Raw genomic sequence first — 71271 nt, 5'->3', positions numbered from 1 at the left:
GCGTGAGGTCCCCCGCCCCTCGGCAGGGAGACGCGGCCATTGTAGCCGAACGGGTCCAGCCGGCCTCTCCCGCAGCCGGGGCCGTGTCCTCCGCCCCGAGCTGCGGCCCTCTCGCGGGCACCGCAGCTCTCCGGGCCGACCTCTCCCCGCGGGCCTGCCGCCGGAGGGCTAGGCTGGCGGGCGGGCCTGCGGCCTCACGGCTCCCCCGCCAGGCCTCGGTACAGAGTTAGGGCTGCGCTCCCCCTCCCGGAGCCCTTCCCAGCCTCGGGTGGGCTCTCGGATACTGGTCCTCAGCGCGACCAGGGTATGTCCTTGGCAAAACGGCGTGCTGTGAGCCCTGCTGCCATCAGCGAGCCAGCCGCCTCCCTGCTGCCGGGCCCATGGCTGGCCTGTGCACCACAGCCTTCAGTGCTTTACGCGGTGGGCCCAAATAACAACAGTTAGCGTAGAAGCCGAAGGAAGAAACACTGGTTAAATGTAAATCCAGTTTACAAAATAATGTTTGTGAAATAAAAATGGGAACGACACTACTGTGAAAAGCATGAAATCGGTTGATAATTAGTGATACCAACGAGTATGCGGATGAGGTTTGAAACTTGTTGCTACACTGTGAAGTTCATTAACGCAAGGAGAAAGAGACTTGAAAGGTTTCCCAAAGTTAGCTGGGGATGAAAACAAGGCAAACCTGCCTGGTAGCTTTTCTGTGGGCACGCCATAATTACTCCCAAGGCACTCGACTATAAATGAAGAAGCTAACACGAGTTACAAGAAGGACTCCACGGCTCCCACTTCCCCACATCAGAGGGTTTGTCAACAGAGCACAGAAAGAAGCAAAGCTCTGCAACTTTTCAAAACCCCTCCCTTCATTTCCAGGCAGCTGCCTATGAAATAAACAAGACTTTTAAGCGTGACAGAAGATAATTCTGAAGTAGCATTCATGTAGTCAACATTTGTTCAGTGGAAGGTAGACCAAAAACCTTCAAGTTCACAAACACTACTACAGATGAGTCACCTCATGAACATCAAAAACCTCAGGTGCTTGTTTTCATAGACTTGGAACACCAGCAGGCTAGAATATTTAAGTATTTAGTGAGAGGCAGAGTAATAGGAAAAACTGAATTCAAAGATCTTTTACACACAACAAGTAGTTTTTAACTTCAAAAATTCAGTGAAAAATCTTGCTGTAAGAGTTGATACTTTCCCTACTGAATTTAAGACTATTTCTGGCTCATTGGCACCCATTCATCTTTGAGGCATGTTCTATTCCTTTTCATTTGGCATCTGGAGTAAGTTTCTAACAGGAGGTGAACACAGTCCAGGTTGTGGATTATTTTGCAACAGAAACTTAGATATATTTTTGTGGTGTTGTGAAAGAAATACTCAGTTATCACTCAAGAGCTTCTTCTTCAGATGTTGTCTAAACTGAGGACCATACTCTACAAAGAGTTACAGATACTTGGTTTTAGCTGAAGACAGTAGGCCTATTCCAGAGGTTAAAGTTAACACTTGGCTATTTACAATAGGTTGGCTCCAGGCAGTTGGAGCCAGAATTTGGACCAAGTGCCTTAGACAAGGGTGTACAGGCTTTATTTTATTTTCCCCTTTATTTATTTGTAATGAAGACTGGGAACACCCAAATTTTCTAAGAACAGATCCCCAAAACATTAGTACTAATGTAGCCAGACTGACTGTGGTATATCTAGTCTTCCTTCTCACCTCCCAAATTTTCATTAAACCTCCATCTGAGATACAGATTTGAAATCTAAAAATCAGGGGCTCAGTAGCTGGGCTGCTTTGTAAGAACAGGACACCTTTCGAAGGATAAAACCTATATGACATTGCTTAGATGCTTCTGCCAAAATCTAAGTAACTGAATTTTTCAACCAGACCAAGATCAACTCTACTTAGATTGGTGCCTGAACAAGTAGCTGCTTGTTTAGGTGTAACCAACTCTCATAAGTATATTCATTCAGATACACCCTTAACTGCAATAAATTGCTTTATTTAATTTATTGCTTAGTTTTTGTTTTGTAAACTGTAACAGACTGATACTGGAATTTCTGGTGGAGGAATAAAGATTCCTGCAGGAATCACAGCACTGGCTGATACCTGTGGGACTGTACAACCATGGGACCATGATTAATGGTAACATACAAGCTGGTATGAAGAGGAAGCAGGTCTGTGGAGCTCTAAAGGACCCTTCAGCCTCCTTCATAGATCCCCCACCTGCATTAAGTAGCACTTGTCCTGATTTAGCGTGCCAGATTATTGCACTGGTTTATCCACAAACGTTGCACTTCGGCTTAAAGCCACAGATGCTGCTGCTGTTGGAGTTTACATGAGCAAGAAAAACAAAAGAGAGTACTGCTCTCAACGCCTGGCGTGAGAGAGGTGATTTTAGTCATAAAATCTGTAACAGCCATTGCATGAATAATGTTGGCTTTGACTCCTCTTTCCGCTCTGAGACTTTTGTTAAATGTGGCTTCATACATCATACAGTGCTTGAGATTATATGAAACCAACACATTTTTCTGCAGTTGCTTGGTACACATTAAATGTTACAAGTAGGTTAGAAAATGAAAAAGAAAGGAACCCGGAGTTAGACTTCTTTTTACATTTAGAAACTGAAACAAATAGCCACGTTTTTGAAAGTAATGTCTACAGCACTTACTGTCATTGGCCCAAATACTGTTTTTTAAGTCCTCTTTTCTAGATGTTGCCCTTTGGTTTTATTAGGTTCTGCAATAAAAAAAAAATCACAACACTTATAATGGGCAAAAAGTGTGGGGTTTTTTTTTCATTTAAATGTCCATCTAGATGTTTAAAATATTATTAATTTAGAATTCACATACTTAAAATTCCATCCTGAATCAGTAAAAAGAGTATTAGGCATATTTAATACATGTAATACATACATTTCATAAACAATTTTTACTTACAAAAAAACACATTCCTCATTCACACTTAATAATATTATAAGCTTGATAATTAAAAAATTAAGCAACTGTTACTTGAGACAAATAAACCTGAAAGCTTTTCCCCAAACTTTGCCATACAGATACATACTTGAAATAAGAAAAATCTGAGAAGTTTAAATAATGAAAAAAGTTAGAACGATAAGCTACCCAATATTTAGCAGAGTGTCTTCTTACCTTTTACCTAGATCTATAGGATGCAAAGCACAACCAGCAGAGAGTGTAGAAGTAAAATAAATATGATTTAATAGGAGACAGGAATGTGGGATGATTAAAGGCAGCATGACAAACTGAAGGTAATAGCATGTTACTGTACGTAGCATGCTCATCACTCTTTTGCATTCATTCTTTTCCTAGGAATACATTAGAATTTAGTAGATTTGCCATAACACAGCAGGAAATATCCAAATTTTCATATAGATCTTAGAAGCAGACTTTCTGTTCTGCTTTGCTTTTCTGCCTCTTTTTTTGTATGTCTGAGATAGCACTCTCCATTTCACTGCTTGAAACATTATTCATGTTTGTGAGGGCTCTGTTTTCGTTACGCTATTCTTTTTTCTTAGTGGTGTAACATTAATGGGAAGTGCTGATCTGACCATGGAATAATCCATTTCACCTCACTCAGTAGTCTTTTTTACAGGATAAGAAATATTGTTTATAGTAGAGGCAAGAAGAAGGATAAAGGGAACTGGCCATTGGTTTTTAAAAGCTGAACAGATGACATTATTACAATTCTGTTTGTAGACAAACCCCTTTGATGATCTTGATATCTACTTTCTTTTACTTAGTTATTACAGGAGAAAACACCATACTTGGGCATGATCTTTTATACTATACTTTCCTTGTTACACTTCACAAGAACTTTTATACATACATATATTTACTTAAGGGAATATTGCTGCTTTTTATCAGTTGCCTTTATAGCTTTTTTGCTTGATAGAATCTATTATGAATAATATAGCTTAAGGCTTAAATAATAATGTAAGCATATTTTTGAATTCTTCTTTGTTAAACATGTCTTTCCAATAACAAAAAAATGATTGAAGACAAAATACCATTAAATACATGAGATGAAAAATCTGGAAACATTGTTAACATTGTTCTAAGTATATACTTGAAAAAGGGTAGATTTAGATTAGATATTAAGAAGAAATTCTTTACTGTGAGGGTGGTGAGGCACTGGAACAGGTTGCCCAGGGAAGTTGTTGAGGCCCCATCCCTGGAGGTGTTCAAGGCCAGGCTGGACGGGGCTTTGAGCAACCTGGTCTAGTGGAAGGCGTCCCTGCCCATGGCAGGGGGGTTGGAACTAGATGATCTTTAAGGTCCCTTCCAACTCAAAGCATTCTATGTCTTCTAATAATGACTGTAAAATTTTATGCTGCTGGCATCATTAGATAGTCTATAGAAAACAGAAGGAAAAGCTTAATACTGCAGGTAAATACTTGTCTCAAGCAGAGCACCCAAAATTAGCAGTCCCCTGTGAAAATGCCAACCAAATTGCAAACAATCATTTTCATACCACAGAAGTTGCTACACAGATGAATTCATAACACTTTTGAGGCACTCAAAATGTTCATGATTAATACTGTAGAAAACCCATTCATAGCAGGATTTGGGTTGTGGACAAATGGCAAATAGCAACAAATGGTGAAGAGTAAACTAAACATCCAACTGCCTAACTGAAAAGAACAGAACACAGAATGATGCTTTAAATATTAAATTTATTAAATATGTGTATATAGGCTTTAGCTTTGTGTTGATTCAGTGTTCTCAAGGATAGTGACACCAATTAAATGTATTCATAATATTCTAAAGTGTTTTGACCTTTTCAGAGCATCCAAAGTATTACTTTAAACTTTTAAGGTTGATTTGGTATTTAACTGAGCATGCCCAATTTATTAAAAAAAAAGTGATTTTTATTTCAAATTAAACATTTTGTACACTTTGCATGCTGTGCCAAACTGAACTTATACCAGATAGAGCTATCATCTTCCTTCCCCATCTGTAACCTCAGAACAAGGACCGTGTTTTTCATAGAGCTTGTGAACACATTCAAGTACTACTGGAAACAATTGTTAGAAGGTGTGATACAGAGAAATGCTTCATGAATCTGTATCAATTTATTATCACAGTTTAGCAAACTTCTGCAAGCGCCTGACTAAATTTATTAGTCCTATTGGGTTATGATAAAATGCTTCGCTGAATCAGTCCTGTTCCCCATCTTAATCACTGATCATCTGTGAACATGAACAAAGGATTTTCCTACACTTTATTTTGGCACATGTCCCTAATGAGTATAACAAATATTCCCATTATGAATTTTTTTATTGTTTGAAAACTTACACTTGATGAGTAGTGATCTATTTATTTCAGTTCCTTTGATTAGATGAAATCAAGTCTATACTGTTTTCTCTTTGAGATTCTGGGATACTTTCAGAGATGGAAGTCCATCCCTTCTGTTCTCCCATTTCCTCAGTTGGACACACTTTATGATGGCATGATATGTTCAGAGACTGCCTTATATTGCAGGATGGCTTTCTGATGCAGCAAAATTGTCTTTTTCTAGCGGTAGAAACATTTATTACACATGACCTACTTTTTTACTATGTGTTTACTCTGTATTTATCTATCTGCTTTAGCAAGTAATTTAGTGAAACAGGAAAGGATTAATATATTGAAAGTAGTGTGTGTTCAGGCTTCCAATACCTCCAGTATATTTGATCTGGGGAGTTTATTTTGGATGAGATAGAATTTGGCCCAGTGCTGCATATCTCTATTACACCTGTAGTTTGAAACTATCTGAAAGGAAGATAGCCTGCAAATAAATCTTTCTGTAGGTCCCTCTGGAAACACCAACCTCTTCATTCATTTAATTTGCACTAATAGCATTAGCATACTAGTGCCCATATTATTATCACTAGTATAAAAAATAGCATATGAAAGTCCTTTTAGTGTTATTATTTTTACCATTTCCAAGTGACACAAGGGCTTGTGCTTTCTGATCTACCTTCCCCATCCAAGTTTGAACACCACACACTGCAAGGAAGAACATAGGGAAGAATAGTAGACTTAATCCAGCATCTGTAGCAGGGATGCTAGGAAGACACCACGAACAAAGTGTCCTCCAGTCCTCTGGCATGTCCTTTTCACTGAGGAAGCAGTGGAAGAATGTGCTTCTGAAGACCTTGCTGATCCAGATGCTTTGCCCATGGTTGACTGGAAGCTCATGGGGATGGGAGGTGATCTCGGGCTTGTGGAACTGCATGATCATAACATATAGGATAATCAACATTGGGTGTAAAATTTTCAGATGTGGAGGGGCATCTTTTGAAGGTGTCTCTGAGCTGGCTGCATTCCTTTACTGATCTTGCACAATATTTTGGAATGCATGCTTGTGTTCAAAAGGGTACCCACTGCCTTGTGGAGTCTTGCAACCCCCAACTCGTACTAATCAGTGGCTAACCGGCTTTATGTAGACAAGTCCACTGTGGGCAGAACACTGATCAAAGTCTTCAAGGCAATCCATGAAAACAGTCTTTGTTTGAATAATGGTTCTGAGTTCTGTCAGTGAACTTACTCTGTCCTTTGGTCCTTTTGAGTTCCCCAAAAGTGTTGAGTATTGAGGAGATCCACATTACCATCCAGTGCCCAGCCCAAGACACTTCCCTCTGGAGTGTTCAGTTCTTGGAGTGTTCAGTTCTTTGAGAAGACCACCTGCTTTAAATTTAATAAATTATTGCTCACTGATCCTCTCGTAGTTGGTAGCAGTCCTGAGGTTAGCAACTTCCTGGCAGTCACTGAGTTATCCTATTGTTTTCGCGATACCTTTTTTGCTTTCAGATAAACAAGTAATGCTGTTAAACTAATGTTGTTAGTGCATTTCTGGGAGGTGGAAGGCATTTTACACAGCAGGAAAGTCAAAGAGATTGAAACAGACTGTAAAAATAAGGTAATAAAAAATAAAGGGTTCAGCAATGGGGAAGAGTAATAGGAAGTAAGGCAGGTAAAGATGGGAAAGGACTAGACTACACACAAGGAATGTGGCTGATTGAGGAAGGATGAGCAGAGTTTCAGGAGAAAGTTGAGAGGTGGCAGTTGAGGCAAATGCTCCCATGGCATTTGGCTCTTGAGAGCACCAGACAGATCCACAGTGTTTGAGAGCTCTGCCCTGCCTGAGAACCTCTTATTGGTGTTTGTTAGATACATGCTGCAGGACTTTGAGATGGTGTGGTGCTCACATGGGGTCACAGCCCTCAAGCCTTTGAATGTGTCTGGATGGAAACTGGGAGGTTAGGCTCCTCCAGGAGGAATCTAGCTCATGTATAACAAAACTGCTTTGAGAAATTAATACTGACATATGGTGGATGAGAGCAATCACGGGACTGGCATCAAAGCTGCATCGTTGTTCTGTACCATTGTGCTAGGTAGAGCATAGTCTGTGTTGACAGAATAATAACTATGCAAGGGAACAGGACTAGCTGGCTTTTAGATTTAGATAACTTCTAAATGATTCAGTATCGTTAAGTTACATGCATTTTTAGCCTGTGAAAACACATGTCCTTCTACATCTGCTTCAACACAAGTAAGTGGGTGTAACTTGTGGTACATAATGATTCAATTCAGCAGTTTGACCTGTTTTGGCAGACTGAGTAGAAGTGACTATACACATACATGTTTTTTTCTACATAGATCACAGATTTTAAGAGTTTCAGCAAAAGAACTCTGTCACATTTACCTCTAGGGTTTTTAGCAGAATTGGACAATTCTGGTAAATACTGCTAAAGATCTAAGATTACTAACTTTTTACTGTGTTTAAAATAATTTGTAAGAGATACTGGGGAGCGAGGGGATGAACCAAAGCTAAATCTAGGTATAGAACAAAGTCTTAATAAAAAATATTGTCCTCCAGATTATTTGTGACTAGGCCTGGATTCCTACAGGTTTGCCAAGCTCCCGTTGATTTTAGTTGGAAATGGGTGTCCAAATATTTGTGAAGACATAAGCTGTAGTTCTTTAAAAGGAAAATACTTGGAAATGCAGTCCAGAGAAAGGGCAGATGGGAGGTATGAAATTGTTGAGCTGGGGCTTCATATAAAAGAAGATTGGTAGCTTCAGGTAAAAAAAAAAAAAAATTAGGGCAAAAATGAGGATTGCAAAGAAATGAAGGGCAGGCAGAATGCCTGGGAAACACTGGTGGAGATATAGGCTGGAACATAGGAAGAACCCTCAGGCAGAACAAGAGGTAGAAAAAGCTTTTCTGAATGACACCAGTAAGAAGAAACACATAGGTAGGAAGGTAAAAGTGGTAACATAATGAGTGGATGCCTAAGTGCAAAGTAGATGCTCCAACACACCTCAACACCAATTTTCAGACTTAAATGCTTCAGATTTGTCTTCTTGTCAGCAAGAACAAATGAACTGACCTCAAAAAGAGATTTTTGGCTGCAGACATGACAGTTTTATCAAAAAAAATTAAATGATTTAATGGCCTGGAAATCGCTGGGCATGTAGAAGACCAGCGTTTACTGGTCTTTACTTGGCAACTAAGCAGAACAAGGATTGAAACTGGATTTACTATTTTTAACTCCCAACTATCAGACTACTGGCTTTTCTAAGGGCTGTCCCTATTGCAAGAGTTTCATCCACTTTCTGTCCCAACTTCCTAACAAAAAAATCAGTCAAAACTGATGTCTTGATTTTAGCACAACAGCACTTCCCAAAAGGAAAAAAAAGTGCATAAAATTCCTAAATATTACTTCCTGATAGAGAAACCATGCCAACAGGCTATCAAGTGCAACTATTTGTTGAATTTGTTTCATTGTAGAGGTTAAAAAAGCAGACCACTCTACAAGCCATTGAAAGATGAAAAGCAACAGGGAAATAGTGACTTATTTAAAAAATAGTCTCCTTAATAGGATAGTAAACTATGGTTTCCTTGAGCGGTGGCTCAAGTACTAAAATGCTGTGTCTATGTGAATAGCTTTTAACTAAGACTTTAAAGCAGTTGCTCATCCTGTCTTTATTTGCATCTGAAGTGAAACAGCACTGAACTACACAACGGCTGTTTGCAGGGGTAACTGCGACTGTAATTGACGGGTGGTAGTGTTTTACCTGCCAGGTCTCTTATCAGGGCATGAGTTTGTATCTCCTCCTACTCGCTTTTTCCAACGTTTTTTCGGTTGCTCTAAGCTATAGTGACTCCAGTTCTCTGCCTTTTCCATGTGAAGCAGGGTGGGATGCTGTTGTAACACAACAGAGACTTACATAAATTCTGGGATGAACCCTTTACGGCTGTACGAAGCTTCAATGACACACCAGTCAGTGAAGATGTGGTGTATTATACAATGTGCAGATCTGAACCGAAAACTCGAGACAGATACTGTTAACACTATCAAACAGATATTGGCTCACTAATTATTATTTTAAAAGCTGACTTGATAGCAAACAGATGATCAAACAGGTATTTTCTCACTAATTATTACTTTAAAAGCAGACTTGCAGTGACAATTGCTATTTATTAAAGGAGAGAGTGGTTCTCAAACACCATTGAAATGCATTTATTTTCTTGTCTCTATTGCGGCTTGTTCCTTATTAAATTTCCACTTGACCATTTTTTTTTTTAATTGCTTCTGGGGAATAAACATGGGAAATGGTATTTTTTATTAGTGACAAATGTTTTCAGAGTGGTAAATCACAATGCCTGAGTTTTGGGTTCCATTACCTTATAAATATATCTCCTTTAAACCGGGGGAAGAATTATGCTTACGTACTTACTAGACAGCAAAACTATGAGCCACAAAGCCAGCCTTTGCTGAGCTGATAGACAGATGACAGCGAAGAATAGATGACAAAGGCACTATCTCTGCTAGTATATTTTGCTTTAGTTGCCTAAGCCATTACAGTTTGGACTGATATTAGATGCATAGATGAAAGTGATACAGTTCATATTTCCAGTGGTAAGTGTGTTCATTTCAGTTGAATCACATGATGAATACCAATGTGCTCCTGGTAGTTCTGATAGAAGAAATAAAGTAGTCATTGCTTCACTTCATCCATTATTGAATGTAGTCTTCATTCGTATTTTTTTCAGTGGATTAAGATTAGAGGCACAATAGAGGTTACTGCATGTGTACTAAATTCCAAGTCTGATGAGGGAGGTATAGAAAAATAGCTTTCACGACCCTTTTCTGCAGTTACATATTCTTGACTGAACTTTATAAGCCATTATATAAAATCTAGTGAAGCCTGTAAAGTACCTTTTAAATCAACTTCAAAGCAACTTGATTTCACTTTTTTAGGTTACTAAGAACATGGGTTAGCTGCAAGTGAAGTATCAAAAGCAATCTGAATTTTAAACTGAATAAATTATAGTATGAAGTCACTATTAGTATAACATTATGGCTGGATGTTATACGCATCTGAGAGGCAGGGGCATCAATTATGAAGACACAGTTTAAGTACTGAGGGTGTTCTGTCTCTCTGAATTAGTAACACATACTTTGCATTTCCATAGCATAAGAGGTTAAAAAAGTTCACAAACATTACATTTTGGCACAGTTTAAGGGAGGAAAATAATATTGGTAAACATCATGTTCCAGACCACATGGGAAACTGAATCAAGAACAGCATCTGCCAGTTCTTTCATATACAATGAAACATTATATTAAACATTTTACTCAACATTTGTAAAAGACTCTGTAAGCCCTAAGCAGAATTTCTGGATCCTGTAATAAAAAAAATTACAAAATCATCCTTCAACACTTACCTCAATAACTGCCAAAGAAACTGTAAGGAAAGTTCATGCTGGAATTATCCAGCTGAGGGCTGTTCCTGGATTCAAATCTACAGCCCTATGGGACGTCCACACATTTCATACATTGTAGAAGTCTTGTATTGCTTTGGTCTCAGGACACAGACGACCCTGCATATTAGTAGTTGCCTATTAAAAACTACTACAGACAGCAGTGGTGTCTGATGCATTTTTAAAGAGGCTTATTTTTCTTACCCACACTGCAGCACTATTATAAAGATATAAATTTTATAATATAAATTAAACCCCATAATTCTCAGATTTACAGTAGATTGTAAATATGTGAGGTTGTATCTGAAAAATTATATGTTATGTAGTACCTGAACAGATGTTCAGTTTTCTGTTAAACCACATAGATATTATTTACTTGGAGAGATACATATTAAAGGATAAGACACTTTTTAAGCACACTACAGATTTAGCTACGTTTTGCAGAAAGATGAAAGCAGCAAATTCTGTGTGTCCAACAAACTGGATTTTAGGAGATTTTCTCTTTAATAAAGAACAACTTTTTTATCATTAAATACTTTTCTCATGCAAACACAATAATTTTGATTTTGGCAATACAGAATTTTAGTCCTGGTTCACCTGGGGCAAACACCTGCTCATCTAACTTTAAACACTTACGGAGCTGAAGACTTTTTCACTTTAGAGACTAGATAATTATGTAAAAAATGTGAAGACATCCTGGAAAACCAAAACTACAGATTGAGGAAGGAAAGTTTTACCTCAAAGAGGTGGTTATAACAATGTGCACTCAAAAGTTACACAGAAATATCCCTTACCTTTCAAGACTTCTGTTCAGTCCAGATTCAGTAGAACAAGAGCAGAGAAAGTATTTCAAAAGCACGATGAGCTGAAGTCCTATGACAAAGAATCGCAGATTCACAACATTTTCAGCAACTGAAGTTTCTCATCAGAAAGAGTATTTAACTGCCTATTCTGCTGCTTTGCCGTGGTAATTTATTCCCATTCTTTCAGTCACAAACAGCAAAGTGATGTTACAGCAAATCATCCTGTCATGAAGCAGATGAAAAATGGAGAAATCAAGACGCCAACAAAGAGGATGGAGCCCAATACACCCTTCTCGTGCCAAGACAGTGTCAATTAAACGTTTCTTTTCTTCTCTCCTGAATTCAGACATCCACCCAGTGTCGTAAATTGGTACTGAAGTTGCAGAGCACCCTATCACTGTACACAACACTCTTAAGTTACCACTGTTTTAATCTCAGAAAAGATTGCATTTTTGACTAGCTGTGGGGGAAAAAAAAGATGCATTTTTAATCTGTGAAAGGAGTCTGTATTTATTCCCTAACATGGTCATAACAAAAATAAACAAAACTTGGTGCTCTGCTTTTCCACAGAAATCTGAGATACTTCACTTTTGGGAAGTTTAGGACATCACCGTAACAAGAGGAGGTTATCTCACAGCTGCCAAGCCTTGCTACATTTGATATTTTTTCTTGAAGACATAGACATTGGGTAATATGAATGCAGAAAGGAGAATGACTTGGATTCAAACAAAATCTCAGGAGAAATCTGAAGACATAAATAAAAAGTGAATATTTTTAACATCCATGATTATTTTAGTAGAGTGGATCATGATTGTTTGATATATTTTGCATTCTTCTGTCTTGAGACTTCACCCAGTCTGTTTTTATGTTAATTATTTGAGCCTCCCACTTATAAATTTGTTCAGCTATTTGGAATTCATCTTATATGTTTAATTTCTCTTACGTCAGCCACTGATTTAGTTGTAAGCCTTAGGCAAGCTGGAGTTGTTCCAGTCTTTGTGAACAAAGTACTTGCAGCAAAAAAAGCCTTTTTTTTTGCCTGAAATTTCAAACTTTGGTCAAAGGCTTTAGATTTCTGACTTGCAAACGAGGAACCTGAGAACTCTTCCAGAGTGTGTACTGTCACACAGAAGAGCTTCTGAATTTTTTTTCCTGAAAACTGATCTTACAGTTTCACCAGAAAGTGCTCAGATCCAAAGATAACTAGTAATGCAAAGTTCTCTATACAAGTCAAGCCACTGGTAGCTGCTGGCTGACATAAGGTACAAACGCTTTTGCAGAGATGGCTAAGGGTATGTATGATGTTAATGGATTCATTGACTTAGGACACTTGTGTTGTATATATAAAAGTTAAGTTCAGCCTATGGAAGCCACTCTCCTCCTATTAATTAAGTCAAGATTTCTGTTATGTGTCCTCCCTCTGAAGTCAGCTGGTATTAGGTGAACTAAAACAACTGGTAGAGAATTCTTTCTTTCTTCATTAACTAAGAGAAGACTTTGGTGTTAAATTTATACTGCTAAATAAATAAATAGCACCATGGTGCAGCTCAAGCACTGACCTCTTGGTCGTCGACACTGATTAATTTTAAGTTTACTCTCCAGCTGCATTTGGACTGCTCCAACCAGCTGTTTCCAGGAGGTCCCTAGCTGCGAGCTAGTCCTAAGAACCAGTTGGCCCTGAGACCAGGGACTGGACACAAGCCCACTTATTTAGCAGCACAGACAAAGTCAAATATTAGCCTTCTGTTCTTTAAATTGGGGCCTTTGTGAATATCATCCACTTCAGTTCTCTTGACGACTTAAGGTTCCTGAGCTTTCCTGAAGATAGCATAAAAAAAAAAGATGTTTGGAGCTGGACAAAACACTTTAGATTCTTTAATTTTCCTACATATTCATAGCTCAGATTAGGCTGAAAAATAACAGTAAAGTGCTACAAGAAAAGCTGAAAAAAATTTCCCTGGGTCATATCACACTTCTTTACATATCAGGACTGCAATCCCAACACTTTTCACAGCTACCAGCTCATAAGTAACATGCATACTTCTTTTTCTTTTTAATGTGACTTTTATAAGGCATTCATTTTTGAAAGTCTGGCTCCCTTGTTGATATGTTTAATAGTATAAATACTCATGCAACCTGGTGGCCCAGGTCCAATGGGTTGTCTTTTTCAGCTGGTATAAAAAGACATCCAATGGAAAAAACAAAGCAAAACCCAAACACAAGAAATCACAGAAAGTCACTGCTGCTGGTTTTGTGATTGAACCCCCGCCCCAGATACTCTGGTCCTGGGTCATGCCCTGACTGTTCTGTTCCCCACCCTGTTACAGCCCTCCTTTTAAAAGAGAAAATCCAACATATTTCCAACTTGCACAAACATATTTTCCAACGAAAATGACTCCTGTCATCAGCTAACATTTCTCTTGCTGCTCTGTCCTTAACCCTGCAGTGTGCTGTCCTGCCCCTGCTGATGGTGACCGCCATGACCATCTTTCTGTCACAGAACAACCCCTGGCATCCCCCCAGGAATTCAGAGATGTTCCCCTACAGAAGCCAGACATAATCCTTTTTGTATATGGGTCTGGTCCTGTCCCTGTGGCTACACAGCTGCAGGGTGTGCTGTCCGTACTTCCACCAATGGCTGAGAAGCTCATTCATTGCCAACCATCTCTTTGGCACAGATTGCAGGACGTGTTGTACTGACTTGCGCCTCTGTACTTGCACAAGAGCAATCAGCCCCCCCCCGAGCAACCAGTGTTTCACTGATTCCTGATATGCCTTTGGGGCTGTGTGCAACTGTAGGCAACTTTGAAAACAACTCAGCTTCTTGACATCGTCTGGCACTCTTATTCGAAACAGCTGCTATGTTGAAGCTCTTCTGCAAGCATTATTATTACCCTCTCTTTTAGTAATAGTAAAATGCTAAACTCATGTTTTTCCGTATGAGGATAACACAGGAGAATATGCCTTAACTGATCAGTCAGCAAGGACAGTGGGCCTTTCTGGCCAGCAGGCTCTTGAATATACTCTCATAAGCCTTTCCACAGTGCAGTCACTGCCTGCTTCTCTTTCAGAACTCTTTATTTTACAGGACCCGGCCTCGAGAGCCTGGCTGTGCCAGGGCTGCCAGTTACATCTCAACTCCTTGTGGTGCTCTTCAGATGGACACCTTGTTTCACCTCAGGTTCTCCTCCCTTACCTTGCTGGTGTCACCCACCTGGTAGCTCGCGCTGGCAAATGGGGGGATGATTCCAGCACTACAGCAAGATTTGTTTGCCCAAATGTATCTGTAAAAGCGCAATAATACTGCAGCACTTGTCCTGTTTATTTGGTCCATAACATCAAAGGGTGAAAGCCAAGTGCACAGAACACCCAAAACCATGAGGTTCCTTTGTAAATTTGCAAATGGACTTTATACAGATGCCCAAATGCTGTAACTGCAAATATATTTTTGTAATCATAAACATGTTATCGGGAGGGGTCGAGGCCTGCCCATGTAGAAATGCAGATGCTACTACTTTCACCAAGAAACTCTTGAGAGAATGCCTTATTTTGGAATACCCTCATACTCAAAGCGACTGGGAGACTCATTTCACAGGACAAGTTGTCCATCTGGTCTGTGAAGCCCTAAAAATCCAGCAGCATTTACCCTGGGGAGCTGTTGAAAGGAAGAATTCTGTTTTAAAAACTAGACTGGAGAAAATTAGGGAAGAAACTGGCTTTAAATGGCTGGATGCTTTACCATTGGCCCTAATATATATCAAGATCACTGTGAATAAAAAACACGCACTACCCCCATACGAAGTTGTAATGGATAAACCCCTATGGTTATTGTGTACCCCCACCTAAGTCACCTCATTGATCCAAGCTACAGATGACTGACGATGTTATGTTGAATTATTGCAAGGCTCTAATGAAATGTGTGAGGACTATTCACTCACAGGTAAAAGAAACACTTCCAGAACCTGCCTCCGAACATGCCACTCTTGGGAATGTGGAGACTTGGGTCTACACCAAGGTGACGCGTAGACAACTCAAGATCAAGAGAATAGAAGCCATAAAGATGGACGGTCTTCCAAGAGTCAAAGGTCATCAAATAAACTATTAAAATACCTTCCTTCAGCTGGCCTACCATTATGCTAAAGACTTAGGTGTTTCAAAATGTTGGGTGTGTTTCCATATCCCTCGTTACTCTAGTGAATGTGTTCCCACGCTTCCTATGGTATGTAATTCCTCAGTAAAAAGACCAGTCTGGAGTCCCCAGAGGGCAGAAATTTCTTGTCAAAGATTATCACAAATGACAATAGATGGGAACTGATCCAAGTCGATCCACAATGGATGTGCATGAAGCTTCAACTCCTGCTTGCCACCTGGGATTGGATGCCCCTGGGGAACACTTGTTACTTGAAAGTAAACGCAACGTGCTACGTGTGACACAGTAATTGTACCAAAACTATTAATTGTCAGAATTAGACTAGATGTTTATTTGATAACTCACAAAACTGTGAGTTGACATAATCTTCTATACATAGTTCCTTGGGACCCTATTTCATTAGTGATACATTTACATACCCATGGCTCCCACAGAACTGGTTTGGATCATGTTATATTGGGTATATAACACCAGCTGTTCGACATTTGTCATCTCTCCCCTCTGAATATTCTCAGACAAGACAAGCTATGTCAGAAAAGGCAACAGTGTGAAAAAATTAGGATTATTATTCTTCCTATGTATGGGGCAAGAGCCATTAAAAAATGGCTTATTAGCTATTATTTAAAGCAAATTGGTAATAACACTCCAGATTCTTACCAAATAATGATTGAAATGACCACTATCTATACGGTCCCCCTTCAAAACAGGTTAACACTTGACTTTATGCAGCTTATAAGGGTGAAATATGCACCTTAACTGGAAAAGAATGTTTTACCTCTATCCAAGCCAATTCAGAAACCACTTGTGATTTGAGTGAACACATTAAAAAAGAAGTAGCCAAAGCAAAACAACCAAATAACTGGAACTTGTGGAGCTGGTTTGAAAACATTTAAAAGTGTAGGGTTGCTAGGTAAAAAGAAATTTTACGGTGTTTTCTTCATATTACTGCTGTTGGTTGTACTGTATGTGCTTATTCGAATAATTCCCTGCACAGGAAAATTGTGTATTAAGAAATGCAGAGATACTGTTGTAACCACGCTAACCCTGGCTTTGCAGATGGGACTCCTGCACCTTGACATGAAATGAACAGAGGTGGAGAGTGAAGAGGAAACCCAGAAGCAATGCTGCTTGACACCCGAGCGTAGAGGCAGGAGCAGATGACAAGATGTGACAGTCTGAAGGACGATCGGTCTTTGGCAGCAGAGCTGTAAGATGGCTGCGGCGTGCCTGCTGCGCTCTGTGGGGGTATCTCAGGACTGCGAGGCTGTCAGGTCTCAAAGGGAGGAACATTGGTCAAAGACACAGCAGCATCCCAAGATAGATGAGCTGAACGGCTATAGGTGGAGTCTGCGGGGCTGCAGACTCTGAGTTACCAGGAACACACTGGTACAACTACTATAAGTTTCCTCCTGTGGAGATGCCGCTGTGTTGTACCAGGCCCCTTCACAAAGCAGCCTGTATCTGCTGTAAATGTATATAAGCCCCAGCACTTTTGTTTTCTGTCAGACTTTTTATTAAGACGGTTGAGCCTCCATCGCTTTGTGCTCTCTCCTATAGCTATAGAAACAACCCGCTCCTGCCTGACCGCAGTCTGCAGAAGAGGCTGCGTGTTTATTCTGCAACACCAGTGAAACAGTGGTTTACTCAAAAAGCACTTTGTCAAAATACACAAAGAGTGGGGTAATACATCCTGCAGTATTTGCACTTGAGAAATTACTATTTAAGTAATATGTAGAATTCACATAAAGGGAAATGACAAGTCATTTATTTCCTAGCTAAAAAGAAATATGCAGTCTCAGTCATCCAGAAATACAGTTCTGAAGGATGTGTTAAGATGAAGAAAACTTTCTTTCCTGGTCAAAAAGAAGGAGTTACTACTCTCATCCCCTGTGGCTGCAACAGCTCCAATCTTCACTTGTGACCAATACAAATAAACAAGCACCCCCTTGTCACCCTTCATTCCCTCCATCCAAAAAAAGATGCCTTTTATAGTTGTAACAACTGATTTCTGACTTGTGTCCAAAACCAATTTCAATATCCTTTGCTCTGAGTATATGCTGTAGGAAACGCCACTTTAAAAATGTTTATATTGAGGAATTTTAAGAACTGAGAAGAACTGCAGGACGTGATAGGGTATCGTTTCTATATGTTTCTAAAGTGCTTTTAACAAAAACAAAGATATTGTACCTTGATATAGATGAAAATGCTACAGTACAGTTTCACCCACCTCATCAGAAAAAAAAAAAGTCTCATGTACAGTTAATGTGAGGTTTATTTTTTTCACTTCTGTCTGCTTCCAACATTTTGCGTGCAGCCCAACCCATGGCAGTATTTACCTGTCAAATAGAAAAGGTACAATTGCTTATATTATGTTAAATTGGGATAACCTGAGTGCTTAGTTTCACATTTTCTGTTTTAAGGAATATTTGAAGTATTTAAAAAGCATTTAGGAAAAGCAGGAAAATACCAAAATAATGGAAATTGTTGCACTTAATGATCTACATACGTATTTGCAACCAGTGAGTATGAATAAGCACTAACTATTAGCACATGTATACACTGTTCTTGTAATGGAGGAATCCAACTGTGCTGGACTGACCCTTGCCAGCAGCTAAGCACCCACAAAGCTCCTCGCTCGCTTCCCCCCACCAGTGGGATAGGCGGAGTTAATAGGAAGAACAAAAGTGAGAAAACTCATGGACTGAGATAAAAACTAGGTTAACAGGTGAGGTAAAGAATAAAAATATGAGCATTGGAAAGGGAATCACTTGCCACCTTCCAGAAGCAGAATGATGCCCAACCAGTCTTTGAGCAATGGTTGGCTTGGAAGACAACTCCCTCACCATCCTTTTTCTTCCTCTACTGTTTTTTATTGCAAAGCACTAGGTTACACGGTGTGGAACATCCCTTTGGCCAGTTTGAGCCTGCTATCCTGGCTGTGCCCCCCCCATCTCCTGCCCACCCCCAGCCCACTCACGGGGGCACAGGCAGAGTAGAAAAAAGAAGGAGTCTTGAGGCTGTGCCGGCAGGGCTCAGCGACAGCCGAAACCCTGGTGTGTTATCAGCACTGTTCCAGCCACAAATCCCAACCACAGCACCATACGGGCTGCGATGAAGAAACTCCATCCCAGCCAGACCAAATACACCAGTGCAAGTTTCAATTTAAAGTTAATTAAGCTTAAACTTATGTAGGCTCAGTCTTGTGTTGGTATCAGACAATTGTAATGGACACTTACAAATGGAATGGAACTTAGGAATGGAACAAAAATAATCATATAATTAGCCTCAGCCAAACATTATAGTACCAAAAGACACCGAACGTCTTTTATATTCTGAAATGTGGCCCAGTCCTTAAAGCTCAGATTGTACTTCTGAAAAAGAAGATTCCACTTTGCTTGTAATAATTTAATTTAATTTATGTGGTAAACATGTTACTAATTTTCTCCCTCAAACTTTGAAAAATTGATTCTGTGAGTCTTATCTTAGTACACAAATTTCAGTAATTCAAGTACATCTTCACAAACATGCTATTTCTCCAGTGATTTTTGCCCTTGTCTAGCGGTGCAGATCATATTCAGGGAACATGATAAAGAATAAATCAAATTCTGTACTCCAGTATTAAAACACATGCTTTCCTTTATTTTAAATTATACCATTTGTATTTTAGTTTCAGTAAAAGTGTAAAATACTGAACATATTCAGTATTTAACACAAAAATTTGTGCTCCAGCAGCTGATCTCTTTCAGAGAAATGAAGTCAAGGGCAGCTAAGATAAAATCTCTTTACTTTGGATTTAGTCTTAGATTTACAAATTGCAATGAAACCTCACAAAAAAATTCTTCATCTATTACCCATGCCATAAGCAAGGAAGTTTCTTAACGTTTTCTCTTTGAATGGCAGCTCCCTTGCAGTTTGCAAATGTTTATGGCTTCTTGTTCCAATGTGTAGATGCCAAAACCATCAGACCAACACCTTCTTTTACACATGCCATTTTCTTCTCTCTACAGAAAAGAATTTAGCACCATCAATTTCCCTGTTTATTAACAGTGATGAATACAGTTGATGAATCCACTTCTTCCTGAAAATTTAGACATAAAATTACTTGCCTGATAACCCTAGACGAGAGAAAAAAGTAGGCAGTATCAGATGACTGAAATAAAAGAAGGGACATATGATACCATAGGATAAGCAAAACTACTGGAAGAGTCTCAGGATCTTCTTTTTCAGATGGTTAGGGATCTCAGCTAGAAATTTATAATACAGATAAAAACAAGAGGATGCAAAGTATTTTGAATGAAGAAAAGTAAGTTTGTTTGGCACAATGTTTTGGACTTTACAAAGCATATGCATTATTTATTCCCCTATTCTTGTTGGATCTAAAGAAAACCTAGAGAGAAAGGCAACGATGAAAAATAGTAACATGATACTGAATATTATTTTTGGCACTTGTGCTTTCGTAGCGCATTATTCATCACCCTCAGGAAAAGCCCCCAAAAGCAGCAGTCTTTCTCCAAGTATTAGAACCATGCCAAGTCTGCAACGACATTTGGCATGCACGATCATCGCAAAGAAACTCTCAGGGACTGTGCTAGGAGTTTTAAACGTCAAGTTTTCTGAGTTTTCCAGGAGACGCCAATTTGACTTAGAAAGGCTGAAAGGCTTTATTTAAAATAAGGGTTCTTCTACCCAAGAAAGCCATCACTGCTTGCCTGACAACACCCTGGTAGGAGGCCGAGTCCCTGAACAATGAGGTAGCACCAGAACACTCAAAATGAAGTGAAAATAAAACAAATTATTTCAGGAGTGTATGTAATAGCTTTATCCTCTCCAATGCTTACTTTTCACTCCTGTCACAAAAGCCATTGGGGTCAATCTGAATTTTAAAGCTATTACAGGTCGGGAAGGCTTTGCCACAACCTCCCTCTTAAAAATTTTAAGCCAGTTTAGCCACTGAGAGGCAGCTGGCAGGTTAACGATGCCTACCAGGGTGCTGGACGCTGCCAGGACACCCGCTGCTTTTCCTTCTTTAGAAGCCTGTGGACCTTTTGGGGGGCGGCAGGACACAGGCGCCACCGATGGAGAAAGGGTCTGCGGCTCAGGGGAATGAGCACCTACATGAGTGCCCAAAAGGACCTGTGCCCCAGAAGCGCCGCGGTTGGCGCTGCCCCAGACAGTGCTAAGGGAAGCTGCCATTGACACTGTTGTGGTAGAGAGCAGCGCAGCCCCCCGCCACTCTGCCGCTCAGCACCGCCTCACTACGCTGCTTCTCCACGCAGCTCGCCTCCCTTCAACAAGATGGCGGCCTTTCCACTCGCCTCCTTTATCAACATGGCGGGGTCGAACCCCGATTGGAGCCCGCCCCCCGCCACCGTCCCGCTATAGGCTGAGCCACCGGCTTTCCCCGCCCCCCTCACCTTACATGGCCTCACCCTCGCTGCGAACTACATTACCCGGGATGCTCCGCGCCCCACCTCCCGGGCAGCGAGGACGGGGCGTGGTCTCGCGAGAGTCCGCGCGGGGCGGGGCGGAGCGGAGCGAAGCAGGGCGGGGCGAGGCGGGGCGCGGGGCCGCCCTGCGCAGGAAACGAAACCGCCCGAGCGGCACTGCCTGGCCGAGACCGTTGGCCTGTGCCCCATGGCGGCCGCGGAGGCGGCGGTGGCCGCGCCCGCGGAGGCGGCTTTGGATCCTAGCGGGCTCTCCCCGAAGGAAGAAGGGGAGCTGGAGGACGGCGAAATCAGCGACGATGACAACAACAGCTTCAGGCCCTATGGCGGCGGTGGCGGTGGCTCCGAGCCCGGCGGCGGCGGCCTCGTCAGTAGTAGGCCCTACTCGAGGCGCAGGCCGCCTCCCGGCCTCCGCGGGGACGTCTCCCTCTCCTCCTCTGGTCGGCGCTTCCCCCGCTCGCGGCACCAGCCCCCGCCGGAGATGGGGCACCTGCACGGCCACGGCGGGTATCGGCCCAAGGACTCGTTCCGCTCCCATCCGCCGCCCATGCCGGCGCCGCGGATGCCGTCGGGCTCGCACTCCGAGACGGGCCCCCGGCTCTCCTTCTGGGAGCGCAGCCACAATGCGCTGGACCGATTCCGCTTCCGAGGCCGACCCTACAGGGGCGGATGGCGCTGGGGTAGGAGCCGAGGCGGCGGCGATCGGGGAGGCAACCCTCCGGGGAGGCCGCCCGGAGGGGGAGGCGGTGCCGGATTCAGTAGCAGCCAGGGCTGGAGGGAGCCCTCGCCTCGAAAATGTATCCTTGAGACGGAGCGGAGGCGGGGAGGCCGGGCTGCGGGGGTGGGCCTGGGTGTGTCAGTGCTGCGTTACGTGGCCGAAAGCCCTGGGAAGGGACGCTTTTCCCTCCCGTAGGGCTAACGGAGAGGGAAGCTCCCTTTCCCGTCCCAGGGCTTGGCCGGAACAGTGGGCTCTGCTTGTCAAGGAGAGGCTGCTGGCAAGCCGGATTACTGCCGTGACCTGGCTTGCAAGCCGGCCGATCGGTCCCGTGTAGGAAAAAAGAAAAAACGTAGCTTGAAACAAAGCCTTAGTCGCTTGGATCCCAGGTGGCTGATTTTCTAGCCCGAAGTGCGAGTATTGTGAAGCGGGGTCAGTCTTTGGTGCGGCAGTTTTAATGTATATAATTAAAGTGTCACGGTTGTAAAGCTAAAACCCTTAAGCTTGTTAATTTCCCTTATTGGGCAATGAAGGATCCACTGTTTTTTCACTTTTGCTTCCAGTCTTTCAGAGGCTGTTCCACATAGCTAAAGCTGACTTTAAACCTAAGTTGAACTGGGACTGTATGCACAGAATGTGGTTTTTAGGGGAGTTGGGTAACACAGGAAAGCTTTATTTCTCTATGAAGCTATACCCAGCATTCCTCATAAGGATGTTCTCCACTGATTGATCTTAGAGTTGGTTAGGTGACCTTTTAATAGAGTTCTAATATTTCTTCCTTTTAGGAGTAGAAACTGCAGAAGTGATGGAAAAAGCTCCTCTCATTTTCCAGGTTTGCTGTTGGAAAACAAACAAACAAACAAAAAAAACCCCAAACAACTGATGCCCAGCATAACTTAGGTGCAGCCTGGTACTGAAACTTGATGTAACTGCATTGTTGCCTAACTGAAAATGTAGACAAGTGCAAAAAAAAACTCTGAGCAAGAGAACTAATGGTTAAAACCTATTCTTCAGGATCTTAGTGTTTTATTGTCCTCTGTACCAATAGTCAAAGGATGTGTGTTTTTTGCATGACTCTGCTGGTTGATCCCGGGAACAGGAATTTTTCTACTTGTGCCAGGACTTAAGGCTTTGAAAGCTACTCATTGGATCCTTGTGTTAGATACAAGATTATTTATCCGTGTCATTAGTTATTTTTTTATTAATTGCGGATGGAATATGTGAACTGGTGATAAAGAGATGCTTTTATTTAATGTCATCTGGTAAAGGTACAGCATTACTGAAGTCTTCAAAGAACTCTTCTTTCAAGGATCTTATACTGAGATGCAGTGAGTGAAGATGTGATTTGTCCAAGGTTACACAGTAGGACAGTTCTAGTGCTGAAAATAAATTTTTAAGTCTTTTAATTTGCAGTGTTGCTCTGAGTACCAGAAAATGGTTATTTTCTGTGTAATGAGTAATTTGCAGGGCAAAACTGTGTTGATCATCCCAAACAGACCTTGCAGTGCTTCTTATTACTGATGCAGGCTCCTTCTCTCTTTTAATTAAAAGAACGTTCAGAAACCGATAATTCTATTTTCAAACTGTGTGAGCCAACATAGTCAGGACGTGGGAACAACCACAAAACCATGGATTAAGTGCAAAGAGTAAATTTATTTTCATTAACCTTGCTAACTGGGGGATCTCTGAAGCAGCACCCGGGCAGGGGCACACAAGTGGGAATGCAGGCACTGTGAAGCTTGATCCTTGCTAGAGAATTTTTGAACCTGCTGCTTTTGCCTATATAGCAGGGATTCACACAGGTGTAGTTACCACTGTGCTTTGATCTTTCCCGCAGTAGGACAGGAATCCCAAGCATGTTTAGTAGGGTGCCTTTAAGTCTGTCACAGGCCTGTGTTATCTAAACACAGATGTTTTACTTGTCAAGCGTACAAGACTCAGCAATGATTAGTGTGATATATGTGTTTTTTTACACTTCAGCTGCAGGTCACATCACTGTTTATAATCCTCCTTGCCACCCTTCCCTTATTTTTCCCACAAAACCAAAAGCAGAAAATGAGGAAGTCAGCTCCCCCCCCCCGGGGTATTTAAGATGCACTCCTCTGTTTAAACATGATAGGGAAGGTTCTAATACTGTTTGCATTTTAATAAGTGATGTTCAGTTGTTTGTGAATCTTAGTTACAGTGAGAGAAAATCATGGTCCTTCTTTAAGTTCTTTACTGTATTTTTCATGTCTGTGCCACTTAAAGGAGTCTATATGACAGTACTCCTAAATATTAAGGTACCTCTGTGTTGCTAATATTAATATCATGGGCCTAGGGGTGTAGTTCATGGGCCTGTGACTTCAGAAGAGACTTTCAAATCAACTGGTACAAGGAGGCTTGTGGCCTGGAGTGGTATTTGGAATTCCCCCAGCAAAGTGAAATGTTTTAAGTCTCTGCTGAGAAAGATATGTCTTTATTTTCTTTTTTTCTTTGTCCTTAGAATTAGTACTTTGCACAGTGCTTTGTAGAAGTGTATGTGTAAATGGAGTAAATGACATGGTGGAGCACTTCAAGAATTCTTGTTACTTTTCTTTGGGTATTAGCCTTTAATAGGCTTTTTTCTTTTTAATTCTTAGCAATTGTAACATGAAGCTGTTGGATAGTCATTGTGCAGAAATTCTTGCATAGACAATTGTGGAATTTTGAGTCTGAAATATGGGACCAAAATGTGACTTTCTGTTTCCATTGAATTCTGAACTCTTCACAGTGTACGTTTTTCTTCATTTCTAACCCCACAGTTTATTTAATTGGTCTCTTTTTTTTTTTTGGCTGTAGGGTGATCGCGTTGATTGAAGAGTAGCTGTGTTTTAATGAATATGTGCCTGTCTGCCTTTCATAGCATGCCTTGTAGTCTTACATTCTGTGTGTGGAACAACATACAAAAAAACCCTTATACATATGTGAGACAGAATTTCTGATTAATGCCATTGTGGGAGCTCTACCAATTGCGTTATCCTGAGCACAGAAAACATCTCGAAGCTTTATCTTGTTACCCAAATGTAGATGACTCCAGAAGCTATTGAAGTATTTCAATACCAAATAATAGTTAGACCTATTTTTATAAATGATGTTAAATCACTTAATTAGCTTCAGATGTTCCTGTGACTCACAGAATCACTAATACAGTTGTCTTTTTGGAAGTAGAAATGTGTTGGAAGTGAATTTGGCACATATGCTTACTACATAATTTGGTGTTATACTGCACACAGCTCTTAATATTTTCAGCATATTTATAGATTGTTTGATTGTCTTCCGGATTTTATGTAGTTTACTAGTTTCTGCTCTTTGTGCTGAAGCTTAAGAAAGCATTGTATAGCAAAACATTTTTTGATATTACAGAAGTAGTTTTTATAGGATACATACCAAGATTCTTCATATTTATGTTAGAAGTTAACATATCGAAACATCCAAGTTGCTGCATGATGCGAGCAGAAGATAAATAGACTTGGGATTCAGTATGTCTGCATTCAGAAGACACCTATTTTAGCTTTCAGTTTTACTCTGTTTATTGTTTTAGGAGATGACGCTGATGAAAAAGCATTTCACATAACTGGGTGTGAGTCAGCTGTTATCACAGCGGGGTTGATACTGAAAGTCAAATGAGTCAAACCTGACTTGATATCCTAAAAGATTTACCCCTGAGCATGATTATTTTACAGGATAGTTTAGCTTTTCAAGTCTCAGGTTAAAGTAATTTGAGAAAGTGAACCTCTAATAGTGAGAACTTTTATTCTGGATACAGTTGCCTAATAATATTTCCATTGCCTGCCTTGGACAACATGTTGTCAGGAAAATGTATCCCTTGGGCATGCATAGACAACTTTTTCTGAGTAATTAGTAATTCCCAATCCTCTCTTAGCGTTTTTTGAGTGTTTTGATTGCAAGTCTTTAGCCATATTTTTTTTTTTATTATTATTATTCCCTTCAGTTGTTTATTCAGTGCCTTACCTTGTTTGTTGAGCTACGATTACTGCAGTGTGTAATTGTGTTGTGGCTAGACTTAGCTTTTTATGAAAGAGTAAAATGAGTGAGAATGAATTTAACTTGTCTTTTTCAGAATGTCAGTCGGGGAGTCAATACTTGAGTTACGAACTCTGGAAATCTGATTTACCCTTTGTGATAGGGAACCTTCTCAGCGTTAGAGCTGTTATTCTGGGAGGATGGTGTGAGCAAGAGACAAGACATCTCAGCAATTTGAAATTCTTGTCATGAGTAGGATATTTTAAGTTGTTGGTTTGAGAAAATGTTTATTTAAGCTGTCAATGTATAATAATGGCTACATCTTTTGCATGCTGCTTGTATTTATAAGGGATATTTTTCAAGCTAGCCTTAAGGTAAAATGAAGGTATGTGAAAGCGATCTTAAGTTCCATGTGTCACAATTTAGTTTTCCGTGGTAATATTGCCACCGTTTTAAGGTTATCCATGTTCTTGTTTTAGTTTTCCTTGACCAGTAATTCAGCCAAAACTTTTGGAAGGTCCCCATCTAGAAAGCAGAACTACTCTTCTAAAAGTGAAAACTCTGTGGAAGAAAGTTTTGAGGATCTGCTCTTGAAGTATAAGCAGATACAATTAGAGCTTGAATACATTAATAAAGATGAAAGACTGGCTTTGAGCAACAGGGAAGAAAGTGAACAACAAGATGATGATAAAACGGTGGACACTGAGGACCAAATAACTGTAGAAAATAACAGTATTACAACAGATGCTATAAAAGAAGTATCTCCTGAGGAGAAAAATCCGGTTATAGCCTTTCAGGCATTTGAACTGAAACCTCTCAGACAAAAACTGCCTACTCCAGCTGAGAGGAGCAGATTAAAAAAAGGCAAAGAAGGAACGAAACAATCATCACAAAAATCTGATGTCACAGAATCTGGCCAAGGTAAATACTTGTAAAGTTGTTTTAGCTTGTAAAGTTCTCTTATCTATGCCATTAGATGTTGGGGAAATCTTTAATTAAAATTAGTATTTTAATTAATGTTAAACATTTTAAGTTATAGATTTAATGTACTTAATTCCTGGTTTATGTAATTCCTTGAAATACACAAATGTGCTTGGAAGCATGTTTTTTTGACTTATTTCTTTTTTTAAATGTGTTTGCTTAGACTAACTGATAGTTTGGCAAAAAGCATGAGGAAAAGACTTCAAGGTTTTAATTGCTGTTCACAGCAGAAATCATTGGCTATCACTTAAAGTTTTCCTTCTGGTGTTGCCTTGTTCTTTTTTGCAGAAGCAAAATGTAGTTATTTTTTTAGCTGAAAAGATGACATTTGGAGACATCTTTTTCTGCATTTCAGCTTTGTTACATGTCGTCTTCAGTGTAACAAGCCTGTATGAGATCACAAGAATTAATTGGGTCATAATGGGTATTCATGAATAGTGAAGAAATCATGGACCAGAAATAGAAAGGGTTTGTACGAGAAATGTAGCCGAAGGGTAGAATGTCTTGCCTAGGTACTTCTGGACTGCAGGCCAAAGAGGGTAATTGCTCAGATGCATAAACCAGTTAGTGAGAAACAAGTTACTGTGTCCAGCTGACCTATAGTGAAAGTCCTTAAGCTTACTTTTAAGTCTGTAGCAAAATAAGGCTTAAACTTCTTATTCTGAGGCTTCATTTAGTTCTAATAAGTGTTTGCTGTGATTGACAAATCAGCTAACATAAGATGACAAGTGATAATTGCAGGCACTCCCTCAATGTGTGTAAACTATCAATTTGAGTGGGAAGAGACAAAGTAGTAAATAAATGGAGTAAGAGCACAGGTGAGTAATTAGTAGGAAAATTTAGAAGACAGCCTGTAAAGAAACTGAAAGAGAAAACTGATAATTAATAGTCAAACCACCTCATTCTAGGTATTTTTTCCTCTCCTTGTGTCTTTCATGTTAATATAAAAAAAAAAGGGGGGGGGAAGGGTTCGGGTATTATTTAAGATGTAATTTAGTTTTTAATGGGAGACATGAGGAAAAACAGCAGATCTTCAGAAGAAGAACCCAGTAGTCTGCAGGAAGTGTACACAGCAAGGCAGCAGTAAAAGAGCTGTTTAAAAAGCAAAACATTCTCAAAAAATATCCAATTTCAAAACTGAGAAGCACTGAATTTCAAAATACAGTTCATATGGTAGTGAAAATAGATGCTATAGCATGCACATTAAAAGCATCTTAATTTTTGCACACCACTCAATGTATGACGCAAAAGTGATCTGAAAGCACACAGATTATGTATGAGAGTGACTGTTTGTGACAATGTAATACAGGCTTCTGAAGTAGCAAACCCCCAACTGATGTCAGTTATTGCAGATTCACGTGTATCAAGTGAATGTATATGACTTGATTATGTATATATTAGAAAATTAGCTACATTTGTTTTTCCAATTATATTTCTTTCTAAGGGGTGTACTGGATGTTCTCCAGACCTGTTCAAGGTGAAGAATTTCTCTTAAAACTGAGAGAAGTTTGTGTCTCCAGAATTAATTCTCTGCTTTGACAGAGCCTTTACAGTATTCCCTGCTTTCCTTCCCTTTTTATCCGTTAGTCTGTTCTGCCTGTGTTGTCCCCTTCTGGTTTGAAAGAGCATTTTAGTTGTGTAGTATGTTTCTGTATGCATCACAAACTACTATACCATCTGTGTCTCCCTGCTTCCATCCGGTGGGTTGAATGGTGAGGATCTTTGCTTAGTGTACTAACACTTTGGAATTTTCTTTTAGAATACATATGGTTATTAGATACTATTTTTCTTTCTCTTGTATGTGTGTTTTTAAACAATGCATGCATATGCAAGTAGGAAGACCATAATTTGCTACATACCACTTATATTTAGGTATAAGGTCTTGATATATTTTAAATGATGCCTTTTTGAATGTGGCTTTTCATAAAATGCTAGGAAGTATAAAAGCTGTACAGAGTGCAAACTTATTTTCTACCAATTTGAATTGTGGGAAGGAATCTCTCTTTGAAGAAAGGTGAATATAGGAAAAGATCTCCAAGCTTCTCTAAATGTTTATTTCCTTCCTCTGATGCGTATAACCATATATATAGTTATACATAAATATAATTTTGCTATCAATTATATTAAAAGCTATTAGCTATAGTGATTAAATTATATAAAACAGCACTATGTATGCTCTGTATAAAATATGTTAATGTATATATATACACTATGTAATAACCAAGTGGATGTATGGCTTTTGGGCAGTCAGATTAATATGTGAACATCTTAATGTTTATCAGGAAAGCATTACTATTTATTATTCATTTCCATAGAGTAGCTCTTTTCTATTTTCCTTTGGCATGAAGTGGAGCAAGTGTATTCTTACTGCAGCTTTTGGGCTTTATATTTAATTCTGCAAAAGACTGACCAGTTACTCAAAATAGCTGTTAGTGGAATTTGAGATGCTTAGGACAGCAGCTGATACGAGATGGTAGCATAAAACAGATGGCAAGAAGTCATCTTTTCCCCTTGTTTCCAAATCTGTTTTTCTCTGCTTCTCGGGGAAGGACGTGTCAACCTTAAGACGGAGAATTACTAAAAAATGAAAAATCTTGCCTTAGGCTTATGGCAACGTGATGATGTGGATTTCGTCAGACATGCCAAGTTTATATTGATATTTGTTAATGTGCTTTTATACCTACAACTGCTATTCTTTTTTATGCTATGTACCAATGATACTGATAAGATATGTTTGTATGGATTAAATTCCACACGTCACTTACATGTAGCTCTGTCTCATGAGAAACATCTTGCTCAAAAATATGGTATTCTTCTTTTGGAAGGTGCAGAAGACAAAGAACAAACATCAGCGCGAAAGCTTAGTAGTTCAGATGTTACATCTGAAAAGGTAAGAAAGTATTCCTCTGTAGATGAGGCATAATTGGCTTTTTCCAAACTGTAGTCCAGAAATGTTTCAGTATCAGAAACAGTCCATTCTTAAGGAATGACACTTACCAGCACAGTAGTATTTTTAAGCTTTCTCCTGGTAGAAATTTTGGGACAGACTCAAAAGAATTTTTCAGAAAAGATTTAGTTATTAAATGATGTTTTTTGACTATTTGTCTTATCCTTTCTCTTTTTCTTCTCAAGAAGCTGCTTGATGATGAGGAGGAGATGTCTGAATTGCAACTTAGGCTTCTTGCACTTCAGTCTGCTAGTAAAAAATGGCAGCAAAAGGAACAACAGGTGATGAAGGAAAGCAAGGAAAAATTAACAAAAATGAAAAGTGTAACACAGAAAGTCAAAGCCAGTACAAAAGCGCATTCAACAAAAAAAACTAGTGCTACAGGTAATAAGTTTAATGTTGTTGAAATGGCTACCAATAGCATGACCTCTGAAATAAAAAACATAGTATGTTACATGAAAGATTAGGGGGAACCATTTAGGTAAGGTGGAGTCTATAACTTTTTTTTATTTAAAGCCAAGCAAGCTTTGAGGAAACAACAGACAAAGACATCAAAGAAGATGCAGCAGCAAAAGGAACAAGACAGGCGTCAGAAAGAGGAAGACCAGAGGAAACAAGAAGAAGAGGAGGAGAGAAGAAAGAGAGAAGAAGAAATCAGAAAAATTAGGGACCTCTCAAATCAAGAAGAGCAGTACAATCGATTTATGAAGCTAATTGGAGGAAAGAGGAGATCAAGAAGCAGGGTAACATGTTTATTATATGTTGTTCAGGTGTTATATTCGTGATTCATGGGTGATTTCTATCTTTATACCCCTCCTACCCTGCCCCCCCTTAAAAAAAAAAAAAGAAAACCTCAAAATATTTCAGTGTTTACAGTGTTTTAATCCCATGCTAAACAGGCATTCCTGTTGGGTTTAGTAACATCAGTTCTGTATGAGTTGTACATTTGCGAGTCAATGGTAAAGCACTTTACTCCTAAAGATTTTTGAACATTGTGATCAAAGAGCAGTCTGTAATTTAATACAAAGCAGTCAACCAAACTTCCTTGGTTTTCTTCTCTTAGATTGCAGTTTTGTCTCCACACTTTCAAAGTTTTTGTTTTTATACAACTTCAGTGGCCTGCTCCTTTCAAAATGTTATCTGGGTTTTGGTTTCTTTGTAGATTTTTTTAATTTTCAAGGTACAAAATATGCCCAGGTACAAAAGATGATTACTTCAGCCTCATTACAGGATGACCGAATTGTGTCGAATTTATGGAGGAACAGAATTATTGCAGTGGTCATCATGCTGCACCTGTAGGCTGTCTTCATTCTCTCATCTTGAGATTAGTGAAAGGCACTTGAATTACTAATGTTTTGTCTCTAAAATATTGGTACCTTACAGAAAAAAAAGGGCAGTGCTTATTCAGCATTAGTTCTTTCATCATGGAAGCAGTACAGCTAGATGCTTCAAGTTCTTGGAGCTACTGATGAACGAGTAATGAAACTGCAACTAAGGGAATTGGGACTCCCTATTTCAAGTCATGTTATAGAAGAGTCCCATTTATAATAATAATGAGTAGAAAATTGAGGCTAAAAGTGTTCAACTGTAAACAATAGGAATTCTAAAAAAACTACTAAAATGTCTACTATATGCCTCTGAAAGATACAAATTGAGGAGTCTAAGAAGTCATACTTACCTGTTCTGCATACCTTCAGTGTTCACTGAACACTGATTGGCATCCATACAGTGTTAGGCATTCTTTGAACAGCCTGATTTATTAGTTGACAGTCTCTGGGCATGTTTCAATGTGGTATGTGGCTCCTTCTGGGACAATAAAAGGATTGTCCACCTGATATGTCAGTCTTTAAACAATAAGAACATGTTTCACCTAAACACACGAACTTTGTCATAGTGAAGATAATCCTTATGGAATTTTGTGTTGTTTCTAACAAGGGTAGTTCAAACGCTTTAGGTTACTACCATGACAGAGTAACAGAAATAATAAACCATTTAATTATCTTTCAGTGTTTCAGAATAGAACCATGGCAATTTACCAGATACATAATGACCTAATAGCTATTGAAAAATTGCTTCTATGTTATCGTGACACTCCCCCTTCCCCTACTCCCTGAAGAAATGTAGTTTTAAAACTGCCTGTTAATTTGTTGAGTCACTACTTGCAATGGATTTGAAGGAAAGGTAATCTTTGGTTTGCTTTCTTTGTACAAGCTAAGTAAATTGTATTTATAAAGCAATTGGAAGACAAAATTATAAGGGCCTGTTTCTAAAATTTAATTTTAATTGGTTTACTCTAAAAGAATAACATAAGACCAACTAAATAAAATACATTTTCTTGTGTCTTTAGTCTTCAGATACTGACTTGAGATGGTCTTTGGATAAGCCGTCTACAGATAGTGCAGGTGGCATATATCAGTATGATAATTATGATGAAGTTGCTATGGATACAGACAGTGAAACTAACTCTCCAGGTAAGACTTATTTACAGGTTTTTTATATGGTGATTGGTAAAAATAGTTAAAAAGTAGGAAATGAGCTAACATTTTGGGTGGAAAGTCCTTTCTTTTAAGATATGGCAATTATAGAACTAACATTTTAAGGTCAGTTAATTCTGTCTTGTTTTAATGCTGACTCTTTCATCTCCATCTCTGCTATAGTGGTGTTTTGAGGGCCTTCAAGGTTATACTGTTCTCACTGCAATACTGTAGAGTTTATTCTTTGATATTCCCAAGCAGCTGTGTAGAAAGTAAAGGCCCCAGGGTGTTTAGTGGATAGACAGCAACTTTGCGAAAAATGGCCTGGGTGTCCCAACAGACATTAAGTGAAATGTGAGTCAGTGATGTGGCTTTGGGTGATAAAGGCAAACTGCAGCCTGGGTTGTCGCACTGTGACTATATGGGTGGGTGGGTGGAGGGGGACTGACGAGTGTACCAGTTTTCTGGTTTCATGGTAGGAGAAAGATAGTGACATACTAGAATGGGTCTAGTGAAGGATCCTTTTGATTAAGGGAAACTGTTTCAGGCTTTTTTTTCATAAAGCTCATTGGGGACTGGAGCACTTGATTTGTGGTAAGAGTCTGGGAGAGCTGAGTTTGTATTGAGAAGAGAAGGCTAAGAAAGGCTTTTGCTGCTGTCTTCAACTACCTAGTGGGCAGTTATAGGGAAGAAAGAGCCATAATGTTCTGTGGAGTGTGCAACAGAAGGACAAGGGGCAACACTTGAATTGTAACAAAATAAATTCTGGTTAGATATAAGGGAAAACTTTCACAGAGGGTGGTCAAACACTAGAACAGGTTAACTGGAAACATTGTGGAATCTCTGTCCTCAAATATACTTGAAGCTTGACTGGACAAGACCCTTAACAACCTGACTTTGGGGGCAGCCCTGCTTTGAGTACCTGTGCTGGGGCACATGCCTTCCAGAAGTCTCTTCCAGCCTAAATCATGTAATGACTCTGAGTTTGAGGTGCGTTTTGAGACACATGGGTTTCCTTGTTCTATCTCAACATGTGGAGTGTTGAAAAAGCTTCATTAAGCATACCACTTTATTGGATAATTTTATTCTCTTGCTTTTTCATCTTCCATCTTTTCTTTGTTTCTTTTTTTTCCCCTTTTTTCCTCCTTTTTTTATCAGGCTACCCTATATGTTAGTTTGCTAAAATACTGCGCCTGCTGTTTTGGACTTATAAGCTACATGAATTTTCTCTCGATGAAGCATCTTAAGCTCTAGTTTTATGTTTCAGAACTCGGTATCAGCTGTGTATTTGGTCTGCTTCTGTCCTAATTTGTATTGCAGTTTTCATAGCTGTTAAGCAGGAGACTCAGTGTTGAGATACCTGGTTTAAGAAGATAGATTCTTGCCAATAAAATCAAATATGAGGTCTGAATCATTATCTTAGTAGTACTGTTTGGCTGTACTTGCATTTTGTATGTAAAATAGAAAAAGGACAGGTAACTATATTTATATACATATGCATAAGAAATAAATGCACTGTGTGTCTGGTGTTACCTTTCAAATTGGCACGTAGTAAAAACATTTGTCTCCTTCTGCTGCATTAAATCAGTTGAAGTATAAACACAAGTTGGTGTTTAGTAATTACTTGCTATAATTCTTACACTTGATAATTTTTTTTTTAATTACAGCTTCTTCTCCAGTGCAGCCTCCTTTCTTTGAGTGTCCAATAGGATATTTTCCGCCTCCAGTACCACCAATTTCCTTGCCACTGCCACCTCCAATTCCTGTAAGTAACCTTGAAAGGAGTATATTTTTGAAAATGTTTAGAATTCTTAATTTGTATGTTATTTCTAATGCTGAAGTTAGGATTGTATTTAGATTCTGGTTTTGATACAATTCCCTTTGGTGATTCCCTTGAACTATCTGATAGACTTGTGGTTGCTTTTTAAAAACTTATTTCCACTATTTTTTTGGCTGATCCAATTCCTGTTTAATGGAAGGTCTCCCTATGGAACTAAAATTTTCTCTTCATTGTTTGAGCTATGCTCTTTGATAACAAAGCAAAACTTGCACTAACAATTCTAATTCATTATTTTTCCTTTTGTGCTTCAGGCAAGTTTTGCTTTGCTTCTTACCTTATCTTTGCCTCTGACTTGTTACCTGGGGGGAGGGGGACCCAGACAAAAATGTAGCTTATCGGTCCTTCTTTCAAACTTTGTGCATTTTGAGTATATGCTGGCTGTCTGCTTACGTAGGAGTCCATATGGAAATTGAATTAGTGCAGTTCCTCCCCCTCCACTTTTCTTCACTGAATGATTGTTCCCCTTTTTAGTAAAGCAGTAGAAAATTGCCATTCCCTGTCATAAGTTTTGAATTTTTGAGTAAGGGGAATTGTAATTTTGTTAGTTAAGACAAATTCATAAAGCTGTTTAAGGACTGTTTTTTTTAAGCAGTGTAAACTTGCCTGGTAAACTGTATTTCTGTGGCTCTGGTTCTGAACTCTCACTTATGTTTAGTTTGTATGTCTGCACTACTCTACTATCCAAATGTAGCCTTCTTTATATTACCTTGAGTAATTGCTCACTGTTTAGCAGCAGCGTTTGACAGTGGTCTAAATCCACTGCAGTTTGAATTAGTTTTAAACCGCGAAATAATTTAGGACTCCACCTCTGCTAAATACTTATGAAGTAGTAGTAATTTCCAAGTTTCAAACCCTTGTTTTTCTTCTTATTTCAGCCTGTACCATCTTTGAGCCAACTTTATCTGGAAAGTATTTCTTGTGTTTCTCTTGAGCCGCCTCCACCTCTTCCACCTCTTCCCCCTGAGGAGCCTGAACAGCCACCAAAACCTCCATTTGCAGATGAGGAAGAGGAGGAGGAGATGCTTTTAAGAGAAGAATTACTCAAGTCTCTAGCCAACAAACGTGCTTTCAGATCTGAGGTACTCTATTGGTTTTTGAATGTAAACCTCTAGATGGCAATCTTGACCAAAACTGAAATGTAACCTAAGTGAGGATTGCAGGCTTTTTTTATGCTGCCTTTCTGATGACTTACAAAAAATAAAAATCTCTGATTTTCCATCACCCTCTGCCCCCAAAAGAAACCAAAACAAAACCCACCCTTTGAATTACAAATTGCAGCTTGTCTTTTGTTCCTGAAGGAGTTGTGAAACTTTAAGGTGCTGAAAAATGAGTATGTTCAAGGGAATGGGGATTCTATTTTCTGAAAAAAAAAAAAAAAAAAAGTAAGTTATTTATGAGCAGTCAGTTAGAAAACAAGACTTTTAACTGTTTCAACCTTCCAGCACAAGGACTTAGGAGAGGTTAACTGGTCTGTTTTTGTTGTTTTGTTTTTTTTTATTGGTGTGAGAAGCAAAGTTTGTGGTTTTGAAAATTTAGGTTGTTTTTTACCTCACTAAAAGGTCACAGATCTCTTTTTAGTTGACCTGGCATATTGTTGTGTGCTCGTTTGATATTGCAGAATTGCAAGATTTGTCTAATATGTTTGGCTTGTCTGCCTAAATCACAACTCTAATTCCAAGACACATATGGAACAATCTCATGCTTATGTCTTAAAACAGCTATGTATAGTGTGTATATTTATAAATGTATTTTTGTTTTATTTTGTTAGGAAACCTCAAGTAACAGTGGTCCACCTTCCCCTCCTGTTCCAGATAATTTGCAGTCTGTGCCAAGAAGCAATCTGTCTGCTGTCAGTATTAATACTGTGTCACAGCCACGGGTACAAAACACAAAGTTTGTTAGAGTACCAAGGCCTCCACGAGCAGTGATCACAGTAAGGAAATACTGGTGCTTTCTATTAACAAGACTATGAGTTGAAGTTGTCCTCAGTTCAAGTGAACAGCAAATAGACTTAAGGATTTCTAATGGTACAACACAGAATGGTGGAGTTTCAATTAAACATTTGAATTACTAGTAACTACAAAAATCTATATGCTCTTCTAGAAAGAATTTGACATTGAAGTAAGATTTTTACGGCTTTAGAGAGCATAAAAACATGCTAGCACTCATCTGAGTTAAGAGACTGTCAATATAGTTTAATTTCTTTTCCAGATTATCACAGGGTAGAGCGTGCTGTTCAATAGTAGCTGAGCCAATCTAATCACTGTTTGTTGCCAAAAAAGAGCTGGTCTTGCTCTTTGTCCTGGCCAAATGCTGTCTACCTTCTGAACTGGGGTCTGGAGCATCAGTACTGTTGCTTAACTTAAATTTAACATGTTAAACTGTTTAGAAAACTAACCTGGTGGGGGGGAAGTACTTTTCCTTCTAGAGGGAGTTGATTTTTTTTTTTCAGTGAACAGTGTGTAAGTGTCAGAGCTAGCACCAAAGTGGTGGCAGGTGGCAAGTCGGTGAGTGGGGGTGCAAGACACGAGAGAGTATTCTCCTCCTCAGGCAGCAGCAGACTTCATTACATTAGCTCAAGCCATGTTCTGTAACTTGACCTTCATTTGAATGGTCATGGGAGGTACGTGCAGCTAGCATTTGATTTGTCATGGCTGAGGTCGTCTTGGATTGTTGGAAATGTGTTATAAAAGCATATTTACCTGTGTAATGCCAAAATGGAAGTCTGTGTAATCTACTGTTCTGTTTATGGCAGTGAACCTTACATAGTGGATGGTTTGTTGTAGCTCTTTTCCATGCGGATTTTCTAATGAATAGTATGATTGAGCCCATACCTCTGCTTCTCTGTCAGTGGATGTTATCTCTAAAACTTTTTTACTAAATTTGAAGGAATAGATAGTATCTTTGAGACTACTGTATCACTGTCAACTCTAGCTGTAGCTACCCAACAGCTTGCTAGCCCGATTAATTTAGGTTCCCATGGAGCTACAACCAGAGAATATTTGTGATGAGAGGACCAGTGCCTTGTGCTGTTTTCTTGCACCAATATAAACTGGAATTTCACCTACCTGTGCTATGGTGGTGCCAAAATGATGCAGCTGTAGTACATGCAGGAGTAATAAATACGATCCTTATTCTAAGAACTGTCCAGAAAGAGAATATCAAAAAGAAACAGTTGTGGAAATTAAGTATTTTACACTTTAAAAAGTAGGGGTTTTTTTGTGGGGGTGTGTCTTCTACACTTAGAGCTTTAAAGAGGTCCTGTCCTGAGATAAAGGTTAATTGTGTAACTGTAATTGTCCAGACGTGCACTGGGAGATGAGAAGAGCAGTCTTGGAAATGTGAACTAAGTTGCTTCTTAAGCTGTAACTATAGAGCATTTGAGGTTAATCTAAATTGTCTGCTTGTTTCTGCATCTTTCTTTGTGCTGGAACTGGCAGTCATCTGATCTTCAGTGAGCTGTGTCAGTTCGTGATGTTGGCAAAAAGTGATTAATCTTCTTTCATATGTTCTTTATGTACTCTTGGTGTTCTGCCAATTTAACTGTCTGAACAGCTCACTGGAAGGTCAGCTAAGTATAACTGTGGGACAAGGAGCATCACAACTGTGTGGCTGAAGGATGAGGGAGTTCTGGTATGTCTGCTGCAGCATCTCTGATGCAGACTTGATTGATTGTTACCTCTCAGTTACTTAAAAAAAAAATGTTGCTAGTGGTAGATCGTAATTTTCGTTACAGTTGAGATAATTCACTAAGTATAGGAGTCAAAGGTTTGAGATTTGTATGTTATGACCGTGCAGACATAAATATGCTGCAGATACTTGGGAATATGCTGGAAATGTTGGAGTACCTGTCCTGTTACCGTATCAAGAATCGATATGGTATCTCTGTCTTTTAGTGGGCATGCACAAATGCGTACTTTTTTTTTCTTATAATGTGGAATTGGTGTGCCACGCTCACACATGGAGTTAACCTCCTTTTTCTCTTCTAGTAAATATGTGCTTAAACTGTATCTGTCTCTAACTTTTTCTTCTTGCTATAAACCACTTTTAATTCTTCCCACAGCTTCCAAAACACAAGTCTGTTGTGGTTACGTTAAATGATTCAGATGATAGTGAGTCTGATGGAGAGCCATGTAACTCAACTAACAGTGTATTTGGAGGACTAGAATCTATGATAAAAGAAGCAAGGAGAAATGTTGAGGTAAACATTATCAGCATTTAATAGGTTTATTTTGTAATGACTTTGCTTTGTATATGGAATTTAAACTTCAGAATTTGGTCAAGAAATACTGGTTTACACCAGAAATGGGCAAGAGAGTACATTACTCCTCTCTGGACGATTATATTGCAACTTGGATTGCACAAGCTAATTGAAACGATTTTTTGGTTAAAATGGCATCCTGAAGATAGAATTTGAAATGTATTTTGGCTTAATTTTTTCAATTAAAATGCAGTGCATTTTATTTTAATTACTAGTGCAAAAATATTCACTTAAAAGATCTGATTAGCCTTGAATAGCTCTAAGTTTGTGCTGAAATGCTTCTTAAAAGTAGTAGTTAATAGCTGTATTGTAAACTAGTGTGACTAGTATTGACTTGAACCTCATTGTACAGGCCTCAAAGATCAAAGCCCCTCCAAAATCAGAAAAAGAAAATGATCCAATGAGAACTCCAGAGGCTCTACCAGAAGATAAGAAGATAGAATACAGACTCTTGAAAGAAGAGATTGCCAGGTACAATTGAGTTTAACTGTTAAAGTAAAATGTATATTCTTTGTATTCCTTTACTAGTCTAGTTTTGTAACTGGAAGGAAAATCTGAGTTTGAAAACTTTGCCATTACTTTCAGGTTTTTTTCCCCTACTCAGTTTTTAGTAAGGCAACATAGGAGTCTAAAAGTCTTTGGATTTGAACTGACTTACAGTAGTTGGTTGCAGTTGTTTAAAGTTCTTTTTCTTTTAACTTGAAATCTTGTCCAGCTACTTTTTTGAAGACTCTTTCGAGTACACAGCAAAATTAATGTTGAAGCTGCTGAACATCTTTGCTTTTAACATCTCTCTTTTAGTCGTGAGAAGCAACGTTTGATTAAGTCTGATCCACTGAGGAACAATTCGTCCCCTGCAAATTCTGATGGTGAAGTTGATGGAATTGGGAGAATAGCAGTAGTAACAAAACAAGTTACAGAAGCAGAAGCAAAGCTTAAGAAAAACAGGTATGTATTTCACTGTCATAAGTCCTACCTTGTTTGCTTAGCAGGATGAAAATTAATAATATTTGAACGTGTAGCATTTAAAGTGCAGCAAACGATTAGTTTTCTGTTGTCTTGAACTATTCAGTCTTGAATTCTATTGCTGTACAAAAGGAATTGTGTTGTAGTGCCAGTGTGGTGTTTGATTACTCTAAGTATGGTTTGTCATGCTCAGCTGTGATTGGTGACTAGAACATCTGTGCCACCTAGTAACTCTGAAATATGAAAAAATGAGTGTGCTTTTCACTACTCAGTACACTTTGAGGGTAGCATGTTTCAGTGGGATATGCCGATTTGTATAAATGAGTGTTCTGGCAGAGTAGGTATGCTGTTTGAAGGTTTTTCCTGTATGCCTCTTCTCTTTTAGCATGCCTCTTCCATATTTCTCGCCCTTCTTTGAAATTACTGTGGAAAATACAAGTGTGTGTTTATCCTTATTGTCTGCTTCTGTTGCCACTTGATTATTTCTGTGTGGTCTTGTGAATAAATTGAAGGACATTCTTCTGCCCTGCCTTTACTCACACCCGTCTATCTAAGTCTTATCTTGCGTCCTTTAATGTGTAGCTTTTTATATTTAACTACTCTGATGTTGTGCCATAACACTGGCTTCTAATCTGCTAATGTGTGTATGTGCTCTAAGGAAGAATTGGGCTGTTACACGTTCTTGCTTTCTTTTAAGTATTTGGGATGTCTTAATGTTAAAAACAGTGTTAAAGATACACGGATTGCTTACCTTCCCCCTGTCCTCAGTACTAGGATGTTTTCATCTGCTTTGTACTGACATGTTGAACTTGGGATGCTGAGATCTGCTGTATGTACTACCAATACCTAATGTCTCATGGATGTTAAGACTATCTGGAGAAACTTAGAATGTTGTTTGTTTGATAAGTGCAAAAGAGCTGGGTTCTTAAATAACCAGGGTTTTAGAGGAACAGTGATAGCTCTGAGAAACTTCTCTTTGGAAGATATTTTGTTACGTGGCTTTTCTACTTTCAGACTTCTGTTGATGAAGGATGAATCTGTCTTGAAACATTTGTTGCAACAAGAGGCCAAGAAGAGAGAGAACGTTCGAATTGCTGAAAATAAGATTAACAAACTGGCTGAACAGCTACAAGCAACGGAGAAGATCTTGAATGCTAATAAGATGTTTCTCAAGAAGCTTCAGGAACAAGTAACTTTTAATTCTTAAAGTTGGAAATCTTGAAATGGGAAGCCTGGTTTTTGGAGGCAATAGGCTTTCTTTGAATTAACCATTAACTCCCATGTCTCTTCTGATTATATTTTATTATGTGGTCGTATCTGAGAATTTGCATCTTACTGTATTATTTCTTTTTTCTTTTTTTCAGATTCATAAAGTTCAACAACGAGTTACAGTAAAAAAAGCTCTGGCATTAAAATACGGGGAAGAACTTGCTCGAGCAAAAGCAGTAGCAAGTAAGGAAATTGGGAAACGAAAACTGGAGCAAGATCATCTTGGAGTAAGTCTGTTGAATGCTTTTAAACCATGCTGTACTTGAAAAGCAGTAGCAGTTTTGATTAGGAAACTTAGTTCAAATGGGATTTCGGGAAAATAGGAAAACATTTCAAAAGCACTGTAGGAATCTTCCTGTTGGTCTCCTGTATTTTTGAGAATTCAACAGAAAAACTATTAAGCTTTTAAAAAAGAAAACTGTTCAAACCCTGCATTTCTCTGACAGGGGAATGTCTTGTTAAAACTATCTAGCATAGACACTGAAGTGGGCATCTGATCTTTTTGTTTTTCAAAACAAAATATAGAAAAATAAGGTGAAAATATTTTTGTAAATTTTTCTTTTTGTGTTGCCCCCCTGTCCCTCCAACACTACTGTGTATACTTGTTTTATAGCTCACCCTTTAAATGCAGCTAGAATTTGTCTTGAAACCCTGTACATGATGTAGGGTAACTTTTATTGAAAAACCTGCAAACATGCCAGTTGAGTTGTGGCAAAACGTTTTGTGGTTTTCCTGCTGTTTGTTGAATTTTTTTGGAAAGAGTTTAAAATACATTTTTATAAACTCTGAATTAAATATCTTGCCCTTGTTTCATTTACCTCCTGTCAATAGATCAGTAAATGTGAAAATAAAGGGAATTTTTTCTTTTCAGCCAAGCAAAATGTTGAAATTGGAGAACTCCCCTACATCAAGTCCAAAAAAGCATTCAGCAGAATTGATTGCATTAGAGAAAAAAAGACTACAGCAACTAGAGTATGAATATGCTCTGAAGATTCAGAAATTGAAAGAGGCCCGAGCACTTCAAACCAAGGAACAATCAAATATTGCACCTCATGTAGAAGAGGAATCTGAATTTGCATTACCTCAGCCATCACTTCATGATCTTACACAGGATAAATTGTGTTTGGACAGTGAAGAAAACTACTTTGATGATGAAGTTCTGTCTAATTCAAACCGAGAACGAAGGAGATCTTTCAGAGAATCTAATTCTTTCACTAAACCAAATCTTAAACACATGGACACTCCAAAACAAGAAACTATAAACAAACTGTCTAAAAAGGCATCAGAGGAGCCTGAGCTGTTCCTTGGGTTGAATGTTGATGAACTGAAAAAACTTTATGCTAAAGCTGACAGCTTAAAAGAGCTCCTAGTGAAAAGTACGGCCTTTATAGTGCCTAAGGAAGATCTGTTGTGTGGTCAGGTAAGTGCTTTAAAACTAAATATGAAGGTTTTCTTTATTAAGTGGTATTGCAATTGCTATATATCTCTTCATCTGTTTCCTAGGAAATTTCAGTGGACATGGATTTTGTTACATCACAAAATAAACAAGCTGAAGTGAAACCGTTTCCATTTGGACCATATCATAGTCCTCTTCTAGTATTTAAATCCTACAGGTATGAAGATGGTAGCAGCTGTTTGACTTCTGTGTATGTGTATTCTTGTTCAAGTATTCTTCACTGCTCTTCCTTGATACCCAGGCATGTATGGAAAGACAGGTTGCAGTGATGAACTTCACTATCCTGAAACAATTTTGTCTAGTTTAGGGAATCTAATGATTTTAGTTATTTTTTCTGGTAATCGGGAGTCCCTTATCTTGTGCAGTGTGCTGCTTTTACATTGTATTGCGTACTGTTCCCTGCAGCTGGATTGTTGCTTGGCATAACTAAATTAAAAAATAATAGTTTGAAAATGGCATTTATGTCCAATATGAAGCAGTCTAAAATCCAGGAAAAAGTTAACAGAAGCATATTTCACTTATGCAGTCTTTAAACTTGGCTAGGATTTACATTGTGAGAGTGAAGATTGAGCCAATCACCTGGTTTTGGATTTCTGGTCAATGGAAAGAAGCATGACCATAGTGATTCATCTTGACTTAAAATAGGCACCTGCAAGTGTAAGCAATTTGGTGCATCTGTCTTTTTGACTAAAGAGAGCTTTGTTCCTGCACATTAAATTCCAGACTTTTGTTTTCTAAAAGTTAAACTGGAGCAGTTAAATCCTACCATGTGCTTCAGCTTTTTTTATTTCTGTATTGTTAAGTACCAAATATGGAAGATGCATCATGAAAGAATACTCGTTTTAACTTCTGGTAGGTTGTGGCTTCAACTTCTTAAGGAGCTAGAAATCCCAAAATTGACATATTCAAACTTCAGCTAAAGATTCAAAACCAGTACTAGTCTGCTCAGCTCAGACTGGATTTTTTTTGTTTAAATGTTCTAAAATCTGGTGTGGATTTTCTCATTGTTTTTTCAGGTTAATCTTTAATGGTTCCCTTTATACTTCCATTTGACATTGATCATATGCTGGCCAGAGCATGAGTGCAGTTTTTCTAGAGTTAAACAAAAATTTAATTTCACTAGTTTGCTTCCCCTACTGGATGATTACTACACTTCTGGTTTTATATGAATGAAGTTCCGTACCTAAGGGAGAAGAGAATGCTAGAGCAGAATCTGTTTAGACTCAGTAGTAGTGTTTTGTTCCCTCTCTCCCACTGTTTTCTCTTAACTCGCAGGTCAGCGATGATTTTGGTTAGTAGTAGGGTTTTGGAAATAATGAGATTTAATACAGAAAAAGCACGGTGTGGTTTTGTTTAGCTTTTTTTTTTAAAGGTTTTATTTAGTAAAACTAATGTCTTGCCTTGGAAGCTTTGTCATAATCTGCTGTTTCATTTTAGGTTTAGTCCGTATTTTCGAACCAAGGAAAAACTGTACCTCAGTTCAGTAACGTATAGCAATATGATCGAGCCAAAACAGTGTTTCTGCCGTTTTGATTTAACAGGCACATGTAACGATGATGACTGTCAGTGGTGAGTTTTTTTAATTTTGTTTGTTTGAACTAAAGCTCTCTTCTAGATGTCTGACTCAAAGACCAAAATAGTATTTTTTAATTTTTTTTAAGAGGTCTGGATTTATGTTCCTATGCGCAAGTTCTAGAAAAGAAAATTATATTTAATACCCTCTTGCAGATACTTGTTTGGCAGGAAAAAAAAAACGTTTCATCTAAGCTGTGAAGAAAGGAGGCTCTTTAGATGTAAATTTAGAAAAGCAATATGGACTGCTAGAGTCCATTGTTGCCTTGTAATTCAGATGGGACTCTTTGCATTATAGCTTCATTGGATCATCATGGAATCTCAGGTAGTGGTTGATACTGTTAAGCTTGCAGGAAATGTATCATGCTGCTAACCAAAATAAAGCATATACCAAATATTATGTTATAATGTAGAACGAAAAAAAATGCTATTGTAGTAGTGGAATTCTAGTTTTCTGGGAAAATACTGGCTAAGTTTGTTTCTCTGAAGCTTGGTGTTAAACTACAATAAAAATAGTTTGTTAAAGGATGTTGCATGGTACATTTAAAATGTTGGTACAAGAGCAAATGGGTATGAATTGGTCAGGAATGAACTCAATTTGGAAACTTCTTACTACTGGCAAAATATAATAGGAGTGGACTCTAGCTCTCTCTTGTCCTGTTGGGTAGCAGGCAGCTTTCTGGATCAGCTTTTAGCTGTTAACATGAAATACGAAGTGATACCTAATTTTTGTAACTACCTTATTTGAACTGGAAAGTTCTAAATACTGTGTTTTTGTTAGTGTGAAGTGAGTGTGTAGAGGTTTATTTTAAAGAGTAATGCTATAGTGAAATAATGAAGACTAAGATTAAGTTACCGATACAGGCTTAAGTTTAGAGAAGCCCCAGACATATTTAATAGAAATTTCAAAGCAGGCTACAGCATTTTCTGTGGGTGTCATTTTTTTTTTTATGCCTCACACAAGCATGTACTAAAAACAACTTTCTAGTTAAGGTTTATTAAATTGTTGCTGTGATAAATATATTAATTGCTTATTTGTTTGTTTTAGGCAGCACATGAAAGATTGCACTCTTAGCCGTAAGCAGCTGTTTCAGGATATTCTGTCTTACAACTTAGAGCTGATTGGCTGTTCAGAAAAAAGCACTGATGAGGAAATCGGCACTGCCACAGGTTTTCAAGAGTCTTTTGTTCACTTCTGTATACAAAGATTCATTTCTGAAAGGAATGGCTTTCATTAAAAGATCTGGGTGCAAGGACTTTGATGTAAAACAATGGATAAGATAGAGCTATATGAAAAAATTGGTTTCTGCGGTTGTCCAATTCAGTCCTTCGTGGTGTCTTCACAGAAAGAAAAAAAAATCATTGATCTGTGGAACATTTCACTCAAAAAAAAAAAAAATATCGCTAGGATTCAGGGGATTGGGGAGCAATGGGCGTGGAGTCTTTCCCTCTTCCCTTCCTTACTTTTTGTAACTATTGGACTGGTCTGTTTCAGTGTAGCTGGAATTTTATAACGGCGCTGCTGCTGTGTAGGCAAGTTGCTGAACAAAACTCTTTCAGTTTTTCATTTCTTTGTTCTTGTATGTTAAATTACTATACCTCTTGAAGCAGTCGTATTTCATGAATTCAGTATAAGTTGTGCTAAATTGTTGTTAAGTTACCTATCCATTTTCATTTATGTGTTTACCGAAGATACAAATATTCTTGTTTCAGAAAAATATGTTGAAAAACTTTTTGGTATAAACAGAGACCGTATGTCAGTGGATCAGATGGCTGTTCTTCTGGCCAGCAACGTCAATGAGAGTAAAAGTCACAGTAAGTAACTTGGTAGATCAAATACAATTTAAACTTCTTAAATCATATAAGTACCTTGATGATTTTGTAAACCAAGAATATTTTTTGTTGTTGCTTAGTTTATTTATCTCAGTACTATAAATTCTGCTTATCGTAAATTAAAGGCAGCAGAGTTTAAGGCAATAATATTATATTTTTGGAGTCCCATTTTGGAAAAGTGACTCATCTACTTGAGCACAATAGATTGTAAGTAAATAGTGTTGAAACTTACACACTTGTATTGCACTCACAGAATATATTTATCGAAAATCTTTATTAGCAAAGATGTTGTAATCTGGAGTACAGAAAAGTAAAAGAATTTCTACTAATTTGCTTGTTTACAGCACCTCCATTTACAACATGGAAAGATAAAAGGAAATGGAGACCAAAGTATTGGAGAAAACCTCTGTTAGACAGTAGCAGCAGTGAAGAGGAACAGTTCGTTGGACCTATTAAATATGGTAAGCTGGATTGTGGCATCCATTAAAAAAGAGTACTGGGGGAAAATACGTACCAGCCTCCTCCCAACACCTAATTTTTAAAGTGGTTCTTAAGAAAACCAATGCTTTTAATAACTCTCTTAACTTCATATTTCCTGCTTGCAGACTTTATTTTGCATAAATTCTGGGGTAAAGTTTGACCTGAATTGGTTGTATTTAAGGAGGGGGGGAAGTCTAGCATGATGTGTGACTGGAAGTTGAAGCAAATTTTCTACTTACCTGTTCTTAAAAGAAACATAAGGAATTGTTTCCCTAGAATGTTTCAACTTTTTGCCCATAGACCGTAAGGATTTCTTTTTAATCTCTATTTTTCCCTCCCAGAACTGTAACTAGTAAAACTTCATGTGTTTGGTTATCATAAATTTGTGAGTGTCAGTAACCCAACAGTGTTTCATATGTGACTCATGGAAGTGGGAGCTTTAGGATTTGTTAGCAAATCCTGCAAAAAGAATTTTTAGAGACTCAAAATTGAGGTTAACTTTTCCTTGTCAGATGTGTCTATTTCCTAATGCTGTCTAGTGAACCGCCTTAATTGGTGTCTGTTGATCAAAGCAGCTTTTTTGTGCTATTTATTTCTTGCCTTTGCATTTGAAATATAACTGTTTTTCTAGAGGCTACACAGTTCTAAGTTTTAGAGTATGTTGAAATAACGGTATTTTGCTCTGGTCAACAGCTGTACTTGAAATATATAAATGACACCCCTTGTGTGAGTTCTAATCTTACAAGTCACTTCTGTTTTGAAAGGAGATATATTTTTTTTAACTTTATTTTTATTTGCAGCCCATCCTACAGAACATAAAAAAAGAGTTCCAGCTCTTGATGCGGTGGTGACTCCAGATGATGTCCGATATTTTACAAGTGAGACTGATGACATTTCCAACTTGGAGGCAAGTGTCCAAGAAAACCCATGTGATGTACAGCTTTGGATTAAACTTGCATACAAATACTTGAATCAAAATGAAGGGTAAGTCTGCTACACTTTAGATATGATTTTGTGCTTTACCCATGCTGATGTGATTGTTTGCTTCCTGATGTTAAAGAACTTTCTTAAACAATGCCACAAATAATTTATTACTTAAAAGCAGGTTAAAAAAATAGATTAGATTTCCTACTGTATGCAGTATAATATGTGAATAATAGACTGCACTGAAGTTTTATCTTTAGGTAGGTTCTGATTCAAAACAGAAGTTGATGGAAAGTAGTCTGGGAGAAATAATTGTTTGGAAAGTGCACAACCTAATGTATTCCAAAGATTACAGTGGAATGTTGTACTTCCAGTAATAAAGTAGTGGACCAATAAACTCAAATCAGTTTCTCCTCTACAGAGTGAATGGTTGGAATAATGTTTGAAATTACTTTCATCAGAAAGCTTTATTATAAAAACAATTCTGCTATATGGTTTTATCCCTGTAGAAATTGTCCAGTTGAGCAATTAGTTTCTTATTTTGTAATTGTTTAACTTTTGGATTTCTAAGTTTATCTAGTTAATGTTCCTTTAAATTGTTCTGCAGGGTACCACATTTTTATTAGCAGTCAGACAATTTCAGTAGGATGTCTGTCAATCTAGAGATTGACTTTGATTTTACTAGTGAGCTACTGGCTTAAGCAGCTGCAGCAGGGAGGAAAGGGAATAGAGAAGGAGCAGCTCTCTTTAAAGCCTTGTGTAAATTGTGGATAATGGAAAATGTAGCAAAAGATCAGTTTAGCTGTATCAATAGCTGCCTGAACAACTAGAAGGGATAGAACTGGAAAGGCCAGTGCTCAAAGAAAATACTACCACCAAGTGGCAGGGTGAGAAGAGCACGCTTTCTAAATATAGATGTACTTGGAAAAATACCAAGAAGAGAAGGGAGAAAACCTAACGGAAGACAATGCATCATTTTCTTAAGTCATCTTCCCCATTCCCCCCCACCTCAGTACTCTGAAGGAACTAAGTGGTTTAGTAGGTGGCAGTGGCGATAGAAGGGGTTCAGACTTATACATGATTAACTGTGTTAGTTTTATTTTAGGATATGTGCTTTTCCTCTCAAATGTCTACTCAAAGTAATTTCTAAAGATGTTTTCAGAATAAATGTGACCTGAGAAGCTTTCTGTGGTTTTATGGAAGTTTGTTTATGAATTAACTGACCACAGAGCCAAACTTTATTTGAGCTAATCTTGTATTACTTTGCTGTTGCCTCATGATAGTTATCTCAAAAAGTAAAATATCCTTTTTTTTTTTTTTAATGATTTAGAGGTGGAGAACTCACATGATGTGCATAGAAACCTGAAATAAAACCTTATATTTGATGATTGTAGAAAGTAAACTAAATATATAACAAAAATATTTTATCTTAATTTACTAAGCCTTTGAAATTTCTTACGTTTTGAAGTCTGTATGTTGTAAATGCCTTTATATGATTACAGCTTGAGACTTCTGCTTACAGATTAATCTCATCCATTTTAAATTAAATTGGACTCTTATTTGAATTGGCACTCTTTTCCCAGAAAAAATATTTTTCTGTGCACCATGATAATTGGACCTAATAATAACCTTTGAAGGATCTAAACTTACTGAAACTTTCTTAGTAAAGGACAGCACATTTTTAAAACAAAAAAAGATGGCTGGCTGTGTGTCACTTTCATTCTAATTATAAGCATCTGTTTCCATATTTGTGTAAATCATAATACTAGCACAGTTCATGCAAGTGATTTTGTTAATATTTTTCATTTTTACAGCTCATCATCTGAGTGTTTAGATTCTACTTTAAATGTTTTGGCTCGAGCCCTTGAGAACAACAAAGAAAATCCAGAAATTTGGTGTCATTACCTCAGACTATTCTCAAAAAGGGGAACCAAGGAAGAGATACAAGAAATGTGTGAAACAGCAGTGGAATATGCTCCCTCTTACCAAATCTGGTGGACAGTAAGTAAAAAAGAAAAAAGCATATGTGAAATGTTCATCTAAGTGTGCATTTTCTATTGTAGAAAACCAGTATGTATGACAGGGAAAGTGTGAAACGAAAAACACTGTAGCTTTTTGGAAACAAAAGTTGCTCAGAAAATGAAGCGATTCAAAGTTCTGTTTGCAAGATATTTGTAGAAATCATCACTTCTCCTCAGGTAATGGAAGTTATTTAAAATCAAGATCATAGAATCATTTTGGTTGGAAGAGACCTTTTAAGATCATGAAGTCCAACCATTAACACTGCCAAGTTACCATTAAACCATGTCCCTCAGCACTACATCTTTTAAATATCTCCAGGGATGGTGACTCAACCATTTCCCTGGGCAGCCTGTTCCAATGATTGATAACCCTTTCAGTGAAGAATTTTTTGAGTATCCAATCTAGACCTCCTCTGGCACAACTTGAGGCTGTTTCCTCTTGTTCTATTGCTTGTTACTTGGGAGAAGAGACAGACACCCACCTCGCTACAGCCTCTCTTTCAGAGGTTGTTACACTTTTTTTTTATTTTTATTTCTTACTACATTTCTTATTTTTTGTTGCTTAAGCTTGCAAAATTTAACTTTGACTATTTGATCTTTAATATGTAAATAGTATTTTTTAGAGGTTTAATGTGAAAATCTGGCATGAGGGAGGGAAATATGGTTCATAAAGTGGTGAAAGACATTGTCCGAAGTTTGTGATTCGTGTAATTTTAAACTTCAACCTAGAAGTTTTACTAGTATTCTGATTTATTATTAACATGAATTATTTCTCTCTAGTTTTTGAATTTGGAGAATTCCTTTGATGGAAAAGACTATGTGTGTGGGAGGATGCTACAGTTCCTAACGGAAGTGACGGAGGGAGAAGAAAATCCAAATCTTGTGTCCTTTCAGCTGCTCGAGACTCTCCTGTACAGGGTTCACTTGAGCCTGTTTACAGGAAGACATCAGAATGCTCTTGTTCTGCTGAAGGTAACTTCCAGGTTACCACCTCAAGAATTGTCTTCATACCTTCAACTTTCTAATGCCTGTGATTCTGATAGTGCCAACTTTAGAAGAACTGTTCCTTTATTTTGTAGAATCATAGAATGGTTTAGGTTGGAAGGGACCTTGAAGATCATCTAGTTCCAACCCCTTGCCATAGGCAGGGACACCTCCCACTAGACCAGGTTGCTCAAAGCCCTGTCCAGCATGGCCTTAAACACCTCCAGGGGTGGAGCTTCCACAACTTCCCTGGGCAACCTGTTCCAGTGCCTCACCACCCTTATAGTGAAAAATTTCTTCCTAATATCTAATCTAAATCTACCCTCTTCCAGTTTGAAGCTGTTCCCCTTTGTCCTATCACGGCATGCCCTTGTAAAAAGTTCCTCTCCAGCTTTCCTGTAGGCCCCTTTGCTGAAGGAATTCTCCTAAAGACTTTGAGTTATGATGCAGTTGTAAAATCTGGATGTACCTTTTGAGGTTTCTATTACCTATTTTGCTATGTAGCTAATAGCCTAGACCACTACATCTAAAAATAATTCCCAGGGAATTGCTTTACTTTTATTAATTTCTGGTAAGCCATAGAACGCTCTTCTGCAATTAAGGGCCTTTAATGTATTGCCTCAGGTATTCAAATGTTTATTGCTATAGAAATTATCAAACCAGTAATTCTTGGGAAGAACATAGTATGATATTGTCTTGACAGGATTGCCCTGCCCCAAAGTTTGGACACTGTTAAATCAGACTTTATTGATCCCTTGAACTCTAAAGTCATGGACTTATCTCAGGCTTTTATTGTGACTGTAGAAAGAATTCAGGTCATTGTTACTATTCTGTAGTCAATAGAAGCGATGGATGAAGGTGAGAAAACAATTGTTGACATCATATCCTACTAAAAGTGGGAGCTGCTGTAGTTTCAATTGCAAGTTTTTTCATTCCTACCAGCAGGTGGCACCTGTTGCTCACTACACCCTAAAACACTTTCCTTGGTTGTGTAGTTTAAGGCTGTTATGGTTTTTTTTCTAGCTCTAGTTTAAATAGAGAAGTGTAATGCTCTGACTTCCTCCAAAAGCTATTTTAAAGACAGCAGTACTGATAAATGTAACTCAATGGTTGACTGAATGAACAAAAAGGACAGAAAGAGGAAAAAACCTCAGGTTTGTGCAAAATTGACGTGGAAATCCAATGTATATGGGGGGGGAATAACATGGGTTGGTTTCCCTTACCTTTCCCATCATAACCAAACCTTTTTTGTTTTTTTATATTAATCTGAAATGTGTAGTTGAAAACAATTTCTTCAAGACATTCTTTAACCATATTTAAGTGAAGATAATTTCCAAGTAATAGCTACTTCGGAGTAAGTAGTAATGTGTCTCTTTGAAAACTTGAAAGCAAATTTTCTGAAGTAAGTATTTTGAAGGGTGAATAAATCAAATGTTTTTGAAAATTCAAGTTTTTGCCTATTATAGGGCAAGTGTCCTGCCGAATTTTGCCTAAATTTGCAATTTCATTCCCTTAAAAGTGCATTCTTTGATTGTATTGCGTTTATCTAGAAAAATGCTGGCACATAGCTAGCTGTGAGATTCTGTTCTGTTTTAGGAGCAATTGTGTTTAGACTTTGTCTAATTGCATGCTGTAATGGTTTTATTAGGGATCTGCCAGTTTAACTGGGCTATTCTAGTTTCACATATGACTGGTAGGAAAACTTGAAGCAGTATCCTTGTTCTCAGTAACATTTCCAACACATTTTTTTTAAAAACCAATAAGTCTAAGATGGTGGTGTTTTCAGTAGACTTGGATAGCTGTAACTTAGTAGCTGTATAACTAGAACTTAATTAAAAAAAAAAAAAAAAACAACAAAATGAAAAAAAAAAAAAACAACCAAAAACCAAACAACAAAACCAAAAAGCCAACAAACGAAAATCCCCCAAACCAAAAACCCAGTAGGATATAGCAAGCTGAATCCATCTTGTAGATGAGTTGTCTCTAGAGCTAACGTATTATTCTTATGCAACTGGAAGTAAGCAGAAAAATGGAACACATGTTGGGAGATGTATGTTTTCAGAGTCTATCTCCATTCACTTCTCAAAATAACAATCTTCTACAGTTTTTCTAAACCTGTTACTAGAAATTATGCATAGGATTTCAATACAGTCACACATTCACATAAGCCAAATATGATTGACATAAAGAATTAGTTCCTGTCTTTTCTATGGAAAAGATTTGAAAAATATTAAAACTTGCTCTTCTGGTTTCCTTGTCTCATTCTTAGAATTTAAAGATTTTATGGTTGAAATACACTGTATTTCTTTATACTTTACAGAATGCTTTAAAATCAGCAAATGAAAAGATGATATCACAACGCCTTAGTGTAAGTGACCGTTGCTTGGCTTGGCTGGCTTACATACATCTAACTGAATTTGGAATTCTCCCAGTTAAGTTCTATGATCCAGCTAACGTCAGTCCTTCAAGGATCATGAACAAAGAGCCATTTTTAATGCCATGGCAAACAGTTCAAGATGTGAAGACCGATCCTGATATGCTGCTAGCTATGTTTGAAGGTAAGGTTAGGGAGGTAAACTACTTAATGTGTTGCTCACTTGTAAATCAAGAAATATTTTCCAACTTCTGGAATTTCAAGGCAGTGCAATACTGCTGATGAGTACGTTAAGCACGTTAAGCCATTGGGATTAATCCAGTGGTTATTTCATCTTGATTTGAACAGACCAGTGAGGAAAGTCCATGTTCTCAGGTACTTAATACACAAAAATTGAACTCTTGACTTGCGGTGCTACCAGAGGTAGACTTTAATAGCATTTTATAAATGTCAGTACTTGGTGTGATAGCCAGCAGCAGTATTGAATTGCCACTGAGAATATATGTGTGCTGCAGATGGTAATGCAGTGTAGAAATACTCAAGAAGTGATTGAGTAGCTATCTGTGGGAGTGAAGGTAGTCTAGCCATGGTAACAGGGTGTTCATTATTGAGTAGTGTTTTATTACGCTGAGAAGAAAAATAATATTCTGTATTACCTTTTCTTTCAATAGCTTTCAGGGCTGTGGTGGAAATCCTGGAGTGTAGTTTTAAATGTAGTGATATACTGCTGTCTGTAAAGTGATTTTAATACTTCATTGGTAGGATGTTTCCCATATTTTAAATGAACAAGGGATGAAACTTCTGAAAGGCTTTTGTCTATGCGCTGTGGTGAGAAGTGTTAAAAAAGCTTTTCCAAAGATGGTCATCTTCCTTTTTTTAATAATTTGCAACAGCAGCACTTTCAGAAATATCTTTCCACACTTACATATTTTTATTATGTTAAAGCTTCAAAAAACTTTGACATTATTTGAAGTCTAAAGGCTTGATTTTATACTTTTGTTTTGAAGATGCTGTCAAAACATGTACTGATGAAAGCCTTGAGGCTGACAAAAGAATAGCTATCTGCTTTCCTCTCTACAGAAACATGATAGCTTTGCTGAAACTTCTTGAAAGGTAAGTTGTTTCAAGACATTTTTAGTTGGAGTACTCAACTCTGCTTTTTTGAAAACTTACCTTTACTTTTCTTTCAGGTGGGATTCTGCTACAGAACTTTGTAGATCTTTATTGGAGCTCTGCCCTAACAACTGTCAGCTCTTGGAGAGTTTGGCCACCTTGTATTTGCAGATGGAGCAGAGTGACAATGCCTACAAAGTGTGGATTGGAGCATTTGAGAAGTATCCTCAGAATGCAGAGATTTTTTATCAGTTGTGTAAATTCCTTGTTTCACAGGTAATACTCTACTCCAAAACTCATTTTGTTGGTCTGCTGGATTTATAGTTTGGGGTTTGTGTCTTGTTTCAAACACTTAGCAAATTGATTAATCTTCATGATACTTTTGTAATGTCTAGTTCTCTTTTATATCGAGGAGAAAAATAGGATTGGCAAGATTAGTGACATGATTAAAGATAAAGGGATTGCGTAAAATAATACACTTATAGTTCAAATTGTTCTAATCCAGTGTTTATATCCTTATGCAAGAATAGATGTTAACAATAAACCCTGTAATATGTTTTCAGCTTTTTTCTGCTACATGCTGACTGACCCAGTTAGATTTCATTCTTGAGAGAATTACGTTTTCAGGTTGATGTCTGATTTTATTTTTTTTTAAAATAAAACCTCCAAAACAGGAAAAGTCAAGCAGTATTCTTCCACTGTTGCAAGATTTTGTGGCAGCTTTCTTTGAGAATACATGTCAACAGCACAGTCCCATGGATCTCTTAAGGTATACTTAGAATATTTTTTTTTCTATTTAAATTTCAGTTATATTGGTATTTTTCTTGAAAAGCAAGGCAGTCTAGAAATTTTTAAACTCCTCTATTTTTAGCTTGGCATGTTTTGCTAAAACGTCAATAAATTATGATTTGGTAGCTTATAAGGTTTATATATACACTAAAATTTAAAACCAGCAGCATTTAAAGATGAAAGAGCCAGCAAGGTTAATGTCTGGATTTGGGGGATGAAAGTCAGTCATATGTATGCCAAAGTTGGTTGTGTGTCTTTTGTGTGTGTGTGTTTTTTGGTTTGTTTTTTTTTTTTTTTTTTTTTTCCAAAAGCTAGGAGCCTAAAATTGCATATCTAAAATACTATATTTAGGCACTTGCAAAAGACCTTAATCCAGATGTCCAGCATGCTATTAATCAGCAGATTGTTATTGCTGAAAAAGCAAAAGGTTGTATTTAGCCTGCTGGTTTTCCACTCGAATTTTAGCATGTAATCGAGAGACTCATCAAAATTTTGAAATATGGAAGTTCCCTATAGTCAAAATAGGTGCCTCTGAAGGCCTTCAGAGGAAGACCTTCTGTACTAAAGTTTATGTAGATAAGGCTTTGAAATGTTTTTATCTCCAAGTTAGGTGTTAATTTTATTCATGCTTACGTTTGTTTAAATTACTGTTTACAGTGCTGCAATGCTGTGTAGCTGTCTGTAGGTGGATGATTCAACCTTACTACTTGTGTTTTTGGGTGGTGGGGAAGTCTGAGATAGGAAGGAACATTTAACTTGGTACATAATGAGGGAGTAAATGTTTTCTGTGTGAACTGTTTCTGTATTTCCATATAATGTTTTCTGTATAAATTTTATCTGGAGTTAAACAAAAATCTAGAAAAAGTGCATTTTTTTTAATATGTCCCGTGAGCTGGATTTTGGAACTGAATGTTACATGCACATAGGTGTCTTCCATGTAGAGGGATATTCTCTACTACTACTTTTTTATCTTGTAGGTATCTCTTGAATTTTCCAATGCCAATTGAATTTACATCACCTCTCTATAAAGAACATCTTACAGATGATGTTGTAAACCAGCAAATCCCATATCTGTGGCAGATCTACTGGTGAGACTTTCTAAACTATTTCTGAGAAACAGCTATCGGGTCTGTGTAAATTGCTTTTTCAAAAGCAAAACATTTCGTTATTTGCCTAAGGGTGTATCACTTTGGGTTCTTTCAATAAATGATCTGCCAGGCCTTAGAGAACCTACCTGCCTGCTGCACAACAGAGACAATTTTATTGCATGTCAGTTTACATTCTCCACTTGAGAAATCTTTCAGAAACTTTGCCCTATGGCAACAGTAACAGGTGTGTTCATCTCACAAAATTATTTTTTTTTTTGTTTTACTTTTGTTTTGGGTTGCTGCTGCTAGTAGTGGTGTTCTTTCTGGCTTTCAATTGTCTCCCTTTTGTTTTACAATCTTTCCCTCGCTCTGTTGAAATTTGTTTAGCCCTGGTCTCCTCACCTTCCTTCTGCTCACTGTTTCAGCTATTTACAGAGCTACTATCAACAGGCTCTAAGAGTTGGAATTAGCCACAGATGCCCCTCTGTAGCCAAGTAATACAGGAAAGTGATCTTTTCCTCTGCAAGAGACTGCAAAGGTGACAGATCCTTGTCATGTGTACACAATCTCTTTTTTTGTTTCTTCCACCATTCCTTTTGACAGCAGCAATATCCAGGATTGGCAAGCAGCAATTTATTAGCCACCTATAACTTATACCAGTATAACTGTGGTTACTGGGATGTTGATTTAGTTGTTTAAGAAGTTTACCACTTCATGGTCTGGGTCTGTCAGTCTTCACAAATAGCTATTTGGCTTTCCAGATAAGTAAAGGGGCAAAAGATGATAATGCTTCAAATACTGAGTGTGGACTCCTCAGAACTCCAGCACTGTTGCTTATAGTTTTTAATTGGTGGACAACTTATGAACAGGTAAAACATATAAAGATTTTCTTGAAAACCATATAAGGTTTAGATTAAGCTATCTTAATGATTTCTTTTGATATTGTCCATTAATACCAATATAGATAAATTGTTTCTTAGAAAATACCTCTTCGCAAGTTCAACTTAAGTTTGGTACTTGCACAGTAGAAACATTGTTAGAAAAGCACTTGAGGTCACTGTTTAGTCATTAGGAACCTTAACTTAAGCTCAGATGTACCTGCTCCGAAGAGGAAAATTAGTGTTCTTGAAATAAGTACCTAAATTACTTTCAGAGCTAATAATTGAATGTTTCTGTGGTTGAGGTTTGCTACAGTAAATGGCTAAGTATTTGGGCCTATGTATCTGCCTTTCCCTTTGTCGGGTACAGAGAACAAAAAATGTAAGTTCACTTACTAAATGAAAACAGTCAGATTGAAATCACCGAAGCCTCAAAGCTCAAGGAACAATGTTTTACTTGGAAGGATCATTATGTGTACACATGTGTATGTGTGTGCACAAATGTATACACACTTTTTTAGAAAGACTAACAAATTGGCAATTCAGTTTATAGCTCTTGGGGAAAGGAGGAGCAGAATCAGGCACTCTGATTATGTGACCGTAGTCAGGAGGGTTCTGTAGCAAGGAAGCAACATCAGCCCTATCCTATTTTGCGTTTCTGTAGTCATCATCTTCATGAAGGTTGGTTTGGTTGGTTCCCCCCCCCCCCCGTATGACTTACTGAAAGTCTTACTGTTTTTTTCACCATTACTCTACACTTTAAAATAAGGATTGTTCACTGAATCTTGGTCAAAAAATGTGTCTACTTCTGTCTTTGAGGTCCTCTGTGTTGGTCTGACCATGTGTTTGTTTGAGGGGCTGTGGAACAAAATTGAGGGAGTGTTTTACTATTCTGTTTTGTGTGTGTTTTTTTTTGTTTTTTTTGTTTTTTTTTTTTTTTTTTTTTACATGATCACCATATTTTTACCCCAGATCCCTAGTAATATTTGTTCAGACAGTTCCTTTTGTTGCTACATTCTGATAACCATTTCTCAAGTGGTTTTAATCTGACTTCAAAGTCTACTGTTCTGGAGCTTTCCAAACAGAAGTTCAAGGCATGTCTCCCTTCTGTAGCAGTCAAAGCATCCTTATTATAATGATTAGTAAAAGGTTACTTCACAAGAGTAGAAGACAATTTGTAATACTTCTATTTAAGTTGAGTTGCATTTTAAATTGCATGGTTTCTGTATTATTCCTTATTATCTGCAGTTGAGGTTTACCCATTTTAATAAGTTGACTTATACATTAGTCCATAATGTTACTAAACTGAAAACACTTTTTTTTTTTCTTGCATCTCAGAATGGGAAGTTCTTCATTGTTTCTTACTCTTAATATGTAAGAACATGCATTGTTTATGACATAAACGCTTTAACTTTTAATATAAACAGTTTGTTCCAGTCTCTTCATGCAAGTGTTGGTGAAGCACTGGATGCTTATGAAGCAGCTCTGGGGGCAGTGATGCATCAGGAAACTGTCCAGAACATCTGGCTGGAGTAAGTTCTTAAGGAAGAATAGTAAATTAATCTCAAAACTATTAAGTGAAGGCTACCAGAACCATCTATCTTTCTTTTTTTTTCTTCCAGTTACCTTGTTTTTATCAATAGCAAAGTTGTTGGATCCAACAACAAAGTTCAAGAATTCAAGCTTTTTACTGACCTAGTGAACAGATGTCTGGTTACAGTCCCCACACGATACCCAATTCCTTTTAGTACTGCTGATTATTGGACCAATTATGAGTTTCATAATAAGGTAAAAATGTGTCTGTGGACAGTTTTAATTAACGAAAGAGACTGATGACCTTTTAGCAGGTACCTGTAATTTACTTGTTCGAATACAGCACCAGTAGTATATGAACACAGAACTAGGAATTAGTAGAAAAAGAAACGAGTATCTGAGGTGAGTAGTGTTCTGAACAGAAGACTTCTCTAGCAGTGACCTTTTGAATAAAACGTGCGTGAGGCAAAGAGAAACTTTGTTATGGCATGCTTTAAAGTTGTGAATACAGCTGCTAATGACAAACTATTCTTTCCTAGAGAAAAGAGAAAATGTGTAAGGGAGGGAAGAGATGGTTGAGCAAGAGGGGTCTGCAGAGCTGTAACACTGGCAGATGGAAACAGTATTTAAGCTGTCAGTTTTGATCATAGAAGTTACAGTGGTTGAGAAACAGAAGAAATAAAGTAGACGCGGGAGTAAAAACAAGTTGAGCACTTATAGACAGAATAAAACGAATAGAAATCCTGGTTCCCATTTTGCTAACATCCAGTGCATTTCTCTTTACTCCCTAAGTGCAGGCTAGAAAGACTAAAATATGGGGTGTTAGCAACTTGACGCTAACTTTTTATTACACAAATTGATTTCTGTGCCCTTGAGGGATAAGGTTTGTAGTTGATAAGGTTTGTAGGTGGTAACTCACTTTAGTCATGGTCATAGTTTCATTCCATTATTCTTAGCAAACTTAGACAGCTATAAAGTGGATTAATGTTATAATTCAAATTCTACAGGTAATTCTTTTTTATTTGAGCTGCATTCCAAAATCTCAACATTCCAAAACTTTGGAACGGTTTTGTTCTACCATGCCTGCTAATCCTGGACTTGCACTGAGGTATGTGAAAATACTTGTAATCAAGACAAACAGCTGGTTAACATAACTACTGTTTTTTGGGCAAGACACGCATGATTTGCTTTCTACTACAAAAATAAAACTCTTCTTCCGTTATTGCATGTTGCTTGAGGCGTATTGTGCCTTCTGACATCATCTCAATCTTTTTTTTATTTGACAGGGTTCTGTTCTATCTTCAGAAAGGTTATAATTATACAGGAATTAAGTCTGCATTGTACATGATGAGTACAAATGATCAAAACTTCAAGTGTGTAGAGAAATGTCAGATATCTGTTAAAATCGTGTTGTTACTTAATGATCTACTAAATGCATAGTTCCAGCACAGAACAAATAAAAATGGATACGCTAGTGTGGAACAGTGCTACCTTAAGGCTTAACTTGACATTTATTTAGCAAAGATAAACCATTCTTTGAAAAAAATCTTATGGGAAACAAAAACAGTTAATGTAAGCGTTGTACTGATTCTTACTTGAACAGTATTTTAAACTGTACTCTTCCAAGATTAGAGAGTCCATGCTTTACCATATTCAGCTGCTGTGAATTCATGAACATTTGATTAAATAATTTTGAAAAGTCCCCAAATGATTACTGTTCGTCATCAACAGTGATCCCAAAGAATTCAAAGCAAGACTTTCAAGTATGTGTGGTTGGGGGTGTGGGAGGGTATGACACACCTGCCTATGGCACACAAAGTTAAATGGCTGCATTTTAAACCAAGTTGCGATTCTGTCTAGATGGAACTTGCAGCTTCCTTAGACAATGTTGACACTACATGAAATGGGTGAGCAGAACTGGCTGAACAGTATCTCCTAGCCACATGACCATAAAACTAATTAGCCTCCTTTCAAATATACGGTTACCTTGTGCATGCTAAAAATGGATCTTGTAATGTGCCAAGATCATATTTTCTCTCTGATTTCACACTTAGTTATTCTCTGAAAGTATATCTTGACTTTTTTTCTTTTGTTCCGAGAGCATGTTAGTCAATATTGTATATGGTGGCTTGGGTCTTTTTCCTACTTGCAACCTTTGGCTTAGATTAGGTATAATATATTTTGTGTGATGTGTTTGTATCTTTGGATTGCTTTTTTTATTCCCAGTGATTAGAGCAGTGTTCCTTTCCTATGAATGCCTTTTACAGACTGCTTCTGCGATACTGGGAGGAGAGCAATGTTCAAATTCTGAAACTGCAAGCCAAGATGTTTACATATAATATCCCAACATGCCTGGCCATCTGGAAAATGTAATGCAACAGTCATACATCTGTTTTCATAGATATTACTTTTGTTTATAAGGTTTACATCACAAAGGTAAATCTGAAATGTCCTTCCAATTGGGCTTATACTGGAAGTCTCCCTTTCATTAGCTTTTTGTTTAAACAGTAACTGTTTGCTACAACAGACAGAGGTACTGTCACTTCTTTAAAATGAGAAATGGAATTTCCCACTTGGGGAAATTTATGTGAATGGATAGTATGCAGATAAATGAATGATGTATTTACAAGTTGCCTTTTGAATTCAACTATTGACTTCTGTCTCCCCCTCTCTACCCTCCCCTTTATATATCACAATAGCAGTAATCTTCATTATCCAGTGATGCTGAACTGATCTTTTTCTTCAGTGTTTGTTCATAATGGGGAACCACTGAAATGTCTTGCTCATGTAAGGTTGTTTTTAAAAAATGGCTTTTTTTATCTTTTCACTGTAGATTAACATCATTGGAAGTTAGTCAGTTTCTTCTCAAGGAACTTGTAATTCCATTCCACATTCCACAGTCAGTATTCTGCCACTAATGGCATTTAAAAGCATTCAAGAATAAATATTTTTCATATATTTCTTTTCCTCAGAGCCATTGCTGCCGAATGCTTTCTAATGGGACAGAGAGAAGTAAGTCAACACAGCCTACTAAAATGAGTAATTAAACAATGCTGTAAAACTCCTCGTGCCTTGGCTTTACCCGAAGCAATAGTCATCTCTTAAACCCAAGATTTCTAGATAGTTGAAATACTCTATGTATGAACACCGAAGCGTTTGCCTCAAGTGTGAGAAATATCTTTGGCAATCAAGGTAGAATGGGTTCTATCATGATTACTTGTGCATACTGTTTGTGTGTATCTTTTCGTTACCGGGGGTGGGAGGGGCTGTATTTTTCTGTTTTTCTCCCACTTTTTCTTGGGGGTGTGTGGCTTTTTTTTTTTTTTTTTTTAAACCTGGAGGAGATTGCTAGTGCTTAAAAGACAGTAGAGGGAAGGAAGGATTGTTGTGCTGGAAGATGCTAATGTTGGAAGGCTGGGTCTGCCAAGCCAATGTATGTAGACAGTTTGAGTACCTGACCCCACCAAAGGCATTGGTTCTTTTTCTGCAAAAATAACAAATTCACTCATTGGTACTTTGGGGAGGGAAATATTTTTATCACTCTGTATATAAATCCAAGAGGGTTTGGGCACAGCAACTGAGTCGCTTTTCAGTTCAGACAGAATGGATTTTCCTGATGGCGTTGCTGTCACCTTCAAAATATTGTTCTGCCTGTGGAAAGATGCTGTGTGTTGGGAGCATCACGAGGCCCTGGCTTTGTGTTGCCACTTGCTTGTGGTGTTTCTGAGCTACTTCTCTGCTGTATCTTTTTTTTTTTTGTCGTTCTTGTTCTGGCTGATTCTCAGCATCCTTCTTTTCTGTTAGTCTTTCTTTGAAACTGTATTAAAGCTTTAACTGATTCATAAGGGCTAGCATGTTTATTGCTAGACTCACATAGGAAAATCTCTTCTTTTTTACTATCTCCCTAGAATGATTAAAAACAACACCCCCAAGCACACAGTTATTTGGTTTGTAAGATCAAATAGTTCAAAGTCAGGAGATATCAAAGGCATGGTTGCCTATTCAACCTTAATTCTGTCTCCATGTTGATGGTTTGGTGTAATCTGTAATTAGTCACAGATCCCTGCTTCAGTCATTGTATTAGATGGACTACATTTTAAGGCACTGCCTATAGTGAGGCTGGTGACTTAAAAGATCCCTGCTTTTTTTGGTTAGAAAGTTAGAAAAATGTATTTGAAATTAATGAAAAAGAGGCTCCTTAAAGAAAACGAACCAATTAGAATGAAGGTATATGTAAAACATTGTAGCTGGATTACACCCAGAAGAAATCTTGTGGTTTTCTTCTGCAACCACCTGACTAGCTATACTGCGTGGAATAAAATCTCTCAAGTAGGCATGGACAGTGCAGTTGGGGGGGGCTTAGTTTGGGATGTAGTGAGCACTTATAACTGTTTATGCAAATCAGTGGCTGTTCCATATAACTGAATTTTCTAGTAAACAGGTAGGATATTGTTTTAAAACTGAATTGTGATTCAGATTCCGTATTTCCTGTTCCTGGAGAACCCATCATTTATTCCGTTCAGAGGTCACATAAAGGTTTGCTAAAAGAATATGAAAATGCATATGAGTGTTTAAAATGTCAACAAATACCTCCCCTAATGAGACTCTGATAAAAGTTGGTACTTAGATACCGGTAGTTGAAGGAGACTTGAGTAAATACTTGCATTAAACATTTTGCTCCTCTATTTCCAACCATAAAACGGTAAACCCATTTTTTCTTTCTAGAGAGTTGGAAAGACACATGCTGATTGTTACAGCACAGATAGATGCTGAAGGAAAAAGCCTGTGAACCAGTTATTTTCATTACAGGGTTGGGATGGTATGCAATAAGCAAGACCTTGAGACTACATATTGAGTGGTGAAAGAGAAATATTCAGTAAGCTGCTTCATTCCCTGAGTGTGTTCCATCCTGTGCAATGAATGAGGCAAGAGTCTTGTGAAGAAAAATAGAATGTCCTCATGTAATTAATCATGTGCATACAAGGGTCAGAATTAAGGTCAGATATAAACTTGCCTTTGCTATTAGTAGCAATTTAATGCTTGACTTTGAAACTGTTAAAAAAGATATTTTTAAAAATTATTGCAAGAGATTTTTGTGCTTCAAATCACTCATTTTGAGTGCATGATGTTGTGCTGACTTTTAATATTTGTTTTTATTTTACAGGTCCATCATTTATATCAGAGAGCCCTTCAGAAGTTACCTCTATGTGCAACACTGTGGAAAGATGTAATGTTTTCTCCTTATGATTCAGTTTGAGGTTTTATATAAATTTTCTGCATATCCCATATCCATAGATGTGGTGATGCTCAAGCTCTGGCTAAATCTTATATCTGCTTCCCCATCTCTTACAGCAACTCTTGTTTGAAGCATCAGGAGGAGGTAAAACTGATAACCTGAGAAAACTAGTTTCCAAGTGCCAAGAGGTTGGAGTCAGCCTAGATGAGCTTTTAAATTTAAACACTTACAGAACAGAAAGCAAGAATCATTGAACGCTGGGTACGGTCAGCCCTAAGTCCTATTAAATGCCAAAATCAGTTGAATGATTCTTCAGGCTGATCCATGCCTAAGATCTGTGTAAGGCAGATGAGTATTCCTGAGCATATCGAGTCTCCGATCTGCTTTCCTTGAACCTGGAAACAATTAACATGACCTTCCTCTGGAAAAATGAACTCCCTGTCTGGCCTTGCTTCTGGGCCCTGCCAGATTCTCATAACGTCATGTACGTAAGTATAGTTAATCAAAATGACAGACATTATTTTTTTATGTTTTCTTTTTATTTTCTGTTTTCTTTGTTTTGCTGTTCCTGATTCACTTGACACTCTCGCTGATGCCTGAGAGATCTGTGTTTGGGATTAATTTACTGGGCTGTGTTTACAGTAAAAAGCAAGTAGTCCATTTTGGGTTTTTCCTTTTTTAAACCTTTTTTTGAGACTTTTTCATTACAGGATTTAAAACAAAAGCAGCCGCTCTTAAGGAAAGTGTAACTGCCGTGGCCACAAGTATGCTTCTTGCACTTGAAGGCTCTAAGAGGGTTGCTTACTGCCCTTTTCTGCATTGGACTCACGGCAGAGACTATTAAACTTGAAGATTAAAGAAACTATTGCAAATGCCAGTGCATCAGAACATAAGAGTGGTCAATTATGTGCAATTTTTTTGTAAAGAAATTTTAATTTATAATAAAGTTTAACAGTTTAAAGAAAGTTTAATATTGATTTGTTTTGTATTGGTACTACCTTGTAGTATTACAGGTGTTTCTACAGAGATATTTTCAATACAAGCTGACCTTTTAAAAAAAAATAATCTGTTGTCTTTTGTTATTTTGATCAAAAGGTGGTTGAGATGCCTATTGTGGGTGTAGAATAACTATATCACAATGGGTTTTTTCTTGCTCTTGCCTCAGGTACACAGATGTTTGTCCCATAACAACTATTCCTGTCAATAATTCCACTTTGGTAATGGAAAGTACATTTTATATTTTGTCCTCTTCACCATTAATGAAACGAGCCCCCCATTCCAAAGTCATGACACGTCCATTGCAGAGAGGTATGGTCAGCCCACTGAACCAGTGACAGGGCTGTTCACATCAGCTTGGCTTTCCACCTATTTCTCCATCTGTGCCAAATCATACCAAAAGATGGCTGTGGTACCTTTTCCACAGATGATTTATGAAGATGCCATGAAGACGGTGAACAAGTGGTCTTCGTGTTTGGGAATGAGGCAAAGTGGTTTGTGACTTATAACTTCCAGTAACTTTTAAAACCCTTACTTCATCTGAAGTTACACATGAAGCAGCTATCTTAAAGGGGAGAAAAGTGGGAAATACTGGTTTTCATCTGGGGGAATGGAGGGTGGTTCTGCACCTTAAGTCCTTTTAGACAACTCATATTTAAGCATAAATTGTAAAACTTAACTATGCCAAATACTACACACCCACTATCAGGAAAGCTGACTCAAGCCTGTTCTTCATGGTATTAGAATAGTATCCTGATTTTTCAACCTTGCATGTTACAGTTCAGAATGAAAAAGGCATAGACTGTAAAAGCACAGTATTTAATTCTTTTAATAAAACACTCCAAGAATGGTAAATGCTGGCTTACACATGCTGCCTAAATATTCTTTCAAACTTTGATAAAGTTAATTTTCTGCAGCAACCCCTAAACACCTGCAGTATTTATTCTAGTGTGATACCATTTTACCTATTCTGCTATTAAAAATAGAAAAGCTTAACACTGTCAAGGTTTACAGCACTTCCAATGCTGTCTTATGCATTCCCTAGCTTAGGCTTGTCTTGTACTTAGGACTGTTCCTTTGCTACCTTTCATGCCTTGCTGTACAGTGACTTTATAACAAAAGGCCCAGTGTCTCTTTCTAAGGAGACCTTAAGCTTTAAATTTTCATCAAGGATTAATCATAGGCACTCTGCCTTAATGGCTACTCACATACTTGGAGATAAGGGGAGGGGGATTAAAAAACCTCACAATATTCTGTCTTCGTTGCCCTTAATCCATATTGTTTTCATTAAAATACTCCCACTTTATATGTAGCCTTTTGACCCAATTTTGCTTGGCTTCATGGTATGTGAAAGTAGCTAATCATAATGGGAATTGTTCATTTAGGAGCTGAAATGAAGAAGTATGAGGAAGCTGTATATTCTTTTGAGCAGCACAGGCGGTGGTTTTTTTTCCCACCAAGCAAGAAACAAAATGCACTGCTGGGTAATGTCAGAACTGCCAGGAAGGATTTAGAGCTTCCATTGGCCTGCAGTAGCCCAGGAGGATTCAAGGCTAACAAAGAAGGCATACCGTTTAAGAAAGAAGGTGGGGTTTTTGTCTATTCCTTAACTTCAGGCATCATTCATGACAGCATTCTTTTTAGCACTGCATAGTCCAAGGTTCCTCATAGCTTCAATTCCACTCTTCAGTTTGTCTTAGAGCAAAGCATTGTCAGATGTTATCTCCATCTCTTCTCTGTCTCACTGTTTTGAGGTACCTCTGAAGGCTTTGCTCTGAGCTTGAGGCTGAGCCCTTACTTTTCACTGGGACTCACAAAAGAAGAATTTTTTTATCCCAGTGTCTCAAAGCTGAGCTGCCGTCAGCTGTGAAAGCAGGCCCCCCCAGCAAACAGGATTTCCATCACTAATGTTTATACAATTAGTGCTGTTCTGAGACACTGGGCTAGTACTGGGAGACACAGATATGGCTACACTGGTGTTGAATACAGTCATTCTGGCTAACTGTGCCATGGGTTTATCAGCTCTGAACGTTTGGCATTGGTATCTGTGGGTGCAGAAAGGGGGTGGGCTCTGATCTGATGCAAATCCCTAGTTAGCTGAGTAGACCGATGTCCCCATGGGGAGGAACATCTTATACTAGATTGGGTTGTTCAAAGCCTTGTCCAACCTGACCTTCAACACTTCCAGCAATGGGCCATCCACAGTTTCTCTGGGCAACCTTTTTCAGTGCCTCACCACACTCATCGTAAACAATTTCTTCCTTACGTCCAGTCTAAATGTACCCTCTTTCAGTTTAAAACCACTGCCCCTTGTCCTGTCACAACAGGCCTTGGAGTGAAGGGAGGGAAACCCAAGCCTCAGCTTAACTCATTAATTTATTCACAGCTTTTTCTGGTTGGGTTATATAAAACTGCACAGATACCAAAAATATAATCACATAAAGAATAGGGCTTTTTACCCAATTAAAACATGCTTCCTCCTGTTCTTCCATGCTGACAATAGCCTGCTACCTTTACTTTTTGAAGTACTGATTTACATTGAGACAAGAGGTGTTAGAGCTGTGCATCAGAACCTGACCAGTACCTACAAGCATAAGTGGATGTCGGTGTTCGATACTAAAGGTTTCACAACCAATTTCTCTCTTATCTGATAACCCACTTAAAAGCCGCTGCAATGTTGTCGATCCCATACCAAGTTAGGTGTCCGTAAGGAAGCTAGACTCGCAGAAGTGCATGGGGGGAAGATGCAGAGTTCTTCCATGGACAATGGTTATGGGAAGTGGCAAGTCGTCCTCATAGAGAAGCTGATGAAGTATGGACTGAATGAGCAGGCAATGAGGTAGACCGAAAACTGGCTCAAAAGCTGGATCCAGTTGGCGGTCACCAGTAGTACCGAGTCTAGTTGGAGGTTAGTCACTACTGCTGTAGCCAAAGGGTCAATATGGGGTCCAGTCCTGTTAAATTATCTGGATGATGGGGCAGGGTGTACCCACAGCGCATTTGCTGATGATACAAAATTGTGAGGAGTGACTGATATGCCAGAGGGTCATGCTGCCATCCAGACAGACCTCAACAGGCTGGAGAAATGGGGCAACAGGAACCTTGTGAAGTTCAACAAAGGGATGTGCAAAGTCCCACACTTGGGGACCGGGCACCAGTACCGGGCTGGAAAACATCTTTGTAGAAAAGGACTTGGGGGTCCTGGTGGACACCAAATTGAACATGAGCAAACAATTCACCTGTGGCAAAGGCAGCCGACAGCCTCCTGTACTCCATTAGGAAGACCATTGCCAGAAGGTCCAGGGGAGGTGATATTTCTCCTCAGCGCTGATGAGGCTACAGGTGGAGTGATGTGTCCTGGTCTGGCTCCCCACTACAAGAGAGGTATGAAGCTACTGGAGCCCACTGAATGGCCACGAAGATAATTAAGGGACTGGAGCAACTCACATATAAGGAAAGGCTGTGAGAGCTGGGACTCTTCAGCCTGAAGAAGGCTTGGGAGAAGATTTTAACAATGTGTACAAAAGGAGGGTGTAAAGAGCCAAGCTCTTCTTAGTGGTGCCCAGTGACAGGAGTAGAAACAATGGGCACAAACTGAAACAGGATGTTTTGGCTAAATATCAGGAAATGCTTTTTAACTGTGCCAGTGACTGAGCACTGGCACAGGTTGGCCAGAGAGGTGGTTGAGTCTCCATCCTTGAAAACATTCAAAAACTGGACATGGTCCTGGGCAACTGGCTGTAGGTGGCCCTGCTTGATCAGGGGGTTGGACCAGGTGACTCCCAGAGGCCCCTTCCAGCCTCAACCATTCTGGGATTCCGTCATGTTCCTGGTATACATTAAATTTCCGTGTGCTTTCACCACCTTTGTCTAATCAGCTGCACCTGGCCCCTAATTGCCTTCACAGTCCTTTAGTCAAGGGTGAAAAGCATGGAGCCAGGCCAGCCACCTGGGTTCTTTCCTACCATCCTTGGCTGAGACACAGCTGTGGGCATGCGATCTTTTGCACTTGACTAACTTTGTTTGTAAATACTTCTTTAGCTTAGTGTATACAGTAGCGTAAGAGCTAGCTACGGACTTTATAGAGTTGCTTTAGTGCTTTTATTGAGGCGTTCTCCCACTGCCCGCCCTTTGTTTTATATAGTCAGTACAGGGATTGCAGTTACTGATGGAGACTTCCCGCCCAGCTTTATTCTTTCTGGAGGTAACTATGGACTTCAATGAAAGATGTATTTTAGTTCTTGTTTAGGTGAGCGGCGGAAACAAAACATTAATGGTTTAAATCGAGAAGACTAAGGGTGCTTGTTGATCTTGCACAGCAGGTGGTTGAGACCCTGCCTCAGACCTGCGAGAGTCGGGCGTAGAACTGGCTTGCTCTCCAAATCCTTCAGGCATATTGCTTGTGCACCTGTGCTGGTGCTGCCCTCCGTGCTCATTAACTGCTACTCAAAGGAGTAGCTAACTTCTCAAAGTGACAATTTCCCACCAAACATTAGAAATTCACATAATCTCCAGAGGAGCTACCCGAAAAATGGCAGTGAAAACTTCCACATCCTCCAGCTTTCCTCAAGACGACAGTACAGCTCAGACCCCTGTGCATTCATCGGTCTGTGGGACTGTCCTGTATGTATATCACATCCAGTTGGATGCTTGGAATCAATTCCACAACAAAAAAGGTTGAGATTGTGTTGATAATGAAAGACTGTGCCCATTTCTGTCTAATCAGGAAGCATTAGCTCCCTTTTTTTTTCTGCAGGCTTTTACTATAAATGTCACCAAAAATCATACCCAGCCTTGAAGATTCCCTGCAATTGTTTGAAGGACACCATTTGTGTATCCACAGAAAATCACAGGCTGTTTCACTAACACTAATTTTGGTGGGACAGGGAGGCGGCATGGCATTTACATTGTTTTAGGAATACGGAATTTTTAACAAAGGGCATGTAATCAAGCCCATTATGTTTATGGTGTTTCCTTGTCGGTTATTTCTTAAAACCTTACCTAAAACCTTACCTTTCAGCATCTGGCTAATAAAGTAATTTATTTCCTTGGTGCTGGGAATATCAAAAGGAACTAATTTGAATAAATTTGCTAGATGCTATGTCACATCTTTGCATCTGGTAGATTACAAGGTTTCTAAATGAGTTGAATGTAAACATCTATGTCTTGGTGCTATTTGGTTAGAAGATAATACATTTGTGGGTTATGTATCTGATGAAAACGCTGTTATTTGACTATCTCTACCTACTTCATCTAACATATAAGATATACAAGTTATATCTCCATTCTGTAATAAGACCGTAATTGTAGATGTGGCAATCCTCCTAATTAGCTTGGATAGAGTACAAAGATGCAGCAGCATGGACTTCAAAATTTTTCAGCATCCTTTGAATCCTGCAGAAATTCCAAGTGGGTTACTGAGGTAGTTATAGTGCATAGAAATAGACGGAGCTGTAGCTTACCTGAGGAATCTAGACTAAAACCAGCAGATGTCCTTACGCATCCTGCCATTTCACCTGGGACTGGGGGTCATCCCAGTTTGGTTTGGTTTTAGGGAGTGGTCAGGAATGAGATGAGAGCAGAAAAGGGCTGTTTTCCAGAGTCGGTCAGTATTTCATGCCAGGGGATATCTGTTGCTCTGAAGAACAGAGCAGGGGTGTTAGCTTATCCTTATCTGTAAGGTGGCTTAATGTTTGCAAGGAACGCAAGATCAAAATTTGGCTTAAAAGAGGATGGAGACGTTAACTGCTACTTTTCTTTTTTATTGCATACTACTGTTTGTTGTTGTCCTACCTGAGTAGAAGATAATAAAGCAGAGTATGGCTTGTAACTGAAACTTTGCCTTGTAAAATTGTTGGCAACGAATTATCTATGTGTCTGTTTGCTCTCTGTTAATGGGAACGTAAAATTGAACCATAAAGTTTGCGGTGCTGCACCTGGGGTACCGGCAGAAGTGACTGTATTGTGGCTCAGTGAAAAGCTGATAAAGAGTAAATGGGAGGAAACCTCTCAGTGCTGACGGCGGGGCCTGAGCAGGCAGAAAATAGCATAGAAAATACAGGGATGCTGTTGTGTGAGTGACTTGCTTCAGTGACTCTGACCTGGAAAAGCCTCTGCATCTTTGAAAAAGGGGATGATTTTGAACTAGTTTCTCACCGCTACTACAGCACATTATGGCCACAAGTGATCTGTGAGGAACATTTGCTCTTTGAGATGATAATCCTCGTTGATTTCGAAATCTTCTTTTTATTTTCATGACAGCTGTTAGTCTGACTCTTGTTTGTGACCCTTGTAGTTAGGTCAGTCTCTTTTCTGGTCAGTTTGAGAAAACCGTGCAGCTAAGGAAAGGTGGTTGGGAACTTCTAGGTACGGGTCTTGAGAGCAATGATGTTTTCTCTTGTATTGACCAGAGTTAATACAGCATGAGTAGGAAGGCAGAAGAACTGCCCTCACAAGCCTGCATTAGGAAGTTTTGGTTATGATGATGTGATGTGGGAACAGCCCCTATTTTTCAGCCCCTGTCCCCCTGTAATCACGTCTGCCTTTCCCACCAGCTTTCACCGTTGCCTCCTGAGGCTTCCTTCTCCTTCTGAAGTCTTCTGTGAACTTTCTTTCTCTTCTAGAATAGATGTCAATACACCTTTTTCTGCCAGGAGTAGTTAGGCAGATTTTTGTAGGAAGGTCACCGCCAAGGCTTGCACTGTTCAGATCCCTGCACAGTCAAGAGAAGCCAAACGTTTGTCTACTCTCTTGTCAGGATAGCAGGAAAGAGTGGCGGTACATTCCTTGCTTGGCCCTAGATAGCCCAACAAGACTGAAGCATGCTTTCAAAAGGGCAGTGGCTCTAAACGGTGTGATTACAGGTATGATACCATCTATTCCTGTAAAATGGAGGATCAACTTAAAAATCAGCCTACACAGAGGACAAACTCAGCTGAGGCTATGCTTAAAGACGCTAGTGCAGGGTATGCTGAAGGTTTGATGATGGATGCAGGAGGTGGTGTATAGCAAGACCAGATTCTGTGTCAGATGCATACTCCAGTACCGTGCGGGCAGCACGGACACCTCTCTGCCTCCAAAGCCAAAGTTTCCAATAGAGGGTAATAGGCAGAGGACTCTGATGTACCTGGGTACTCTGAGGCACTCCTTAAAGAATTGGAGTTAAGCTCCCTGCTTGAACGATTCTCTTAGAGGAACCTGTGTCTCTTTCTGTTACTGCGGAAGGAGCTTAGAGAGGTCAGCATCCAGGCCTCAAACGAGCCCTTGGTGCTAGCAGGACAGCCTATGCTGTCTTTGGGACGAGCACCCAGTATGGGCTGAGAAAGCTGTGATAAACTTCAGAGTCTATAGGGGAGGGCTTTGA

At 38.5% G+C, this 71271-nt stretch overlaps 1 protein-coding gene across 3 annotated transcripts; it reads left to right on the top strand.

The window, feature by feature from the left end:
• Positions 1-21306: 21306 nt before the first annotated feature.
• Positions 21307-63877, top strand: ZFC3H1 (zinc finger C3H1-type containing). 3 transcript variants are annotated; one of them, XM_082485086.1, is made up of 35 exons: positions 21307-21970; positions 26395-26814; positions 29700-29764; positions 30010-30205; positions 30338-30564; positions 32169-32292; positions 33963-34060; positions 35011-35214; positions 35904-36068; positions 38199-38336; positions 38749-38867; positions 39198-39344; positions 40377-40551; positions 40727-40858; positions 41503-42051; positions 42135-42244; positions 43525-43656; positions 44708-44829; positions 45373-45474; positions 45837-45953; positions 46773-46956; positions 48711-48897; positions 49698-49889; positions 52222-52459; positions 53283-53388; positions 53466-53664; positions 54063-54157; positions 55155-55265; positions 57571-57675; positions 57766-57931; positions 58684-58784; positions 59944-60045; positions 60649-60688; positions 62841-62903; positions 63029-63877. In XM_082485086.1, the coding sequence occupies exons 1-35, from the start codon at positions 21364-21366 to the stop codon at positions 63164-63166; spliced, it is 5976 nt and encodes a 1991-aa protein (XP_082341212.1). In that variant the 5' UTR covers positions 21307-21363; the 3' UTR covers positions 63167-63877. The 3 variants fall into 3 exon arrangements, 2 of the variants coding, with proteins under 2 accessions (XP_082341212.1, XP_082341211.1); XM_082485085.1 differs by having other exon boundaries at positions 30007-30205; XR_014269302.1 differs by lacking the exons at positions 62841-62903; positions 63029-63877 and having other exon boundaries at positions 30007-30205; positions 59944-60112; positions 60649-60744.
• Positions 63878-71271: the final 7394 nt, after the last annotated feature.

Source organism: Vanellus vanellus (genome assembly GCF_965231255.1).
Source record: "Vanellus vanellus genome assembly, chromosome: 1".
Classification (NCBI taxonomy): Eukaryota; Metazoa; Chordata; class Aves; order Charadriiformes; family Charadriidae; genus Vanellus; species Vanellus vanellus.
The sequence above is the reverse complement of the archived record's forward strand: the minus strand, read 5'-3'. Positions and strand labels throughout refer to the sequence as shown.

Excerpts from the sequence above, each read along its gene's own strand:
- ZFC3H1 (XM_082485085.1), top strand. The coding sequence starts at position 21,364 with ATGGCGGCCGCGGAGGCGGCGGTGGCCGCGCCCGCGGAGGCGGCTTTG. Across the intron at positions 29,765-30,006 it reads CAGATGTTACATCTGAAAAG|AAGCTGCTTGATGATGAGGA; the intron begins GTAAGAAAGTAT and ends TTTCTTCTCAAG. Across the intron at positions 55,266-57,570 it reads TATCTGTGGCAGATCTACTG|TTTGTTCCAGTCTCTTCATG; the intron begins GTGAGACTTTCT and ends TAATATAAACAG.